Source organism: Gymnoscopelus microlampas (genome assembly GCF_963454915.1).
Source record: "Gymnoscopelus microlampas genome assembly, chromosome: 8".
In the NCBI taxonomy this organism is placed as follows: domain Eukaryota; kingdom Metazoa; phylum Chordata; class Actinopteri; order Myctophiformes; family Myctophidae; genus Gymnoscopelus; species Gymnoscopelus microlampas.
Window position 1 is genome coordinate 52,013,527 of NC_139945.1, and position 72,089 is coordinate 52,085,615.

The 72,089-nt window shown below is 40.5% G+C and overlaps 1 protein-coding gene across 1 annotated transcript; it reads right to left on the bottom strand.

Moving 5' to 3' along the window:
- Positions 1-11,877: 11,877 nt before the first annotated feature.
- On the bottom strand, positions 11,878-41,532 carry LOC311050636 (alpha-2-macroglobulin-like; the record flags this gene model as incomplete). The annotated part of the gene is made up of 28 exons (XM_084064722.1): positions 11,878-11,933; positions 12,832-12,937; positions 13,158-13,220; positions 13,320-13,410; positions 13,666-13,787; positions 13,884-14,099; positions 14,478-14,668; positions 14,863-15,031; positions 15,457-15,534; positions 15,944-16,103; positions 16,281-16,356; positions 16,496-16,672; positions 17,456-17,539; positions 21,655-21,706; positions 22,128-22,249; positions 22,516-22,642; positions 22,716-22,941; positions 23,270-23,399; positions 24,330-24,426; positions 24,639-24,698; positions 25,741-25,890; positions 27,259-27,404; positions 29,741-29,981; positions 34,550-34,570; positions 34,977-35,029; positions 35,317-35,368; positions 35,686-35,872; positions 41,387-41,532. The coding sequence occupies 28 exons, from the start codon at positions 41,530-41,532 to the stop codon at positions 11,878-11,880; spliced, it is 3,399 nt and encodes a 1,132-aa protein (XP_083920848.1).
- Positions 41,533-72,089: the final 30,557 nt, after the last annotated feature.

The window sequence follows — 72,089 nt, forward strand, 5'->3', positions numbered from 1 at the left end:
GGAACTGAATAAACCAGGGGCCTGTTCCTCAAAAGGTGAATTAGAGCTAAAGCCTGGCTTTACCAGTGCCTATCCTGGCTTAATTTAGCCAGGATTAGGGCTGAATCGGTTCCTCAAAAGTTGAATTATCTTGAAGATTAGTTTAACCAGTTCACCCTGGCTAAGTTTAGCCAAGACCCGATTCCTCAAAAGAGAATTGAAGCAAGCCTACCTTAGTTACCATGGCAATTTAGCTGTGAAGTTAGCCTGGTCAGGAGCAGGCTAACAGCCAAGCTTACTTAATCCAGTGCCTTTGTTCTTCAAGTTTTTCCACAGTTAATTCAACAAATGTGTTTGTATGGACTCATTTGAATGACCCTGCATTCAAATAAAATGAAATCAATAAAAAGCGTTTAAAAGAGCCTCTTCACTGAATGTAAGTGAGGAGCATATTTTAAATTATCAATTTCTAGTCAATGGAGAAATATTTTTGTATTTCTTGTCCACCTTTGGAGTTACATCATGATGGCAAGGTAACTACACAACCCCAAACCTCTACCAAAGTGGTCTTGTCAAGCCTGGATTTGGCTTAAGGCCAGGCTTTTTTAATTCACCTTTTGAGGAACAGGCCCCAGGCTATACGGACCGACTTTGTCAAGCCTGGATTTGACTTAAGGCCAGGCTTATTTAATTCACCTTTCGAGGAACAGGCCCCAGGATGTCAAAAGACAGCTCTGGGTCAAAGACACCCAGGTTACGGGCCTTCTTTTTAACAGTTTTGGAGAGGCCACCGAGACTTGAAGTGAGATTATCAACAATTTCTGTGTTGGGGCAGGAGGGGGTGAATATAATTACTTCAGATTTTGATTCATTTAATTGAAGGTTAGTACAGTTTTTAGACATCCATTGTTTGAGGTCATTGAAACAGGACACAATACAAGTGACATCAGTGTAGCCAGGTTTTATGGGGGTTGGGGACATGCAGTTGAGTGTAGTCTGTGTAGCAATCAAAAGCTATATTATGTTTACGCTTAATTTGCCCCACGGGTAGCAAATATATAATAAATAAAATGGGACCCAGGATCGAACCATGGGGAACTCCGCAAAAAAGAGGAGAAGAAGAGGAGGAGGCATCACCAAGTGCGACAGAAAATGACCTGTTTGATAGGTAGGAGCAGTGAGCACAGACAGTCCAGAGCCACTTCACTGATACCAACATTGATTTTCAGATGGCTGATCAGAACACCATGGTCCACTGTGTCAAATGTTTAACTAAGGTCCAGGAGAATTTCTTTTTAGTTCTCTTGCAAATACTTGCAAATTCACTGTAAGTTAAATAATAAATATTGCTTTATTGCTGACCTTATGGGGTTATAACAAACCTGTTCTTGCAGAGGACAGAGGCAAGTGATGAAATGCATCCTCGTTGTTCCTTTCCTTTGGCTCAGCCTCGCCTCAGGAATGTGCAGACAAGTTGATATAAGAGTCAATGGGACTTTTCCATGGTGTCAACCCATATCTGGCCTGTTGGTTTGCAGTCCACTGGACTGTACCAAACCCTGCGTGTCGAAAGAGAATATGATTTGTTGGGACCGCTGTTTCATCCTTAGTATAAGGAATGAAAGAGCGAGCAAGGAACATGTCATCGCTGTCGGGCATAAATCTCCATATTTCACCTTTTTTTCTTTCATAAATGAATGCACTATATAAGACTTTGTCATACAGCAGTATGACTCCGCTTGCTTTGTCATACAGCAGTATGACAAAGCCACAAAAATAGCAAAAATAGCTGATCTACAAGCTCACAACGTGTTGCATTGTGACATATTGTGAGCTTGTACATCTGCTATGTTTTTTAAACTAAATAAAAACTTCTAATGATTTGCCCAAATTAGGGAAGTCTTTCTGTGGATTTAAAAAATATATTTAACCAATGAAAATTGCTTATTGTGGGCCAGCAAAGCAAAAAATAAAATCACACCCTGTGTGAAGAGAGTGGTGCCCCGTATTGACCCCCGTATTGATGTTGTCATCAATGTTTGTTTATTGGACAGACAGACATACATACATACATACATACGGACACACGGACAAAGCCAGATATAGGAGTGGTTGGCACCACTCAAAAATGGTGGAAAACTTGTCAGGTGGAAATGGGCGTGGCTTATTTGGGGAGGTTGCGTAATAATCCAAGGCAAAACGAAAAATCACACCCAGTGTGAAGTGGGCGGTGTGGTCACAGTGGTCATCACAGTGATGGAAGTGATTCACTTAAAAAAAAAACATTAGAGTGTTTTTTTTAAGTGCATAGTCCTATTCATAGGGCTATGCACATGTGTCATGTGTTTCTAGCCAATCACAGTCCTGAATAGAGTCATGTTGGCCAATCACGGTGCAGGGTTAGGGGGGTACACTGGTGGCCAATCACAGCGCAGGGTTGGGGGGGTGCAATTTGGATCGATGTCCAAACCTCACATATAGGGGCGGTTGCACCGCCCAAAAATTGATTTTTATGAAAATCGGTCCAGCAGCGCTTGTAGCATTTCATGCAAAATGGGCCCCTGCCACAAACTGTGAAAGTGATCCAAGCACCATAGGAAGCACCATAGAAGACAGGGAAGCACCTTAGGAAGCACCTAGGAGACAGGGAAGCACCTTAGGAAGCACCTAGGAGACAGGGAAGCACCTTAGGAAGCACCATAGGAGACACAGAAGCACCATAGGAGACAGGAAAGCACCTTCGGAAGCACCATATGAGACAGGGGAGCCCCATAGAAGACAGGGAAGCACCATAGGAAGCACCACCATAGGCTATGTATCTCACTCATTTGTGATCATTTATTGTCGCTGCCAGGCCGGAGACTGTGTTTTCACCCCTGTCCATCCGTCCGCCAGTGTCTAGTCTGTGTGTCTGTGAGCAGCTAATCTCATGACATGTGTTATAAGTAATCTTACCATGGGATTCAAGCCTGAATTTGCCTTGTTAAAATGTGTCAGTTAAAATGAAATTGCTACAAAGGTGGGGTCGTGGGTGGGCTTGGGCTCCGGCTGTCTTCTTACGGTATTTCTGGTTGAATGCAAAGAAGGACGATTCGAATTCGCCCTCACATGACTGTGATTAACACAAACCGTGATTGGTGGGAGAGAGAGGAAGACAGAGAGAGGGGGCGAGAGAGAGGGGGGTTGAGAGAGGGAGAGGGAGAGAGAGGGGGAGAGAGGGGGGTTGAGAGAGGGAGAGCGAGAGAGAGAGGGGGGGGAGAGAGAGAGGGAGGGAAAGAGAGGGAGATGGGAGAGAGGGAGGGGGAGAGGGAGGAGAGAGAGAGAGAGAGAGAGAGAGAGAGAGAGAGAGAGAGAGAGAGAGAGAGAGAGAGAGAGAGAGAGAGAGAGAGAGTATGTTCTGCATACTTTGCTCAAAGGCGGCAGCACCACAGATTGCAGAAGCTCGAGTTTTAAGTTGCCGAGATCGTCCGCTTCTCTGGGGTAATGTCAAAACATTATTTAATTTTTAATACAGTGTTATGAGTCATAACACTTCAAGTTGAAATTCATTAATATTTCTATTGTTTTATTGTGCTTTAATTTAACTTATTTTTACTTTGACCTAAGGTGTAGGCTAAATGTTAAAATGCTTCTGAACTGATGTCTACTTGACTTGAACTGTAGGCTAGTTTTACGAAATCACTGAAAACACACTGACATTTCGAATGGAATGAATGATGCTTTAATCCAGTGGTTTTCAACCCTTTCAGGCCCGACCCCTCAAAATAATCATATTTGAACTGGGAGTGGGGACCCCTAGCTCGCACTGACAAGCACTTGGAATGTAGGAGTTGAGCCGGGAATTACATTTAGTTTGACTCAGTTCCACAGATAAGTGAAAATATCAGATCTACAAGCTCACAATGCTTGCGTTGCGAGCTTGTAGATCAGCTATTTTCACTATTTCTGCCTCTTTCTTATATTATTTGATAATTTGGCCAATGTTTGACCAGTTTTTATAGTATAGTTTGTTGATTACTCTTGATGCAGTAAATGGTCTTTCATTTTTTTCCCTCCCTTTTCTTTTTTTTAATTAAAATGTGGGGACCCCCCTCGGGGTCCTGACCCACAGGTTGAGAACCACTGCTTTAATCGAAGCTGCTGCTGGATTATGCTACATGGCAGGCACACACACACGCACGCACGCACTCACACTCACACTCACACTCACACTCACTCACTCACTTGTAAACTCTGAGAGTTATGGTGGTCCTTGAAAATAACTCCTAATGTGTCATAGTAAATCAGTGTCATACATATTCTGAAGAAAACCTGGAGACTAGGACAAGGACAAGTCTTGCCACGGACACATTTTGTCCGTGTATGGACATATTGATGATCGATGGTTTGCAGATAATGCAGAGTGCGTGCACACTTTGTCAAATGTGTGCGGGATGTACTCAGTAAATCCCAAATGAATTTAAGCTAAACAGACTCAAATGGAGAGGTCCAGTATGAATGCTGTATAATCTGTGTGTCTGTGTTCCCTTCAGAGCTGCTGATATGGGGCCAAACAGGTTGTACGCACTGCACTTGTGCTTGATGGCTGTCACGCTCCTGCTGCTGCTGTGTGAAGTCATGATCGGCCAACACTGCCACTCCATTATCAACCTGGTGGACGGTTTCAACACCCTCTTCATCCTCATGCACATGGCTCTGTCTCTTCCTCTACCCACACGCAGCGGGTGCCCGGGAGATGCTTCAGCTGCATCTTTGCACTCGTCGTCTCCTGCCTCCCTCCCATCTGTGCCAAATGGATCCTCTTTCTCATCCGCGTCTTCCACCCAACCGTCCCCTTCTCCCCCCTCGCCCTCCACGGAACCGGAGCTGACCAAATCTCCAGCCCACATCCTGATCCAGCCCAGTGCATGCAGCTTTTCAATCCATTCCGCCAGGCCACCTCTCCACCCTAGCGGTCCTAATTTCAATCAACTCGCCCTCTCAAATATCCACGCCGTAACCCTGTGTTCTAACCCTCTGAATTCACATTCCTCCACTGTCCTGTCTAATTCAGCCACCCTCCCTCGCCCGTTTTCATTGAGCCTACTTTCCTCACCCCCCTCCCCATCACCACACACCCTGCACGCACCCTTGTGTGGTCTTTTTTATAGCCAAGTGAGGATTCAAGCGGTGGGGGCTTTTCTCGCAGCTCTCGTCCTGGCCTCTCTTTGTGTCTCGGTCAGTATGGAGGTCTTCAGCCACATCTTGCAGCCCCGCCCTGTGCGGCAGCCATATTTGGTTGTCGTCGTAGGGGCTCTCAGTCTGGTCCATAACCTGGCAGTGCTGGGACTGAGGTGGGGTCGGGTGCTGGGCGTCAACACTGGACTGGTTTGGGAGACCCCACACCCCCGTGATGGTAAAGATGCCTAAATCTGTGGTTCCCAACCTGTAATTGGCAAAACACTAAGATTTGATTGATGATATAACATTAACATTTAAAAACAATATTACGTAAAATAAATGTAATTTTTTGTTTAAAACCTTGAACAATGAGTTTTCATTGTGATACCGATTAATGGGAACTTAAAGTAATAGTAGCCTATATTACGTTAGTTCCATTGATCCAAACCGGAACACAGTTGATTGATTGATCTTTAAAATAAACATGTTCCGAAAATGCACACGGCATACACACACATCTGACAGGTTTGTAGTAGCATGCTGTTTAGAACATTAGCATCATATGCAGGTGTGTACATAACATGCCGCCCTTAATAGGAGAGTTACAGTGTTCTTAAGGTGCAGTTCAATAGACCAGTTCATGCAGCAAGGGAAGGCACTAACCACATGTATACAAAATAAATAAAAAGGAAAAATTGAAAGATATGCTTACTTTAACCATTATAGTTTAGTGGCAGATTTTTGCTCTTAGATGGTACTGTAGGTAGGTAGGTGCTTTATTTATCCCCGAGGGGAAATTAAGGTGTTTCAGCAACTCTCATAGAGACATCAATAAAAACACATTATAATAATAAAAACATCTGAAAAAAGCATCTAAGCATAGTCAACCTACAATATTAAGAATGAGCAAAAAAGGAAAGAATGTGCCAAAAAGGCACAAAAATCCAGGTCCAGGCACTCAGGTGGATTTGAAAATAAAAAGCCTTTATTGGGCAACGGGCTTACAAGAACATTAAAAAACACCAACGCGTTTCGGCAAACGCCTTCTTCAGGGTGTTGAACACCCTGAAGAAGGCCTTTTTGGCACATTCTTTCCTTTTTTGCTCATTCTGTATTCCCTTTCATGAGCACCGGTGGTTTGAGGGATACCAGTAGCGCTCCTGCCATCTCTCTCTCTCTCTACAATATTAAGAATTGACAGACCAAACACTACTAAAGAGTCCAATGGCTTGCATCCCACATCCAACCAGATGTGGAGTTGTACAGTCTTATTGCTGCAGGCAATTGCGTATTGCTATAGCGCTCCTTCTTGCAACTTGGGTGTAACAGTCTGTTGCTAAAGATGTTTCACTTTGAAGTAGCTCTTTGTGTATATTCAGCTGCAACTCACATCAGACAATGTTAATGTTTGTTATTCACTCCTCCCTTCCACTCCCTACAGTCAAGGCAATGGAACAAACCAAACATGACGCCAAGCAGGGCTGTGTTGTGGGTGAGGCCAGTGATCTCCCTTCTGCTGTGGATGGTACATACCAGGGAGGAACCCTCATCCTTTGTAACGCAGGAGCCTCCAGTGTCCTTGAACCAGACAGTGACTCAAAGGCCCAAGACCAAAAAACATTGCCCTCACTCCAGACTCAGAAACCACCACCAACACATGAGCTTCACTTCAACACAGCTGTTCAACAGGGCTTGTCCTCTTTTCCCTGTAACAGAGCAAACCAAAATGTTGATTCAAACACACTCACTGCACAGAGCCAAGACCATGGGGTGTCAAATGGCGTAACAGTTGCAGACACTTGCATGTGTGATTCTCATTCAAATGGACGTGTCAATGAAATATCAAGGGCCTGTGCTACTAGCGGAAATTCAGGTAAGGAGGCATGCCTTTACATGCTGTGATGCTTCCCTTTCACATTGTGTCGTGATAATTTGGTAATGGAATTTTGTATTACACAGTCTCAAGAGATGACACAAATTCAAAATACTTTTCAGCACACCTGCAAAACAAAAAATGGTGTATTACACAGTCTGCATTTTGTCAGTACAGTTATGATTTGCTATTTCCCCTCAGAAAATCAAAACATGTCTAAAACATCCCCCATCTTCAAACCGGATCAACCAACTGAGAATCCCGTCCCGAGGGTTCATTTGCGAGGTTGCTGTTCATTCCTCATTGCTGCCATGCAGGGTCTCTTCAGCTCCATTCTCGCTCTCACCAACGCCCTGGTGCTGCGTCTGGTTGTGCCGCAGTGCCTGCAAAGATCTTGGTCATGTGGTCTTCTTGTGTACCTGGATCCTGTTTTCTCCTTGCTGGCTATAATAGTGCTGTTGGCTACAGCTCTGCCGCAGGTGAGATATTTTATAGTACTTTCAAGGTGCTTTTAATTACAAAATCACCATAAAAATAAAAACTAATACCACAAAACTTTAACTGAGCAAAACAATTATTTATAATGATGGCAAGTGAGAGGGAAATAGGGGCTAAAATAAATCAATCATGTTAAAAACAAAATAAAACACAAAGAAGAGTAAAAAAAGATAAAACACAAAGAAGAGTAAAAAAAAGAGCATAATCAGTAGATAAAACACTAAAACATAAATGTAACCTGCATTACATGCAGAGACCAGATAAGATGAATAAACAGGCGAACATTCAGCACAAATAGGTGAACATTTGGCACAAATAACTGATCTATAGCTGAGCTTGTAGATCAACTACTTTCAGTGAAGATATTTGGTGTAGAGCAGGGGTCTTCAACAGGGGGTCCGGGACCCCTAGGGGGTCCTCAGAGTTACTACAGGGGTCCGCCAAATCTTTGTGTGATATGATTTCTTTTTTTTTATCTTAACCACTTGAACCCTAGCATCCCTTTTCTGAGGAGAACTTTGGCCAAAAATAGCAGATCTACAAGCTCACAACGCCTCGCGCTGCGATTTTTGGCCAAGAGGTGTTTGGTGTAGATGGAAAAAAGAGCAGACCAAGTAAACAAAAAAAGACTATGAATCTGAAACAATTTTATACAATATAGAGGGGGTCCCTGCTTCATCTCTCTCTCAGCTAGGGGGTCCCTGGCCTGAAAACGTTGAAGACCCCTGGAGTAGGGGGAGAAAATGAGGGGGCCAAGCATAGACCTCGGGGACTCCAGTCAACAAAATATATAAAATGTGTAATGATCATACGCAGGTCTCTTTTTTACCAGAAGGTGTCATCCCCAGGTGTACAGGTATGGTCTACTATTGCTTCAGGCCAGCCCTCCAAAGGTGTGTGTGTCTGACCTTCAACGGAGAATCGCCAGTGTCGCCGGCGTGCAGGGTGTCCACGACCTCCACGTCTGGCAGTTGACAGACACGTGCACGGTGGCCTCTGTGCACGTACACTGCCATTGTGACTTTCAGACTCACAGGTGAAGTACTACACTTTTTTTTTGTTAATGCTTTGTTTGTATGTCGTTATTACCTTAGAACAGGGGTCTTCAACAGGGGGTCCGGGACCCCTAGGGGGTCCTCAGAGTTACTACAGGGGGTCCGCCAAATCTTTGTGATATGATTTTTTTTTTTTTTACCTTAACCACTTGAACCCTAGCATCCCTTTTCTGGGGGGAACTTTAGCCAAAAATAGCAGATCTACAAGCTCACAACGCCTCGCAGCTTGTAGATCGGCTATTTTTGGCAAAGAGGTATAGGTGCAGAGGGAAAAAGAACAGAGAACGTCAACAAAAAAAGTTGAATCTGAAACACAATTTTATACAATATAGAGGGGGTCCCTGCTTCATCTCTCTCTCAGCTAGGGGGTCCTTGGGCTGAAAACGTTGAAGACCCCTGCCTTAGAAGTTATTTTTAAGCATAGTTTGATCCGCTCTGCTGAAATCTGTGGGATGTCACCAAAAAGCTTTTTTTTGTTTTGGTCAAGTTCATTATGCAAATATCATACACGCAATTTGGGAACATTACTCATCTAAATTTAGGCTGAGAATGGTTTAGAACGTAACTAAATAATGTCTTATAGTAAATACTGTAGCATTCATGGATGCCTTTTTCCTTCTTCTGGGAAGCCTTGTATGGTTAGACATTTTTATAGATATAATTCAATAATTGTGTTGTGCCTAAACATCTAAAAGTGATGAATTGTATTATGTCCAGATGTGGTGATCTGATTTCTGGAGTCACGAATGTGTTAAAGAGCGTGGGAGTAACCTGCTGCACAGTTCAACCGGAGTTTCTACCTTCATCTATGACCTCTAACAGCAGTCCAGATAACAACATCAGCAGCCCCCCTGTCATCCACACAGAGCAACCCTCTTTGTCTGGCGTCTTGGCTTGTAGCCTTGCCTGTGGGAAGGTCTGTGCTGGGAGGATGTGCTGCTCTTTGCCCAAAAAGGATTCTTGCAAATCACAGGCACCATCTGCTGGGGAAAGTGAGATAGAGCCCCAGATGTTGGTCATTGAGAACACTTTCCTCTGACTCGAAGTTTGAACCAAAATAGTTATATGATTTGTACTAAAAGACACCAAAACCATGCCATTGTTACCCAAGATGAGCCTTTGTTGGCGATTTTGGTGTTTTTATTATGTTCACCTATATTCTGTTTATATTCTTAATTTGTTGATACACAGTGGTGGAAAAAGTACTCAAATTCTTTACTTAAGTAAAAGTACCAATACTGCAATATAAAAATACTCTGTTACAAGTAAAAGTCCAGAATTCAAAATTTACTTGAGTAAAAGTACAAAAGTATTGGCATCAAAATGTACTTAAAGTACCAAAGTAAAAGTACTAAATATTTGAAAATAGCCGATCTACAAGCTCACAACTGAGAGCTTGTAGATTTGCTATTTTCAAATAGCCTAGGTTTAAAGTGGTTAATGTATGTTTCATAATAATTTATATCCGAAAAGTAACTAGTAACTAAAGTTTTCAAGTAAATGTAGTGGAGTAAAAGTACAATATTTGCCTCTGAGATGTAGTGGAGTAGAAGTAAAAGTATTGGAAATTGGAAATACTCGATACCTCAAAATTGTACTTAAGTACAGTACTTAAGTATATGTACTTAGTTACTTTTCACCACTGTATGATACATATCTGGCCAAGTGAAAACACCAGGCAGCTGATGTTTTACCCCCCTAGAAAAATTAAGTACATTTTCCAATTGTGTGATGAAGTATGAAATCACACACTCCTTTTAGCATTGTGTATGTATGTTTTGTTGCATTAAAATCTCACCACTTACATAACGTGCATTATGTACGTGGGGTAGCATTGATAACCAGGGTGGTGCTTACTTTTATTTTTGCCTGGGAATAGAAATAAACAAATGTCTAACCAAGGTGTGTAATGCTTCTTTATAAACATATTTTGCCTTTTAAATCAACAGCACAATGCCATGAAATACTCGAATAATGACCCCACCCGGGCTCTAGGGCCTGTTCCGAGTCCTAGATTGAGGAATTATACAGGCAGTGGACACAAGCCAACGGCTCCTTGCTCGCTCAGACTTGGAATCTGTTGTGGTTTGGGACATGTTTGCCTTCCACCATAAAGCCCTTTTCTCATCCCAATAGAAGAGTTTTTCTCTATGTAGCGGTGGAAGGTCTATGACTGAAACCCATCAGGGAACATCTCTTCAAGGCAATGAATTGGCTTGTGGTGGCATAGGTGTGGAGTCTTTGTCAAGGCTGGATCCAGCACACCCGAGGGCTTTTCCTCCATTTTCGGGCAATTTGCTTGTGATGTGGATGAAGTCCTCTGGCCGGAAAGATGTGATGTTGAGGGAGAATGACGGAATGAAGTGTAGCCTACTGTGAATGTGCTGTTCGTTTAGGGTTTTCTTTGTTCTTTTATAAAAGTACTGAATATATACAGATAGTAATTAACTTTAAGTTGTGATACTATACTTTTGCAAAATGACATGCCCTGAATGCTCAGCCTGGAAACCAGACGAATCCGTCAGTAAAAAAAAAAGCCCATATTATACAGTAAATGTTTTATCCAGCGTCTAATGAATGCTCCGTAATGTGTATAATTTAACTGGCTTTGTGTTGAGCACAGTGTTTTTGGGGTGATGGATATTGACAAGAGTCGAGGGTACAGTGTATGTTTATAAAGTTTAGAGAAAATGTGTGAAGGTTTGAAGAAATGTGTCACAGCAATTTTGAAAAACTGTTTGCAATTCCTCCCATCACTACTGTACAGTATATGCCACACATTATACATTACATAGACCAACTTCATTTAATGTGAGGTATATGCACATACAGAACACACATTCACTGCCGTCCATGATAAGAACAACTTTATTATCTTCCATGATACATAAGAACTGCATTCAATCATAGGCTGAAGAATAAGTTGTGACGACGTTTCTCTTCAAATACTCCATCTGTAAAGAGAAATAAATAAAATCTAAACATTGTGAGCAATTCTAAAAATATTCATGTGCTTGTATTTATTCAAAAAGGGTTAAGCAAAGATTTAACAACTGTCTGAACATGGAAAAGTTAATAGATAATGATTGCTCAGTATTTAACGATTCGGTATTTAAATTAGATCTCCACAAATATTACTTCTTTATAGGCATGGGACATCTAGTGATAGTTTTAGATACACCTGTACTAAATCTCAATTACCTCAAATCCTCATTCTGCGCATACTGTAAAGAACACAAACAATGAGAAATCAATTTAAAATATACACTTTACAAGGTGATGATGTAAATACCTGCTGGCTATGAGACATCATCACACAGCCATGTCATTATCACAAGGATAGCTGTATTCCGTCTCCATGTTGTCACCTGAGTGAAAACAAGACAACCATTAGCACGTTTGGAGCAACAGGAAATAAAAGGGTCCTCTATTATAAACACTCCTTTCGGATTGGCAGTATCCGTTAATCAGATATTGGGCTGTAACTCAAACATGGAGAACGACCAACAGCTTAATCACCATTTTAGATCAATGCTCATGATATAACAGACTGCATGCAACTATGCAACTACTGCATGCAACTTTAATCAAACCATCGATTTTCTACAGCATGGTTAGGAGGCTAGCAGTCAATAAGAGGGTCTGTTTGCCCAGAGCTGATCTTGCAATCTGCTGCCAATCAGTGCCAAATTTATTGTGATGCCAGTAAGTCAACATAGTACCTGCAAACTTTTCACATGTTTTATTAGTTATTCATAATGGAAGTAAAGGGAGTCAAATCGGGCTGACAGAGACTGACAGACAATTCATGCACTTGGCTTTTATGTTTAGTCTGCACTGCATTTATCAATTTGCCTACGACACTAGGTCAGAATAATTGTATGACTAGAAAAAGGTCAGAATAATTGTAGAACTAGAAAAAGTACTCCTCGGAGCACAGGTCTCCGCCAGGTCAGGTAGGTTATTGTGGCCTCCTGGTGGCGCTATAATAGGCCAATGTGAAAAGGGTGGCATTTCTTCTTAGACCTTTCATGGCAATCAGACATGCATTCATGATCTGAGGCAATTTGTACTTACTCAATCGCCATGCCTTTCGGCCTGGCGTAGACAATAATCTAAAATGATACCAAGCCTTGTTAGAAAATGGATGCAGAAATTAAACAAAAGGCTTGCGTGACAAACTCCATATTTTAGCAAACAAAAGGCTTGCATGACAAACTCCATTGAGTAAGCCTGACATAGGTTTAACACTGTACATGTACTCACCTGGCTGGTAGTAATCATAGATCTTGACCAGTGCTGGCTTAAGGTTCTGAACTTGGACTTCCTGTATGAGCTCTAAGACGTGGTTGACGGGTATGTCTTTTGTTAACTGTTGGCAGAAATGTTCACTGTTCCTTTATGCTTAATTTATTCACCATACTGTATGCATTACTGTGCCCTATATTGTCATACTACTTGTTATGCCAGTGGTTCCAATTAGTCCTTGGTCTTTCCATCCTACCAGGACTGTTGGTTTTCCATTTTATAATAGTCCTACCCCCTAGCAATGTTGGTTTTCCATCTTACCAGGACAACAACTGGTCTCTCACCTCTTTTAAGTACATAACGACGTGATCGTCCTTTTGCTCTAGACGAGCCATCTGCAGCTTCAGCTGTGAATACACCATATTAAACTGGTTATCATCTTTTAACTCTGTATTGGAATTAAAGTTCCCTCTAATGCACCTTTTTCCCCTTTCACAATAACTCACCCTTTTCAAAGACTCTGGGTCTGGGATGAATCCAGAAAGCATCGTTACATCAACTAACACCATGTTTGTAGTCGTTTCAGTTCCAGTATATCTGACAGGGTATAAAATGTTAAAACATTATTTCTAATTCATATATTTTGGCGGAATCTTGTAGATAGGCAAAATTGCTATATTCTTTATATTCTCAAAGTGGGGATTTCTTTTTTCTGTGCAGCACATTGAGTGTTGTATGAAAATGTTGTACACAACACTCAAATGTGCTGCACAGCCATGTCAATAATAGGTACATTTAATGTAAATGTATTATTGACATAGCTGTGGTTCTGTCTCTACAGGTGATTCTTACAGGCTTTGTAGTGTCAGAGTCATTTTCCTCAGAGAGTTGCTGCTGCAGTCGGCCTCAGGTGTGACCGTGATGTTCAAACTGCTTTCCTCAACTGGTGTTGGGATGTTGTAGTTAAGAGACATCTGAGGAAACAGAAGTGGAATTCGATTTCTAAAGAGTCAATAGCCAAGGCATGTAGAAGCCATTTTTAGTTACGGAAAGGACAGATAGGAGCTGACCTGCACTGAAACGCATGCAGTGCCCTTAACCTCCAGGCTGTACTTTGCCATCACATCCTCCAGCGCCCTCTCCTGGTAAAGCAGTCTGTTGCTCTGACCCACATGGAAGATCTCTTCTTCGCCGCAGGAGGATTTGACCGTCACAGTGCTGGAGCCCTCTTGTGTGAAGACCAGAGTAGAGTAGCGAGCCAGGGCCTGAAGAGCCACTACTGTGTCCTACAAAACACACAAACCACCTCTGACACCAGTCTGCATGTACAGAGCTTGTTGACCAGCTATAAACGGTGCTGTCTGGTGATGATCTGATGTGAATTACCAGACAGACTTGTAGAGCTTGGGACTACTAAAGACTATGAAAAGCTTCAAAGACAGTTGACCACAGTAAGATCAATCCCACGGTTCACACAGCCTACTTCTATGTTTGAAACTTGTTCGAATGCAACAGTTTAATCCACCGTATATTGTCTCCATCTGAATGCAGCATCTGTGTTTACTAACAAACGGTAACGGAACAGAGGGAAAGGGGGAGGCACAGGAGGAAGTCTACATAAAGGCAAGGGCATATGTGTGGTTCCAAGAAGCTGAGCAGTATACCTGTGTGGAGGAGAAGCCACCGTAGGAGTTCTGCTGGCGGGTCAACCACCTCACGATGTGAGCAGAATAACCCAGGTCTGCAGCGCTAAGTTCAGGGCTGGTAAGACTGGCCAGCAGCACGTAGGAGCTGATCTCTATGGACAGAGAGGCCGATGTGTCGTCCGAGGTCTGAGTCCAGTGGAAGAAACCTCCTGGGGAACCACCCAGACACACAAAACAACCATTCATTAAATCAACTTTTACTCGTAAATGCACAGTAGCAATACAGCACAGCAGTAATGCTTTATGCTAATAAAGTGAAGTACGGTAAATAGTTTGATCATATCTTTACCATCTTATCTGCTTTTATGTTATCTAAATATATCCATCTGTCTTTCCATCTCACCGTCTTTCACAGCAATCTGGTCCAGGTGTTTTAGGAGTAGCGCACTTGTCTCCTGGTCTCCCGCCAGAGAGAAGACGTAGGCCAGCAGAGCTGTAGTGTACGTGTTGGTCTTCATGGACTCATCGACGGCCTTCCTCAGACAAGACAGACTACTTTTCACCACAGGATCCTACAGAGAGACACAAACAGGCATTACATCCAGAAGTGACACAATCTAGCCTTCACCAGGTAAATGTGCTCCATAGCAGCACTGCAGCAAGCTCTGAAGCTTATATTATTGCATCAGACATACGCTTCACAGTTTTCAGGACAATTTCCTTCACATTGATGGTCAATTTCTCCTTTATAATGTTAGTCAAATGTACAATGAATACAAAAACAGTTGGATCATTTACAGTTATCTCATGCTGCTTAAAATGTCTATTCTTCAGTGTCAGAACTACAGTATTTGGGGCATCATGGGTTCAAATCCATATTAGAATGTGCCTTGCATGTCACCTGATCTCACTTCCTTAGCGTTTCCCCATCTCTCTACTGTACAGTCTCTGAATTATCTTCTAAAACAGCTGTAAAAACAACAACAAAAGGACTTACTGATGAAGGCAACAAATTCATCTCCAGGAATGAAACAGTGATGTAAGCACTGAGAGTCACTTCATCTGACACTCCACCCTACAGAGAGAACAATAATAATTATACAAACTAGACCATACCCGGTCGACGCATCCGTGGGGGGATATGCGCACATGATCTGGCAACCCGGGAGGCGACATTGTTTGACACATAAACGCTAATAAGAAGCTGAGATTTGATGAAATTGAAAAACGGGCTCCACAGTTAAGTTCAGATGGTAATGGTCAATGGCTGTGTGCAAAATCAGAGCAATTGGTCCAGCCACTGAGGAGAACCGGGTAGCTTCACCTACTCCCACTACAGACAGAGGTTACTAGAATTATAGTAGGATACATGTGATATTCTCCCATACATCTTCTCAATATATCAATATCAATATATTTTAGAAACATTAACATGATACACTTCTTTACAGAGTGTGTACCAGATTCCAATTGATCCTCTATACCTTCATTCTGTTGTTTAAGAGTTTTCCAGATTGTTCAAAACAGCCATCACGTCTCTGTTTACTCTCCAGCCAGGTCTTTGCTTGTTCTATGTTCCACTGGTCGATGTAGTCGTAGAAAGACTTTGCTTGGACAAAACATCTCAGGACAAATGCAGTCAACCTGATGGACAACAATATTTACAGAGTCCCATTTGCCATCAAGCCATTAGTTGAGGGTTGCATGGATATCCCATACCTCAAACTAAACTATACTGTAGGTCTCACATTTATATAACAAAAATACTATATATTTAGCATGTTTACTGAATCAATCTTAATCATTTAGTGATATTCTCACCAAGTGTTCTCTTGTCCAGTTCCAAACGTGCTGTAGGCACCATTCCTGTGCTTGAAGTTTAGTTGCCTCTGGTAGCCTGCATTTAATTTATTCATTATTATAAAGTCATGAAAAACAGAGGAACACAGCATTGTGGGTGAGGTACAGGTGTGTTGGAGGGTGATGCACTCGATTGCTGGCACTTGAATTAAGACAATCCAGACACTTGGACTCACCGCTGCTCAGGAAGGCAATGGCCTTCTCCTTGATGGCCGGTGTCAGCTGGTTTGTGTTCTTCAGGTATTCCAGGATGTAGATGTTGGGAGCTAAGAGCGCCATATTCTGTTCCCCACATCCATACGGCATCCTAAGCAGTCCATCCAGGTTCTTCATGGCACGGCCCAGGATGTCTCCTGTCAAAGAGACATGATATTAGACTGAAACTGTTAGCAGAGGGGCTCCAAGGATGGCGACGTTGGCCTATCAATCTGTCCCAAAATCTCAAACTACTGGCTGTATTGCCACAAAATCTCTCATAAACTACTGGCTGTATTGCCAGATATTCTGTGCAGCTTCATGCTTTCCGGAGGATAAACCCTGCCAACCAAACACAAAATTTACATTCCCATTTTTTATTTTTTTTTAAATAGTAGATCTACAAGCTCAACAGGTTGCATGACGATGTGTTGTGAAACATTTTCTTAAAGTACATATAGTATTAGTTGTTATTAAAAAATGTTTACCTATAATTACACGCCTATGTTTACCTATAATTACACGCCTAAAGTAGGGACTGCAGGTTGATGTACAGTATGTGACTGTACTACCTGTACTGTTAATAATCTTGTTTAAGTATTCCATCAAAACATACACCCGTGTAAATACATGCACCCGTGTAAATGGTGAACAAAAAAAACAAAAAACGATTCCATTATAACCACCGTTCAGGGGCGGCTCTAGCTGGTTCTAATGGAAACAAGATAACAGAATTTCATACGTTCCGGAAAATAAGGTAATGAAGGGAATGTCAGGTTATGAAGGGAAGGGTCTGGTTTACACTTTGCAGTTGCAAAGAGCCATAAATGGGCTTGTTTAAGAATCAATGGTCGATGAGTAATACAAATGTTTAGATGATTACTATGTTGGTATTAAACAAAAAACCTTGAAATAAAAGAGCAAACTACAGGTATCTTTACCCAGGACAGATACAGAAGAACGGGCAGATCCATTAATCACATTATCAGGGAGTTGTAACTGGATGTCCTCTGTCAAAGTCTCTCCTAGACAGAGAAAAACAATCACCTCAGTCACAAACTCTGGGAACATGGTTAGGTTAGGAGACGGGAATAACAATATTAGGTCCTTGTGTCAACCACTGAACCACACACAAAAGAACCAAACAGCTCACAGCACAACGTGTTGCGAGATGCAACTGCAAGAATTTAATTTGGCCTCTAATGACATGCCCAAAAATGGAATTCTGGGATACCAGGGTTTAAGTGGTTAACTGAAGATCCAATTACAATTAGTGGAGTCACAAATGGAGGTTCCGTGACCATCCTTTGGCAAGGATGGTTTGACGATTGATTTGACCTCTATGGACCCTTTAAAAAAGATTTAGCCCCCAGGTCCCTCCCAAAAATCCCGGCATTTTTTGCTAGACAGCCAAATTCAAAATGGCGCCCGGCGCCATCTCTAAAAATTAACTTTTGATCTGGATGACCTAGAATCATGTATGAAGGCACTTTTCCATACAAGTCAACCATGAGGATTCCAAATCTGACACAATTTTAATTGTAAGACCTCGTTTTGACTCCGAAATTCAAGATGGCCGACATCCAGTAGAGTAAAAACTTATACCCAGGGGGCAAAGGGGGGTATGCTGCATTTGCCCTGCCATAAAAGGTTGGCCACCAGAAATAATATCTATGACCCAGTAGGACCACAACCTATATGGACAACAAGGTCACCTTGCTGCTGGAAATCCAATATGGCCGCCTCAATATTATCAGAAAATAGCTTTGGCAATAACTTTTGAACCAGATGGGCTAGAAATAAAAACGTGGTGTCTATTTCATGGTTTCAGAGCATGAGAAACTCAATGGAATACTTATCTTTATGATTGGGTGTGTCTGGACCTTTCATTTGCATATTTCCAAGATGGACGCCACGCGAAAATGAGTTTTACTATGACTTTTACAGTGACAGCTGGCTGTTATGGCAAAAAGTCTGCTTTTTAAGCAATATGAACAGATTTGGTCAGTTTGAGCTTTAATTTATATGTTGTCAATATGGCTGCAGTCATAAATAATGTATGGTATTACATTTTCCCTCAGATTTATTGATTTATAGATCTATAGTTGTGGGGATGATTGCAGAGAAAAATCGGAGAAAAAGCCCACAATGCATCTTATGTATCATTTTAATAAACTAAATACAATATAAACAGACACAAACACTCCAAGACTTGCCAAAAACTTCAACTTTAGGGCTATACAAATTAACATAGTGGTATGCATTCAAGTAACATAACAAAAGATAGAGTACTTAGTGACAAATAGAGTAAAGGCGGAGTTGAGGTTGCCTACAAAAGTTTCATTTTGACCTCTATGGTGCTGTCTTGCCTGCTTCTAAAGCCAATGATACTATGGTACAATGCTATTCACTGTCACTGTTGTCATGTGTTGCACTGATCTTGCTGCATCATGTCTCTAGTCCCTGGCAACGGCATCCTAAGTAGCATGGAATTGCCTTCTTTGCACGGGAACAGTTTTTCTGGCAGCCTTTGATACAGCTGCATGATATTGCCTTGTTCATTGACACAGGTCAGGCTGGCTCGGTAGTTGCAAGGGGGACTGCATTGCTAGCACTGAGAGACCATCCATACTCTGTGAAAGAAGGAATATCCGGCTTGGCGATATGTGCACATTTATCTATTATGGTTGCTAGAACAGCTCTTCTCAGGTGCAGGTCAAAGGCATTCTCTGTCGGGGGCAGCAGCTTTAAGAGGGTTGATCTATTATTGAGGAACTTGTACACTCTAAGCTTACTCAGGTCAAAATCCTCCTGGTGGTCCGCTTTGGATGTATATACATCAATTGTGAGGTCTCGTGCCTTATTGATGGACGTCATCTGAGAGGGAATCATAAGAGTTTTCACCAAACTCCTCAAGTGCAGAGATCCAGACGCATGATGGCCTTGAACCATGCCTTCTTCCCAGTGAAGAAGGGATAGCTGGTGGTACAGTATCTCTGCCACTTAAACTATGGATAAAGGGCAGGGCACGACACTGTGCGAGCCCCAGTGCTGATACCATTTGATGGATAGGAAGGTATGAATTTTGCTCTGTTCTCACCCACAGCTCTGGAAGGCATCTGAGATGGGTTGCTGCATAGTAAAGGCACATGATGATGATGTCTGTGTCATTGGCATGGATGACAACTCTGTCAACTTTGTCATTCTGGACACTGTACAGGGTGTGGAGTATTATTCTTGTATCAGCCTCCTGTTGTGTGGATTCTAGTGCAGGGACATCTTCAATAGACCCCTCCTTGATCACCACACTCCTTGTCTCTTCTTTAAACCCCCCACCCAGGTAAAGATGTGTTGGACCAAGGGCTGACTTAAGTTTCTCATTTTCACACCATTCGTCACAGAGGAAACTCAATAGGTTTGCCTTGTTAGCTGACACAGCAAAAAACTCCTGAGGATCTGGAGCTGTGTAATGCATACTAACTTCATATTCTTTGGTAGGTTTTGGTCAAGCATATCTGTGTTCTTGCTCAGCTGTCTTAAGACTAGGTCCACTGTACCGGTCAAAACAGAAGTGAATGATCTCTGTGCCAGCAGGCACATCATTCAACAGCAGACGTTGGTATCGTTCAGCGATTGTTCCAAATGCTTCACCTTTCAGGAACGACCAATGGCGCATGGCATACATGGCATCAATAACTACTGCTGTTTTTATGTCTTCTGTAGGCAGGTCAGGGATGCATGCAACTTTGGTCTCCTCTTTCAGGACCTTAACAAGGCTTGCCTTGGTACCTGTTCTCATCCTGCCATCTTCCTGGAAGAGGGAAAGTCACTGCACTCGTGGTTGCCTATAAAGTCAACAAGGTTGAGTTCTCCACCACTGGCTATGATTTGGGTCATGCGCAGGAGGGCAGTGATTTCATTGCTCTTGCCAGGTGCTGAGGTTTTCCCCTTAGATTTTTTAGATTTTGTGTTTTGAGTGTAGAAAGTGTTAAGCTTCATTATGCTTGTCTTCTTCTGTTCACTGGACAGTAGACTGAGAGAACGAGAGCAATCCATGGTCTCGAAGGGCGGATCCAAACCCAGGCGCCCGGAGCAGGCGCGTCCTCCGATTGCTTCACCAATCTATGTCCCCACTGCTGCCTTGACTACCATCTCTGCATCCCGGATTACATGACTCTGACCAGACTCATGGTGTGGGTCTGCCATATTGACAACATATAAATTAAAGCTCAAACTTACCAAATGTGTTCATATTACTTAAAAAGCAGACTTTTTGCCATAACAGTCAGCTGTCACTGTAAAAGTCATAGTAAAACTCATTTTCGCGTGGCGTCCATCTTGGAAATATGCAAATGAAAGGTCCAGACACACCCAATCATAATGATAAGTATTCCATTGAGTTTCTCATGCTCTGAAACCATGAAATAGACACCAAGTTTTTATTTCTAGCCCATCTGGTTCAAAAGTTATTGCCAAAGCTATTTTCTGATAATATTGAGGCGGCCATATTGGATTTCCAGCAGCAAGGTGACCTTGTTGTCCATATAGGTTGTGATCCTACTGGGTCATAGATATTATTTCTGGTGGCCAACCTTTTATGGCAGGGCAAATGCAGCATACCCCCCTTTGCCCCCTGGGTATAAGTTTTTACTCTACTGGATGTCGGCCATCTTGAATTTCGGAGTCAAAACGAGGTCTTATAATTAAAATTGTGTCAGATTTGGAATCCTCATGGTTGACTTGTATGGAAAAGTGCCTTCATACATGATTCTAGGTCATCCAGATCAAAAGTTAATTTTTAGAGATGGCGCCGGTCTAGCAAAAAATGCCGGGATTTTTGGGAGGGACCTGGGGGCTAAATCTTTTTTAAAGGGTCCATAGAGGTCAAATCAATCGTCAAACCATCCTTGCCAAAGGATGGTCACGGAACCTCCATTTGTGACTCCACTAAATAGCATATATATGTTATGTCAACTAGGCCTATAAAAACTCCATGGTGTCACTATATTCAAGAGGAACAAAGTACATTAGAAAAACAAACTAAAGACCAACATCAAGAGTGATTTTACTTTTTTTTTAATTCTTTGCCTGAAACCATCCACCCCTGTGTTATTTCTGCCAGGCCTCCAGGTACACTTACCTTCAGGACACAGCAACCAGTTGTAGGTCTTACTCACTTCTGTTCCTTCTGGCTGAAAAGGGAGAAAGGCAGACAATTAATTCAATCCATGAATTGGCCAAATATTATGCTTAACATACATTGAATTGTTTGAGAATAATAATTGTTCTCAATTGTTTGAGTAAAATGTAAATCCAACATGGAAATACAGTATGCTTTTAGTGGCAGCTGTCCAAACAGGCAGAAACAAGTGAACCTGGACAGAATATAAGCATACTGTACCTGCACTGAAAATCACATGACATGACCTTTTACTTCATTACCAAATACATACACCCTAACCCAGATGACACTAGATTCACACCATCTGTATTACTCTTGTAATAGAAATAGTTGTATGGATTGCGGGTTTAAAATCATATAACTATTACAACTTCTCTCCGTTAGAGGGAGACAGACAAAACTCATCGTAGGTTTAAAATCTCATATCCTACCTTGATTATCAGAGAGCGTGTGACGACATCAATACGACCCCTCTCTGGTACACTGACTGTCTCATTGTCACACAATGCATAGGACGCCACTGCCTCAGCACTCAGTGTCACATTAACAACACCTGGAAACATAAATGAGTAAAGCCATTTCAACCATCTCTGATGACATGCAGATTAGAAAATGTACTTGAAAATAGACTGGAAGCTGCCATTCGTGTCTCATGTGGGGTTTGATTATGTGTTAAAGCTTGTCCCATATGGAAGCCAAAGGCATTTCCATGAGTCTAGGTACGATTTTATTGCATGGTTTGAAATGAGTCTAGGTATGATTTTATTGCATGGTTTGATATTCTAAACTGTGGTACTCAAGGTAGAGTTCAGGTCTCACCGAAGACAGAGGCATCCATAATCCAGTGGGAGGTCTTGCGTCCGTTGGCACAGACACAGGAGGAGTACTCTTCATCAGGGATGGGTATGAGAGTGTAATCTGAAGAAGAGCTGGGAGTCACATACACCTGATGGAAAAAGTTTCTATTGTAAAAACATCTGTGGCCACGCTTTGTATTCTCAAAAGTGTGTATACAGTACCATGATGCAGCTGGACTGGTAGTTGAAGACCGTAGCCTTCAGTACAAATCTCTCTCCCCTGACGATGGAGTAAGGCAGGCTGAGCTCCAGGAAGAAGGGCTGGAAGACTTTGAGCCTCTTGGGAGGAGCAAGACCGAAGCCGCTTGAGGACAAGCAGAAAGCCTCCGTCTCCCATGTGGTGATGGTGTCTGGGACAGTGAGGGACACGTCCTTTATTCCTGAATCCCTGAAAGGAAGGATGGACAGACAGGCAAATATTAAACTACTGAACATCATGTACATGCTGGCTAATGAGAATAAGTTCTGATTACATGATTACACAAGTAACCTTCAGTTTTGTGTGGCTTATGAGATGCCTTCAACCGAAAACATACCACAGCAGACACTATCATCCACCGTCTGCTGTGGTAATTCATACATACCAACCTGATAAATACAGCTTCGAAGTGTCTTGAACCACTCAAATTCAACAAATTGATGTACAGTAGATTGACCTTCTTTTAACTTAGAATAATGGGATGTGTAATGTTCATGTTGTAGCTCTGTGCACTCACCCAACCTCCACCAGGTCCCATATCCATGTCTCTGGGAAGAAGGAGCGGATCGTCTGTATGGGAGGTGGAATTGGACCAGCTAGCCCAGAAAACCTCGGCATTGGACCAGCCGACATAGCCGCGTGATACACTGGAACAAACAACACTATATTCATGAATTCAGACAACTAGAGGTTCGTAAAAGTGTGTTAGCGTTAGCCGCATGCTAACGGCTCATGTTAAGCACCCCTGGGCACTAATCATAGAAAATTAGAAATACAACGAACGCTATCACAGTAGTGGACATAAACATTCATTACATTAGTATGCTGCAGTGACCTATAAGTCTTGACAATATGAATGACAGGGCGATTTATCAGAGAAATGACGGTGATTGTGCTGTCCAGCTCAGCTCGCCCAACTATCACGGAGCCCTGACATTACTGCGTCTGACTGTTATGTCGGCAGCGAGCTGTGTGTCTGAGCAAGTATTGGATGCTGCTGTCTGGAAACTGCCCTCAGCATGACACGACCAATGAGAGTTAGCGATTTCGTTGTTGCTAAGATACGTATGTGTGTGGCAAATAGCGTCTCTGCCCCATACTGTAGCTTGTAGATCTCTCGAACATGATTGGCGCTGCCTGCGTTGCCAGGTCTGCCTTTTGTATAAGCGATTTTGGGCTTATTTGGGCACGCTTTTGGGGCTCGTTTGCATAGACCATGGCAGCGCTTGTTTCTTGCCCGTTTCAAGGATGTGGCAACGAAGGTGCTCAGTTTTTGTCGCAGAGGATGATGATGATGATTGGCTGTTAAAAGAACCATCCGGAAGTAAATTGCGAGCTGCCGAAGTGATTTGCATAAGTATTGGGGCATAATGCCTTTGATATTAATTGTACATCCTGCAAGTACAGTAACGGTATGGGAAGCAGGTATGGTCACAGGCAGAATATTGAGAAATATTTGTGGAAAGTTTGGAGTTAGTTGGGCCATGTGTCTGCTTGGAGACCCTCCACATGCAATCATGTAGACTCCATGAGTGGTGCTCCATGAAATCAGCTGAATTCATGCTTGTTACATTTACGTGGTTGGAATCTTTGGTTGTAGTACTCTCTTCCCCTGTACAGGACGCAGGAAGGTGCTTTGATAGCCAAATTTGTTGCCATCTTCAGTCCCAGGTCCTAGATAAAACATAATAAATACCTGAGTAAATTGGAATACATTCCATATTTGCAATTGAAAAAGATCTATCCTTGGCGTATGTCATATTTTGAAAACTTTACATGAAGTTATTGCATAGAGATACCTTAAACACTGTGTAAGCATCCTTTCTTTCATCACGTCCAAAGTAGGTCCGTCTTTTTTGTCTCACAGGCAAACATTGTACATGTACAGCATCTTCAAGTTCATAAGGACTACAGTGTGCCTTCTTGAGTGGCAACCGGTCAAATATCTGTTCAAAGAAAAGGAGGTTGTGTCAAACTCAAAATTATTACCTGCTGGTCAGCCAGATTTTGGTTGTTTATCAGAATATAGAGAAGCCTTTGTTATAATTGAGTATTATTTTACAAAAAAGGACTTGTTTTCTGCAATTGTTGATGTTGGCAAATATAACCTTCCAGTTGATAGTGACACATCTCTTCCATTTGTTTGTATTATCAATAAAAGAAAATGGAAGTAAATTAAGCGCAATGCATCGCAAAATAATCGCATCGTAGCGCTGAATTGTAGCCCTTTGAAGCTAGCGATTTCTGCCCCTACTGTAAACTACAGGGTAGCACGGGTGAACAAAAGAAAATCGTACCCGGTCCGAAAACGGACCCGTGGATAATGTGGTTCAGACCAAAAAAGCAGGACAGAGGAAAACTGGACCCTGACGGGTCTCTAGACTAGACCCGTACTGAAACCGATGCTCATTTACGGTATGCTCATTTCACTGTGGCATTGAGACTCAATGCCACAGGTGAAGGTGAGGTACCGTAAATTTGAGACTATAGACGTGAGTGCCCCAGCAGAGGCTCCAGAGTGGAGGTCTCAGTCACAGACAGCTAAGATGAGACAGGAGTGCAGCTCTGTGGATTTGAGTGCAACGCATATGTCTCATCTTAAAATGACGAAGGTTAAAGAGTTTAATATAATTAAATGCATTTAAAAAATTATAAAAGCTGGTCGTCAGGTCTATCATTTCAGACGGACTGACTGACACCCGTGGCAATTGAAACTGATCTGACCCGTGCCCAATGGACAAGTCAAGATTTGGACCCGACCCGGTTCCGGGCAGACCTGTGCTACCCTCTACTGTAAACACAGACAGTCTATGCACTGACTGATGGCTAAACTTGTAATTGGATGTGGATGTTTCTGGAAAGTATAAATGAAGAAGATCATACTAGATACAACCGCCATGGAAGTTTCAGTATATAAAATGAGGTACTGTATCATAAACAAATAAAAGCCATAAGTGATGAGGATGCCAGGCAAGAGGAAAGTCTTACCTTGTCTGCATCCAGCTGCTTTCCTGGCTCCTTGATGCGAACACTCTGGTCGATGGCACTGACACCACACAGCGAGCCTGGCATGGCTGACACATGCAGTATATTCTTCTCTCCGGGGATCGCCGTGTATGGACAGAACTCCAGAGACACCTGACATGTAAACAAAACATCACCTTGGCTTCCGGGCTATGACCATGATACCTGTAAAGACTTACTATAGCCTCACTCACATCTTACCCTTCTTCTGACCCCTCATCCTCCACAGTGACTAGACCATGTCAGACCATGTTCCTGTGATCCCTTGAGATCACATGAACATTGGCACTAAAGAGAACAAATATACTGGGATGGGATGTGTAATGCACATATACACACACACACCTATACAAAATACATCCATCTATATACTGTATATGTAAAAATACCTATATACGATATACATATATCTATATACAGCAGTACAAGCAGACAGCTTGCCAAAGTTATTGTGCAGACACATAATTCAGTGTGTTCAGGCTTTATTACCCAGGGCCAGCATTGGCCTCTTGAAGTCACATGCAACAGAAACCGTTGCCCAACATTGACGTTGCGTGAGGCCTAAAACATTTTTTTGTGTCTTTTGTTTTTAATAAAGGACAACTTCCCATTGTGTTGTACCTCAATTCCAGCCTGGTAAACCCTCCCTCCGGAAATCTCATTTCGATTTGATTTCAGGAGTGATTCTGGCCTGATCGCCCATGCTGCAATATTGGCTGGAGTTGGGCGGGAGTAATACCGTTGACTGACAACCCCTTCAGCCAATGATCGTTTTTCCCCTTCAGCCAATCAGCAGTTCATTTTTACCACCTCCAGACTATGTGACGCAACGGGACTTTTGAGACGGCCATGCCCAAAATAGGTTGCCTTATTCGGATATATGTGTGTCACTGCCCGCCCCGGCCGGTTCTCTGAATTTGTATTTTTAAATAGATTCTGTCATGATTAATTGACCACATATATGAAGTTTAACAACTAAATTCTATCCAAACGATATCTTATATGCCTCAAAATAGAAGTTTGAGAGCTTTTTGAAGTTAAAAAAACAGCAGAGAAAATAGGACATAAAAGATGGCTGCCGTTCGTGTTTTGTCGGCTGTATTCAGGCTGCACTCGGCGCCATTCGGGCTCACTCGAACTCGCCACCTGATTGGCCAACTGTTGTGTCAATCACAGAACGATGTGCGACGACGCTGACAGGCTCGTCCGTTTGGCGTACACAGCCAATATTGCAGAATGGGCGTTCATGCCAGACTCACTCCTGAAATCAAATGGAAATGAGATTTCCGGAGGGAGGGTTTACCAGGCTACCTCAATTCTGCCCTTTTGCAGTTTTTCTCAATTTGTGTTCTGAAATTGCTGCACTTTTCTGAACGTAATGCATTTGTTGCAATTTGCTGCGTTCGTTTCCAGAAATTGATTGCGTTTGTCAATTTGCTGCACATTTCTAAAATGGCTTGTATGTGTCAGACTTTAACTGACCTTATTACGGAAGCATTTCTCTGTGGTGAAGTCTGCGCTGTGAGCAATGACCGTCTCACTGGGGAGGATGGTGTACACAAGCACCTGAAGCAATGGCGCCATCTCTGGGGTGACCTCCAACTTGAAGGAGATCTCACCCTCTGTAACTGGAAACACACAGCAGGTAAGTAAATTGGTGGTAAACTGTAGCTACAATATAGACACTTAATCGATTAATGTAGATTACTGCAGCTTATGCATTTATGCTTATTTTGGGGATTTTAATAACCAGAATTCTTTTTTGAAGGTGTGCTTTGCGAAAATGTCAACAGCAATAAAAAGCATGTTAAACTTCAGGTTGTTTATAAAAACACCTACATTTTCTTATGTATTGTTTAATTTTAAATGAAACACAGGAAGCTTTACACTGGACATAATTGCCGTTGTCTTTCGATACCTTTCGTAGAATTCAGCACTTCAACCTTTACTAGTCCTTGGTCGCAAATAGCTGCTCTGGATAAAATCTAGAGACAAAATGGAGAAAATGATATATTGGTACTATGCTGATGTCATGAATGCGTCCAGTCTATTCCATATAACATTTTAAAGATGGACACATTTCATAGATAAAGAAAATATATAACATAACAAGTAAGACACGCGAACGAACGCAAAAAAAAAAAAAGTAACCAATACATTTTTTTTTAAATACAAAGAAATGCTGCTTTAAAAGGAGCATCTTAGAAAAATACAAATTCACAAAAGAAAATGTGAATGTTTTTGAACAATTCAACAAAGTGTTTGAAGTGCCTGTTTCACCCACTTCCGGGGGCGGAGCCAAAATCCGAGCCCGAAGTATTTGTTCGTAGACCCCCACTTAGGGGGGTAGAAAAAGTTTCGGAGCGATTCGGGCACTTTTCATTTATGGCGTTTCAAAGGGGAGTTTTTAGGAGCCTTCTCCGGGGCGTGGCTTCCGGGGGAAAGGGCGGGCTTAAACGCAACCTTGACAGGTGTGTGCAGTTTTCAAAGACCTTTCATTTAATGTATGGTACGTCTATATTGGACATTTACTTGGCTGCACACAAGCAGTGCACACAGTGCACACACACAGACGCACACACACAACCCGAGCACGATTTCATAGTAAGCTCCACTTGTGGAGGCGCGCCTCCTTCCGCTGCATTCGCAATTATCACAAATTAAAAACAGCTCCCAGTTAAACGAGTTAACTGAACATCATTTAGTAAGTTAATGGAAAAGTACTGAATTGGAATATCTCTACTATTGCGAGGGTGTGGCCAACCACTGATACACATGACCACCGTTTTACACCCAACCGTGAGGAGTTTCATTGAGGACGTTAACGCATGCAGAGGAACATGCTCCCTCTTAATTTCACTCTGCTGAACAGGCACCCTGACCAACCTGTATGTGGTGCAGCATTCTTTTTGGAGAACAACATGATATAAGAACTTCAGTAGTGCCTTGCCAAAGTTCTGTTCGCAGTTCTTGCACCTCGAAGATTTTCTACACTACCCGAACATCAAGTATGATTGGTCAGAATTTTAAGGGTCGCATGATTTGTTTTCGCATTCTGCCCAAAGCTTAATTATGCAAGAAGAGAACAATCTCTTGGACCATAAACACAACCTGTCGCAAGAAATGGCAAAACCTGAGAAATTTGCCAAAGCACATTGGAGGGTGATTAAGCAAACATATGGAGATCTAGTTGGTAAAACCACCATTCCAGCACTGTACACAATCCTTCCTGCTTGAGCGACCCACGGTGTTCCTAGCCAGACTACTGATTGGGAGGGGTCTACCCTTCAGAATTTAGAGCTGAGCCGTAATGGGTAGAACCGTTTTGTCCTTCAAGGACTTGGTTCGGCAAGCCTTGCCAAAGTCGAAAAAGGTCCGGCTTCATTTGGAGTATGCTGCAGACTTTATAGGCGTTAGTGCACCAGAGAATGCACCAGAGAATGCCCTCTGTTGCTGGTTTCTCACCCACAGACAACAGAGAATGCCCTCTGTTGCTGGTTTCTCACCCGCAGACAACAGAGAATGCCCTCTGTTGCTAGTTTCTCACCCGCAGACAACAGAGAATGCCCTCTGTTGCTAGTTTCTCACCCACAGACAACAGAGAATGCCCTCTGTTGCTGGTTTTCTCACCCGCAGACAACAGAGAATGCCCTCTGTTGCCGTTTTCTCACCCGCAGACAACAGAGAATGCCCTCTGCTGCTGTTTTCTCACCCGCAGACAACAGAGAATGCCCCCTGCTGCTGTTTTCTCACCCGCAGACAACAGAGAATGGCCTCTGCTGCTGGTTTCTCACCCGCAGACACTGTAGTCCCAGGTTTGCCTAAAGGTGGCATACCCTTTTCCGAGTCAGTTAACTGACTGATTGAAACCGTGCAGGTGCAAACACATGCAGGTGTCAAGTGTTTCCATTAAACTTCCTATTGAGTTCATTGGAGTGCCCATGAGCCAAGCAATGTGTGGTACCGTGTATACTACTCACCAGGTACATCAGGTCCACGGGGCCTGGAGTCTCTCCAACTACAGTGTAGTGGACGGTGATGTTTTCTCCATGGCAGTGCAATGGGTTCTCAGTCTTCTTCACCTCCAGTGAGCTCACTGTCTTGGTGTCAACTGTGGCTTCTTGAACCAGGGACAGTTGATGTTCCCCTTCCTCATAGTGTGGCGTTCTGTATATATGGTACTCCAACACTGGTGTAGCACTAGCCTTGATCAGAGGAAAAAAAGGGGGGGGGGGTTAAACTAAAAGCTTGGTTATTTTAGTTGGGGGTATTTAATATACTGCCTGGCCCTCACATCTAGTAGACTACAATATAGGCTATATACTATTATTACAATTACTGTGGTCATGCACATGGCTACATATTTAATGACGATGCAACAACAGAGGACACACTGTCAGACTGGCCGTGCATGTGAATATTTTATGCGCGATCACAAACACGCGCAATGAAGTAACCCACACACGAAAAGTAATTCGCCGAAAATACCACACGTGTGTTCCTGTGACTCGAAGCGAGACACAGTCGCTGAATCGCCGAAAATAACACCCGTGTCTCGAAGCAAGACACATACAGTCGCTGTATCGTGATCTGTACGATCTCTCTGAAAAGGCAGATGATGTCCATTTCCGATGGAGTGGTGCACTACTGAGCAAAATGTATTTACACGAGAAGATAATACAAACTGCGTTATACTCCCGACCTGTGGGAGGCAGCAAAGTGCCGTAATCCAGTGTGGTGGAAAGTAGATGAAGAATAGAGTAGTGAGAAATTGAGCCAAAATATGGGCCAAAGGGGGAATACAAGTATACTGAACGATTAAAAGTACACAATCCAAAGGCTACAGGCATGATTGATTTTTAGACTAATGTGTATGAAATTGGACACGTGGTCTGCTAGAACATAAATACAACGTAGCAGAAACAGAATCACACAAAGAATAAGACGGAAACGATAACACCCAAACTCCGCCCCTTTGAGATAACCCCGAAGTCCAACCACTAGGTGAATTTAATATAGGATAAAAAAACAAAAGCTTCAGTGTTTTAGTTGGTTATTCATTTGTGAATTGTCGGTTCATTGTCTATGTCAAATGAAATGTGAAAGTGTCCTGTAAGTCCATATGGGACTTATAAATCTATCAATCATGCTTGAGCCATTTTTAGCCACATGAACCCTCGTTCCCTATATTCTGGAGTTACCCATGTCTGACTTACTGTGAGTAAGATGTCCTTTCCAGAGTTTGCCGTGTTGAATGAGAAACGGGCCTCACCGTCGCTGTCAGTTGTGAGGTTCAATATGTTACGCGCTTCTGACCGTATTTTACCCTCAAACAAGTACACCAACATGTCAGGAATGGGTGTGTTATTCAAGTAAAGTGCTTTGACCTGTTGGAAATACAAAATAACATTATACAGACGGAGTGCATATGGCCAGTGTTAAATGTGTAGAACTGTACTGAAGCAATAGGTGTAAAACCATATATTTGGACTTACTTCTCCTTCAATCACTGATTGGTCCTCATACACCTTGGGCGTTTCAATAAAGGAAAGTGTTCCAATAACGTAAGAGAGAGAGATCACTTTCCTTTGTGGCTGTGTAATACCTGTGGAGAAAACCCCTCTGTGTCATTTCAGTGTTATAAACATTTCATGACATTGATGAGCTACTGAGCTCATTGCTTCATTTTTGCTTTAAACTGTTCCAACAGTGTGAAGACTTGCCTGTTCCATCTTCCTGTACTTTAGCATTGAGGTGCAATTCATCATCGAGAAACTTTTGGGCAGGTGTGATGAAAGTTGACATTTTGAAAGTGAAAGTGGCACAGCCTCTCTCGTTAGTCTGTACAACAAAGAAAAAATACAGAACATTAGTTTTCTGTGCACAGAGAATTTTATAAATTTGTGTGTGCGGAGATTCTTCCCTTCCTCTTGCACACCAGATACCTCAGAAGCTAATGGGAAGATTGCCATGAAACTTTATGAGGGTATTTAGGCATACTTGATGTGCATCTCAATATACCCTCATGGATTAAAGAAACATAAAATCAAACTGAAACTTTTTGTTGGCCATGACCTAATCTGCGATTTGTGAAACAGTGTTCATAGACAATTAGCACAATATGTAAAATGATGATGTTGTGGTAGCCATACAGCCAAACGGTTGAATTGCAGATAGTTTAACCGTTGCTTTTATGAAATATCCAAGATCATTATTGATTTTACTTTACACTATTCGTACAAAAAAGATGGGAAAATTACATTTACCTCCCCTTAGTCTCCTGATAAATGTTTTTTTCAGGCCAATTTAGAAAGAAACCAGTGTTACACATACTTTAATGGATGGTGTCAGGGCATTCCACATTTTGGTGGCAGAGTAGTAGAATGATAATTTTCCCATGTATACATTTGGGTGGTACCAGATCATGGTTACTCACTCTAGTGTTGTGGCTTTCAATAACTTTGGAGAAGTAGTTAGACAGGTATGGGTATTGAGGGCACTGTCTCTTTGGCCATATTAAATACCAATCTCATTGATATTTGCTTAGCCCCGTCTTCTACCCTGAGCCATCCCCAACCAGCAAAGTGTGTTGGAATTATGTGGGTCTTGGGCTTAAGGCCGAGAAGTAGTCGTGTCAGTTTGTTTTGGGAGGTCTGAAGCTTAGTTTTTAGTGACATTGAGGAGAATCAAGAGGTACAAGCATTGAATGAGGGCTCCAGATAGAGTTGTGAGAGCACACATGAGGAAATACAGCAAAAAAAAAACTCTTGTTCTTTGATTGACTTTCTTGATCACTTTTGATGCCATTTTTCCACCAGTCAGGGTTTACTATTGCTAGTTTGACTACTTGAAATACTAATAAGTGAAAATATGCCATCTACACAATTAAAATCTTTGGGGCGTAACATGCTTCCATAGAAGACATGCCGACTTCCATGTAATCCAAATGACTTAAATTAGTCGTGGCAACTGAGAACTTGAAACAATGTGACCCCATGGCCTTTACTCTAGTACTTCCGTTGCAAAACGTTCCACTTATTTTCACTGCACTAAAGGAGATGGAATAGTTGATCATGTCACCTGTTTACTCTCTTTATGACAGGGTGTGATGTCAGGGACACCCTCTGGAGATCCAGGCCTAATTGGGTACATATATCGTCTAAGTGGTCGGCAGAGCTCCACTTCTACCTTACCAGGCACAGGCTGTCCATAGGTGTACCTGATGAAGCGAGAGTAAAAACGTACGTTATCTCTTAAGGTAGTAGTCACCCATACCAGTCTAGCAGACAAGAATATATAACCTGACTCCACCAGATGGGGGCGGTATTTACTTCACAGGTTCACAAGCTTCTTCCATCTGGTGGAGTCAGGTTAAAGAATATATGCATTTCAACTGCAAAATATATGTTCCCCCAAATATTCTTATTTCTTTTTTGTCCATTTTGTATATTTCAAAGCATATGAGGTGTTTTTTCCATGCGGGAAAGTATAATGTTTGATGTAAATTATAATGTTTAAAGCATAAGACATGTTTCTTTTCTGTGGGAAAGCACAATGTTTAAATGTCTCGACAAATAGTCCACAGGAACATAAGCCAAGAGAAGTTGATGCATCAAACTTACGTTGCACAAACTTCAGCAGTAAATTCTTCTTGTTCAATGCACATCTTGTCATGTGCTTCTAGTTTGACATCAAATCTTGGCAAAACTGGGGACAAATTACAATTGTTGTTAATCGTCATGACCCACAAGACAAAATAAAGAAATGTTCACATAAACTGCTCAAAAGAAGTTCAGAAACTTAACTTCAGTCAACTATGTCTCCCCTTTAATAATAGGTATCATTTTCATCGTTGATTAACGTGGCATCTTTCCATGGGGGCAGTGTTGCTGCTTGGAGCATACACAAACTCAACAAAGTTGCAGAACCCATGTTCAGGTGCCAGTCACTCACCTGTGAGGCAGTCACACACCTGGGACTACTGGCACACACACACACACACACACACACACACACACACACACACACACACCTCTCAGCAGGTGTGTGCTGGCAGGTTGCTCAAAACAAGAGCGATTACCAACAGAAGCATATTGGGTGATTTTGGCTTTTTTTGGTGCTACCCACACGTTAAGCTGTGTTGCTCATTCCACGAATGCCCGATCCTTACAAGCTGTACCTCGTTGTAAAGGCGACCAATCAACGATAAAAATTATATAAAACACAACACCAATTGGTATTATTAAAGGGGAGATATAATTGACCGAAGTTTAGTTTCCGAACTTCTTTTGAGCAGTTTATATGCTTAAGAATGTTTAGATGTTGGGTGAGATGTCTTTCATCATATAGAAAAGTGGATTCTTGAAATACATAGTCTTCCTGCGCATTGTTCAAAACATAATAATCGTAGGCTTACATTTTGCTCAACATTATGGAAAAATACTTCTTCCAAATGAGCATGCAACCTCCCTTACCGTATTTCTCCACCTTGAAATGATGAGGATCTATTTCCCTGTCATCAACATGAACAATAACTTTGTAGGTTCCTTCGTGGGCCTCATGGTTCAATATGTAAGAAAGCTCCAGTATTGTCCCATTAAATGTATGGTTCACATACTGTCCAATTCGGTTACCATAAGCATCCTGATCAAACATGAATTGTGGAGAGAAGAGGCAATGGACAACCAAATCACCTCACAACATACAACTACAGATAAGCTTTACCAGTACACAACACATTTTTATGAAAAAAATGAAATACAGTGAGTCTTACCTCAATCTCCACAATGTTGTACTGCAAGATAGAAAAAAAGAAAATGACCCGTTAAACAGGAAACTATCATCTGTATCAGCCTCATTATCAAACAAAGCACTCTGAACATAATATGAATATATAAATGTAGATGTGTGGCGACTACAGTATATTCATATTAGCTATTAATAGCAGACTGACTATTCGAGGTCGATTATATTTTTTCCCCTGTAAGTCAGTCCATCTATCATCCTATCTGCCGTCTGTGAGCAGCCATCTCACTGATCGGACAGAATACCTGTGCTCTGAGGAGCACCCTTTCCTAGTTTTCCTATACATTTTCTTTCGAATATATTTGTCTACTTAAAAAATGTATACATAGCCTATAATAGCCTACATCTTCTGTGACGCTCATACTGTGGATGTGATTTAAATAGCTACCACTCACCAACTCAATGATAGGTGTGAACTTGGTGTCCATGGTAAAGATTCTGTATTTCACTGCAATAAATGACATTAGATAAATCATCTAAGACAAAGGAATCGATAGGAATGAATAACATGGATAAATGCTAAATGGAATTGACTGCTGTCATTCCTTTCCAATTTACAAGTTGTTTATGAAACACTTCTTTAACAAAATGTTTTAATTGTGCCAAATTTCAGATTATTGAGAGTGTTACCCGTTTGTCCAGGGAGGTAGATTGGTTTATCAGTTTGGATGAATGTCATGGGTTTGTAGGATTTGAACATGATTTTCCTGACTTCTCTAGATAGGAATGTTTGACCTTGCACCACCACCTCAAGACTTAGCACCAGTTGATTCTCCACTGCTGGAGCCTGTATGGGATATAGGAAGTTACCATTAAAGATAAGATTGACACCGCAAATGTCTTTTAGAAGCCATCAGAGCTTTATGGTGCAAAATCCAATATTGAACCACACCAATTACCCAATCAAACTAGCCTTGGATCAAGACTACCATAAATGTATTTGATCGATTTTTACATTTAAAGTCAGAATCGATAAAATACAGTACATCTATGATAGTCATGATCCAAGGCTACAATCAAACTTAACCAATAAGCAGTACCAGTTTGAAGATTTGTGCTGTTTAAATGGGAATTTAACAAAATTAAGTGATATCAACTTTTGACCTTGAATAGTCCACATTGGTGGAATGGTTCGTCTGAAGTCTTCTGGAGGATAGTTCTGTTCATGTAAGGGGAAACTAGATCGATGGTCATGGTCAGATTTTCATTGGGCTCAGGCTGCCGCAAATCCACGCAGAACTTAGTCTCAGAGCCCGCCTCGATTACTGCAGGAATGGCCACCATGTATTGCCTATAAAATCATGAAAATGTTTATACATATACACACAGAGTATAGTGCTTTAACATTAACAAAAAACTTTTTTTTAAACCAAAACATATCACTTACCCTACCTTTTACCCTACCAGTTACAAGTACTGTACTTAAAAAGGGGAAGACCACTCATTTTCAACATTGAACTGTCTTTAATACATGTTGAAAATGAGTGGTCCTCCCCTTCAAGTACAATTTTAAGGTATTTTTTACTTTACTGAAGTATTTCCAATTTTCAGTACTTTTACTTCTACTCCACTACATCTCAGATGCAAATATTATACTTTTACTCCACTACAATTAGACAGCTTTAGTTACTTTGCGGAGTTAGATTACTACTACAAAACAGGCCTACATTAACCTCTTCAGCCCTATATTTCGGCCGATCTAAGCTCACAATGCCTTGCATCGCTACATTGTGAGCTTGTAGATCTGCCATTTTCAAAAGACTTTAAAACATTTCATGCATTTGAAAACTGCATACATTTCGATACAAATACATTTTTACTTTTACTCATAATGTTGAATTCCGGACTTTGTAACTTAATTAATTGTACTTAATTAAGAAATGTGAGTGCTTTTTCCACCACTGGCTAAAAGCCTAAAATATAAAAATATACTGTTCCATGAACAAAATAGCCAACATAGCAGGCCAGCAGGCATCAAATCCAGTTATTGTTTTAAATCTGTGAGCTTCTATGGAGCTAGACTTACGGTCTTGCTACTGCTGCTTCACTGATACAAATCCAGGTTAAACAGGCAGACAGAATCCATGTCCATGTCTGAACCCTACAGAGAGACATGACTGAAGGGGACAGACAGACTGAGATACTGCTAGACCCACACACAGTGTAGCAACAAGATGTATGTGGTGGAGGTGATGGCTGATATAAACTGTCACACCTGACCTGAGTCAATCAATTAGACTCAGCTGGGTGTGACCACTGAGTGATTGGAGACTACTGATTTGTGTGCACAGGATAAATCTATGGAGTCAGATCAGTCTAAAAATGAATGAATTCTTGCACACAGAAGTATTCGCAAATATTTGTATGGTATTTATACAGTATATAGGTCTAAATGACTCTCCACCAACAAATAAGAAGTAAAGTAAAACTAGAGAAAGTGCTCCTCGGAGCACAGGTCTCCGCCAGGTCAGGTACGTTATTGTGGCCTCCTGGTGGAGCTATAATAGGCCAATGTGAAAAGGGTGCCATTTATTCTTAGGTCGTTCACGGCAATCGGACACTGCAGTCATGATTTGAGGCATTTTGTTCCAAAAATGTGTTTTGCTAAATTAGACCTGCTGGTGGCGCTATAACAGGGCAATGTGAAAAAGGGGGGCATTTCTTCCTCGGCCTAGTGGGAATGTGTTTGTGAAATTTCACGGAAATCTCAAGCTGCGTTCATGATTTGAGGCATTTTGTTCAAAACGGACCAATCCTGCAAATTTTGGAATCGAACCTTAGCCAATGAGGATGGAATATGGGAAATCGGACAGATCCGTGTTGATCACATGACTATAGAGATACTGTGTACCGATTTGCGTGACGTTTGGATAAAATCTGTAGGAGTAATGTAAAACTAGAAAAAGTGCTCCTCGGAGCACAAGTCTCCGCCAGGTCAGGTAGGTTATTATGGCCTCCTGGTGGCGCTATAATAGGCCAATGTGAAAAGGATGCCATTTATTCCTAGGCCGTGCACGGCAATCGGACACTGCATGCATGATTTGAGGCATTTTGTTCTAAAAATGTGTTTTGCTAAATTTGACCTGCTGGTGGCGCTATAACAAGCCAATGTTAAAAGGGTGGCATTTGTTCCTCAACATAGTGTGAATGTGCGTTCAAAGTTTCACCGTAATCGGACGCTGCATTCATGACTTGCGGCATTTTGTTCAAAGCGGGCCACTCCTGCAAACATTACATGTCAATGTTAGCCAATCAGGATGGCATATGAAAAATCAAACAGATCCGTCTTGATCATATGACTATAGAGATCATGTGTACCGATTTGCGTGAAATTTGGATCAAATATGAAGGCTTAATATCAAAAAATGTCTTTTACATAAGTCTGCCTCCTGGTGGCGCTATAAAAGGCAAATGTGAAAAATGCAGGGCAAAGGTTTGTCCTTGGCCTCTAGAGAGTGTGCATACAAAGTTTTACACTGATCGGCGCAGTTATAGGTAAAAACACGAATCGGCCTGTTACAGCGCCACCATGAGGCTGATTTGAACATTTTCAAATGGCATTTCTTCCTCGGCCTAATGGGAATGTGTGTGCAAAATTTCACGGAAATTGCATGCTGTGTTCATGATTTGAGGCATTTTGTTTGAAACAGAGTTCTCCTGCAAACTTTGAAAGACAATTTTTGCCAATCAGGATGGAATATGAAAAATCTGAAATGAGCCGTTTCTTTTAATGACTATAGAGATACTGTGTACCGATTTGGGGGATTTTTGGCCAAAATTTGTAGGAGTACTGTTCAAAAATGTGTTTTGCACAAATCGGCCTCCTGGTGGCGCTATAAAAGGCCCATGTGAAAAATTTGGAGCAGAGGTTTGGCTTTGGCATCCAGGGACTGTGTGTGCACAGTTTCGTTGCGATCAAGCCAACGGTGCCAGAGATTAGCTGTACACAGACAAGACAGAATGACACACACACACACACACACACGGACGGACGGACGGACGGACAGGGGGTAAAACATACTCTCTCGCCATGCCTTTCGGCCTGGCGGAGACAAAAATGGGTTTTGCACAAATCGGCCTCCAGGTGGCGCTATAACAGGCCCATGTGAAAAATTTGAGGCAGAGGTTCTGAATTGGCATCCAGGGAGTGTGTGTGCACAGTTTCGCAGCGACCGGGCCAACGGTGCCAGAGATTAGCTGCTAACACACAGACAGGACACACACACGGACACACACACACACACACGGACACACGGACGGACGGAGGGTAAAACATACTCTCTCGCCATGCCTTCGGCCTGGCGGAGACAATAAACAAATACATTTTTATATATTTATCATTGGGTACTATAATGTAAAGAAAATCTACATAATAAAGAAACAAACACAAAAGTATTCCTATTATTGTCTCCACTTATCATACTGTCTCTCGCCGGTTCATCCTTAAATGGCTTCCAAAGTTAGCGGGAGGGGCCCGTTTTACAAACAAGGCCAAAAATCACAAACGAAACCTCCAGTCAATCCCAAATTTGAATCACATGTCAAGGGTGGTTTACTCAACGGATCCCCAAAAGCATTTCCACTTTGATCCATAGGGGGCGCCACACATGCGCAAAATGTAACCGTTTGATGCAAAAACATTATTTCGGGGTGGATCGATCCTCTCAAAATGAAACGCAAGTGATCTCATGAGAGACGTGACAATGTAATTGGCGCAGCCTCCGACAGTATTCCTCCCAGCGTATTCCTCAAGTCCCGGCGGCCGCAGCCCGCGACCGGCATCGGCGCAACCACACTTTGCAATTGCCCTGAATTGCGACGCGTCTAGTTAGCATTGTATTTGTATTTAACTGTACTTTCTGTGCTTTTTTTGCAAACTGCTAAACAAAGTATTCAATAAATCAATCAAACCAAGGCATCCGCCCAAAGATCTTTTAGGAGCATGCGCACGGCCATGCATCGATTAAGAACAACCCTTAAAGGGCAAGACCACTGTGGTAGAGGTTTGGGTTGTGTAGTTGTTACCTTGCCATGATGGAACTCCAAAGGTGGACAAGAAATGTAAAATAATTGTTCCAGTGATTAGAAATTGATAATTGAAAATATGCTCCCCATTGACTTACATAGTACTGTAAACAGCTCTCAAAGTCACTCTTTTAGCACGTAAACAAGCACAGCTTAGCACATAAGCGGATCCAGATCTTCAAATAGTACCCCCCACTTTATTTTTCTTCTCTTGTACATATTTTTCACTCGTCATACCAGTAACCTGTAAGCTGATTGTATGACATTCTGTATAGTAGTGTGTATATCTGTCTGTCTCTTATATGTCATCATGATTTATGTGCATGGGGATCTCATCTTAAACAAGCTCAGAGCTTAATGAGTCTTCCAGTTTAGTAGACCTTGTATTGTGAATTTGTACTTCCATGTACTGTTGTTCTCATGTCCTACTACATGAAGTACATCAATCAATCAATCAATCAAAATCAGCAGGAAGTTGACTTTACATTTTTTTTTAACAGTACTGGGTTTTGTGATGTTTATATTAGTATATATTTATTTTTAAAGCCATCTCAGGAATGCTCCCCCCTTTTTGTTCTATGTTGGATCAGAACCCTACTATACCAGACCTGCTCGAGTGATCTAGTGACACTCAAGGTTCCTTTTGCGCAGAGTTAGGCAAGACAGCATTTTCTGTCAGTGCTCCATCTGCCTGGAATGAGCTCCAGAGGTCCTTGAAAATCAAATCACTTCAATCCTTATAGGTTATTTCAGGGAAATGGTTTCCAATATTTTTGTTCAGAATTGTAACTGCTTTATTTCATTATTTAATTTTGGTATATCTGTTCTAGTTCTCTCTTTTAGTTTTTTGAGTGCTTCTGTATTCTGATTCATTATTCATATTTTTTATGTTGCGATGTGAAATGAATGTCCATTCCTGTTGATTACTGTGTTCTGTATCTCGGCTACATTGAAAATGATGGCCTGCCCCTCAACTGTACTCCAAGCTGAAATAAAGGCTATGATGATGATGATATAGGTGTCTATATTGTAAAAGAAATTCCAACGATATAAAATGCAATTCCAATTGGTATTAATGAAGGGGGGAAATCATTGACCTAAATAACGTTTAAGTTTTACTATCCAAGTTTCCTAGGGCGTTGTGGGCATCACTTCCTGTCGATTTGATCCAATCAAATCCATGAGAAGGATTTGTGTTTAAAACTTTAAAATAATGATCTGTTATCTATGGAGTTTGAACACAGGACCTTTGGACATGTAGAGACTAGAGAGCATCTAAACACAGTGAGCTATTATTGTGCTTGCTGTGTGTCTAAAGTCAAATAGATTAATCACACACACAAAAAAGCCTATAGGCTAGAAGCTTGTTTCCATAGTGCTGTCTCCATATTCAAGCATCTAAACAAGGAACAAAAACAAAAATAAAAAAATTAACTGCATATCTTGATATATTTAGTTTGTTGTTAGTTAAGCCATTAAGACCGGGAATGCATGTGTGTGTCATTTTTAGATGTCTTTGGCTATTCAAAAATAGAAGATCTACAAGCTCATAGCATGGCTATGAGCTTGTAGATCTGCTATTTTGAAAAATCATGACCATCTTTGAATATACATTTTTTAAAGCAAACATTTGTAAAATATGTTGTTCCAGGGGCCAAATAAATCTAAAAATGACACAGATGTGTTCCCGGTCTTGATGGGTCAGGGTGGCTCACGGTGATAGGACACTGTCTACATAATCCAAAGCTTGTGGGTTCAAATCCTCCTCCTGCATCTTTACTCTGAAGCATGTGTTGAACACTGACATCCAGGAACCACACTTAAATGTGTCGAGGTGCCGTAAGGCAGTGGATAGTTGGTGGACACCTCTGTGGGCTTTGGCACAGATAGCCACACGGCGACCAGGGCCACAGGTTCAATTCCCATCTCTGCAAGCAAGGCCACAAGTTCAAGTCCAGCCTAGCACCGGCACCGAAGCCAATACTCATGGATGTACTCAGTACAGTGGGGGTGTTGTTTCCACACAGTAAAAGTGGGTGTTATGGCAAAATAAATAACACCCGCTTGAACTTTTATAAACAAGAAAGAATGACATAGATGTCATGATGGACAGCGCAGGACCCCCCCCCCCCCCAAAAAAAAAGAAAATAGTTTTGGGGGTACAAAAGCATGGGATGAAAAAAAAAAAAAAAAAAAAAAAAGGAGGTCCGCGGTCGTCCCCCCCCCTTAGGGGTCCCTGGAGACCCTTGGGGGTCCCTGGGGGTGACCTACAGACACGGCGAAGGAAAACTGTAAAGCCACAGCCATGCGATGTTGCACATGAACTCTGCAGCCGCACTGAGCAGAGATGCTCATAGGCCTGCGTCCTGCGTCGCTGACGCACAATATTGTGAAAGGACGCATTCATGACACCGTCGTGCCGTCGTGGCGTCGCACTAGAGTTGTCACCAACAACAGAGAAAAATATAAAAACCAGAAAAAGTGCTCCTCGGAGCACAGGTCTCCGCCAGGTCAGGTAGGTTATTGTGGGCCAGCAATTTTCGGAATTCGCCAATCAGGATGGAATATAAAAAATTTGACAGATCCATCTTGATCACTTGACTATAGAGATCATGTGTACTGATTTGCATGTTTGGACAAAATTAAAAGTAATATAAAAAAGAAACATCTGCCTCCTGGTGGCGCTATAATAGGGCAATGTTAAAAGGGTGGCGTTTGTTCTTCAACGTAGTGCAAATGTGCGTGCAAAGTTCCACCACAATTGGACGCTGTGTTCATGATTTGCGGCATTTTGTTCAAAGCGGGCCACTCCTGCAAACTTTAGATGTCAATGTTAGCCAATCACGATGGAATATGAAATATCAAACAGATGCATCTTGATCACATGACTATAGAGATCATGTGTACCGATTTGCGTGAAATTTGGAAAAAATGTGAAGGCTTAATCTAAAAAAAAAAAAGTTTTACATAAGTCGGCCTCCTGGTGGCGCTATAAAAGGCTAATGTGAAAAATGCAGGGCAGATATTTTTCCTTGGCCTCTAGGGAGTATGTGTGCAAAGTTTCACGCAGATCGGTGCAGATAGTTAAAAACACAAATCTGCCTTTTATAGCGCCACCATGAGGCTGATTTGAACATTTTCAAATGGCATTTCTTCCTCGGCCTAGTGGGAACATGCGTGTTAAATTTCACATAAATCACAAGCTGCGTTCATGATTTGAGGCATTTAGTTCAAAATGGACCAATCCTGCAAACTTTGGAAGCCAACCTTAGCCAATCAGGATGGAATATGGAAAATCAGGCAGATCTGTGTTGATCACATGACTATAGAGATACTGTGCACCGATTTGCGTGATGTTTGGATAAAATCTGTAGGAGTACTGTCCAAAAATGTCTTTTGCACAAATCAGCCTCCTGGTGGCGCTATAAAAGGCCCATGTGAAAAATTTGGGGCAGAGGTTCTGCTCTGGCATCCAGGGAGTGTGTGTGCACAGTTTCACTGCGATCAAGCCAACGGTGCCAGAGATTAGCTGTTCACAGACACACGGACACACACACACACAGACACACGGACGGACAGGGGGTAAAACATACTCTCTCGCCATGCCTTCGGCCTGGCGGAGACAATAATTTGCGATAAAATTATTAGTGCACGATAAGTATCGGCCCGATAATTATCGGTTCGATATCAGGAATTATGACGTCATCACGATAAAACCGATAACATTAATAATAGCTCCGATAATATATAATATTTGTCAACTGTGATCTGCATGGACTCTCAGTTAGACACCGTTGTACTGGAGAAGTATAACTCTCGGTTAGACACCGTTGTACTGGAGAAGTATAACTCTCGGTTAGACACCGTTGTACTGGAGAAGTATAACTCTCGGTTAGACACCGTTGTACTGGAGAAGTATAACTCTCGGTTAGACACCGTTGTACTGGAGAAGTATAACTCTCGGTTAGACACCGTTGTAGTGTTGTGCTAGTGGTGTGCTAGTTACTGAAAACCAGTGACTAGTTACCATTACTAGTTACTTGTCATGTAAAAGTAACTCAGTTACTTTACTAGTTACTTACACCAAAAAGTAATGCGTTACTGTGAAAAGTAACTTTGAAGTTACTTTAAAAAAGAAAGGGCTCCCATTATTGCCCTTATAGCCTTCATTTCAGTACTGTTATTGCATTGGAGAATAATACAATCTGTTGATCAACTTGACATGCATTTGCATCACTGAACTCTGCTAAGCAATGTGGTCAATACCAGGGGTTACGATATAGGATTGTAACCTGCTGGTCCCAATGTCCGGAATGAATCAAATGTATCAGACATCTGATAAAAAATACCGGTCATAACTATATTTAAGCATTAATTACAATTAAGCAGGTGCGTAAATACAGCCTAACACTTAGGCCTACAGCATTATATTTTGGATTGAGCTATTTGAACATGAACCATGATGAACGAGTAATATACACATTTTATATACAGTAGCAGGGTCATCTTGCACAAATACATTAATTACCTACACTTGTGCCTGGCAATGTCCTTCTCACCCATTGACTTGCATGTTAAATGATGGCGTTTCCCCTTAAAAAATAATCGATCATTTCAGGAGCAAGAGCTTAAAAATCTATTCTAAATCTAGTCAACAAGGCCTGCAGTAGGCTATGCACTGGACAAATATGCATGACATTATTTCAATACACTAAAAACCAGTGGTGGAAAGTAACTAAGTACATTTACTCAAGTACTGTACTTATAAGTACAATTTTGAGGTATCTGTACTTTACTTGAGTATTTCCAATTTCCAATACTTTTACTACTACTCCACTACATCTCAGAGGCAACTATTGTACTTTTACTCCACTACATGTATTTGAAAACTTTAGTTACTAGTTACTTTTCAGATATAAATTATGATATAATGAAACATACATTAACCACTTTAACCCTATTTTATACCTAGCCGGTCTACAAGCTCACAACGCGTCGCATCGCGACCCGTTGTGAGCTTGAAGATCTGCTATTTTCAAATATTTAGTACTTTTACTTTTGGTACTTTAAGTGCATTTTGATGCCAATACTTTTGTACTTTTACTCAAGTAAATTTTGAATTCTGGACTTTTACTTGTAACAAGAGTATTTCTATATTGCAGTATTGGTACTTTTACTTAAGTAAAGAATTTGAGTACTTTTTCCACCACTGCTAAAAACATGGAAAATGTTAGAGGGAGTAATAGCCACGGATACACGACGGTCGACTGTCACGACCGTCATGGATGAACTTCAACCTAGTGTTTGCACTTTCTCCATTTATGACCCGTACATCTACATAAACGTTCATATTTCAAAGATAAAGTGCTTATCCCATGGCGACGGAGGTTACATGTATATATGGGCTCTCAAAAGTACCTGTATCATCCGTATTGTTCAATAAAAAGCATTTTAATCTGATCGGTGGCCATATGCTTTTAACAGAGTGACCCTATCGGTTGGTAGGTGTATTGCACTCGAATACATTATGAAAAAATGGCCACTAATCGGATTACAATGCTTTTCATTGAACAATAGTATAGTTCAGCTTGGGAAAAGCAGCCTTTAACGGGTTTGGGTACGTGGTTCATAATCACCATTGCGTTATCGTGGTTATCTCTCTCTCTCTCTCTCTCTCTCTCTCTCTCTCTCTCTCTCTCTCTCTCTCTCTCTCTCTCTCTCTCTCTCTCTCTCTCTCTCTCTCTCTCTCTCTCTGGACCTCACTGTCCATGAAAAGAATGTCGGGGACTCGGGGCTCCCGAAAATTATCTCGCAGAATCGCTGCTGCGCTGAAAATAGCAGATCTACAAGCTCACAACGCGTAGTGATGGGACCTGTTGTGAGCTTGTAGATCTGCTATTTTCAAATAGCCAACGCAGCCATGCAGATCTGCAAGCCTAACCGAATGACTGTTAAAGCAGTTTGTTTAAATTACTTTATAAAATGTTATATTTTCACAGGGATTATTTATTAGTGTAGATATACATTTTGGAGTGGATATATGTGTCCAGATGCCTGTCAGACCGTCTGCTCCGCAGGTCTAGAATGGAATAAACGGGCGCAGCCAACGTCAACAATTGGTCTCGACCAGACGTGAGATCTCAGCGTAAAGTAGGATGAAGCCCACGTCAGGATATATTGATAAATGCCGAAAGGTGCGGTGATATCGCCGTACGTTCATTATTCGGGCTACACCGCGTTGATAAATGAGGGCCACTGTGCCTTAACTCCGCCAGACAGCTTTTTGTGTATTTACTATGAATATCGCCCCTATACTTAAGGCTGACAAATAACGTAATACACATCCATTCTCTCTCTACGTCCTGCGTGTCTGGAGGATGTTGGGTCTTTTGAGCAATTGAGCCAATGTGTATTCTCAGAATCCCATTTCACACTCGAGTGTGAAATGTGTCTGTCTGTGTCCCTCATTCACAGAACCGGTTTATTGACATAAGCGCACAATATAAACACCACACACATGTCCTGGCCTGAGTGGCCTCGTTCTCTTCATGTTTGATTCTTGAGACAGCAGAGAGGCAGCAATGGCACCAGCGTAAAAAAAAAAGTTTGTCCAGAGCAAACTCAGCGACGCGAGGACGCCTAAACGAACGGTCGCCTAAACCACTTTCAGGGCAAGCTGCTTCAGGCTGCAGCATCAGTCCTGCTTGGTAAAATAAAGGCTGAACTCAGTGGACATTGGACAATATTTTGCAATAGGCCTACTCGCGTATAAAGATTTCCCGCTTTCCAAACGGGAACTAGTTGCAGTTTGTATTCGATTCATGGAGGATGGAGGACTCATCAAAGAGCGGGCAGTGGAATTTATTGACACCGCGGATTTGACTGCACGGTGCATCACAAAGCGCTCCTAAAATAAACCTTTCCGAGCGCACTTTATGTACACTGCAATTATCACTGGCTAAATGTAGTGCTTTGCACTCTGTAGCCTAACAAAGCATCCCTGGATATTAGCAATACATTGCCAGCTTTGTTTTTGTGTATCAAGTGGTCCCCCCCCCCCTTTTTCTCTCTCATGTAGCCTACTGGTGCAGCGATATGCTTGTGGTTCAAGAAAGTACAAAATAAAAGTCTTTGAGTCGTTGTCATGGTTAATAATTTACCAATCATCTACCAACTATTGTAGGCTACCCGTGTCTAAGCTAAAACATAAACATGTAGGTCGCCTACATAGGCTACTTTGGTAAATAAATCTGGTTATTTGAAGAGGAGGTTATTCAACTCTCCAGCTGTCTATCTGCGACTCTCTCCCCCCCGCCGCCCCTTGCGCTTCAACTACATGCAAAAAGGCCGTTCGCAGCTCGCGATGCTTAAATGAAGAAATGTGCACAGAAAATCATCTAAAACTATGCTAAATAAACCCCAAATAAAAATCAAAAATAAAAGCGGGGCTTTATTGTGGCTTAAATAGATTCAAGTCAACACTTATTAATGTTTTGGTGCATTCTATAATTTAATACAAAATTCTGATGCCTCCATGTCTACTCAGTGGTGGAAAGTAACTAAGTACATTTACTAAAGTACTGTACTTGAGTACAGTTTTGAGGTATTTGTACTTTACTTGAGTATTTCCAATTTACAATACTTTTACTTCTACTCCACTACATCTCAGAGGCAAATATTGCACTTTTACTCTACATTTAGTTGAAAACTTTAGTTACTAGTTACTTTTCAGATATAAACTATGATATAATGAAATATACATTAACCACTTTAGCCCTATTTCATACCTATAGGCTATTTGAAAATAGCAGATCTACAAGCTCACAACGCTGCGACGCCTTGTGAGCTTGTAGATCGGCTATTTTCAAATATTTGTAGATCGGCTATTTTCAAATATTTAGTACTTTTACTTTTGGTACTTTAAGTACATTTTGATGCCAATACTTTTGTACTTTTACTCAAGTACATTTTTAATTCTGGACTTTTACTTGTAACGGAGTATTTTTATATTGCAGTATTGGTACTTTTACTTAAGTAAAGAATTTGAGTACTTTTTCCACCACTGTGTCTACTTCTCTGCAGTGCCTGAGTGCCTGTGACAACAGGCAGCCGTTCCAAATTTTTCGGAGCAAAGAGGGGGCGTCTCCCTGCATGAATCCAAGTTGCAGCAACCAATCGGTGTTTGGAGCAAAGAGGGGGCGTCTCCCTGCATGAATCCAAGTTGCAGCAACCAATCGGTGGCAACCAGACCCTTTTTTAGCAAGCCGGCCCACTTTTTCCCACAAACAGAGAGTCCCTGACCAAATCACGCCCCGTTACGCCCCTTTTTCGCCTAAGCCACCTCCTCTCTTTATAAGCCTGCAGAGGTTACATCCCACATACCTCAGTTGCCTTTCATCTCTCTCCATAGAGGACAGCTCGCTTCGCTTGAGCTGTCCTAAAAACAGTGACTTGTCATCATGGACAGACTGGAAAACTGCTGTTTGGACGCCATCTAGTGTCCATCATCAGACACTACATGTGTATGGAGATTATTATGGATCTATAAATCAGTTCTCAAACTTCTTCATGTCAAGGACCCCCACATTAATGTATGCATTTGGCCACGGACCCCCATCTGAGAATATGTTGTGCCAGGGACCCCAGAAGAGAAGATTTATGTTAAGAAATTCAACATTATTCAAACTTTTCCAAACATTTTCGAGATTTTTCAAAACATTTCAAAAATTGCAGATCTACAAGCTCACAGCAAGCAACGAAGTGACGCTGTGAGCTTGTAGATCTGCTATTTTTGAAAAGCCAAAGTATAAAATGTGGAGCTTTCTGACTCCACACAGGTGTAGATGGTTTAGTGTTGATGATGACTGATAGCAGTCTGGGGATAAACATCCGGTCGGAAAACGGAAACGGAAATGGTGGCTCAATGTCTTGTTCAGCGCACCGGATCCAGTAGGCGGGGCTTTGGACCGGATGTGAATACCGGTTTAAATTGGACGCAGGCGCACAACATCTTCTTGATTCGAAAAGTTTGGTGTGAACCGTGCCACTGTGTGCTCTGAAGGTAATGTTTGATTTATATCAACATGACACGTTTTTATCCACTAATATTTAACACAATTATTATTTAACCATTCGAGGTGTTGTAGGCCTGTGAATTATTATGACACCAAACATGGACAAATATAAGAAATATTGTGTTTTATAACCGAGGGAGAAAATCCATCAAACTAGTCATTTTGATCCGGTCTTGACTTTTACTTCATAGATATAATATGCAAATGTCTAAATCGATTAATTAATCTATTATAGTCTTGATTCAAGGCTATAGCATCAAACATACATATTTGTTCCAAATTATCACAACTAAATTGTCACCTAAAGTTTAAACGTTAAACCACACTCACTGTGAGGTTTGTAGATCTAACCCCGCCATATATACATTAATGTGCGTTTATAATCTATTTTAGCCTTGGAACAAGACGGTCAGGGATTTTATTGATGGTGATCGAGTCTGATGTTTGTTAGTAGTTTTGAACGGCTCATAAATCCCCATAAATGAACCCAATCCAACACATAAAGTGTTTAAACAAAGACACGGATGTAACTCGTCCATACGGGTCTGTTGTGTTCCGTAATATTACGTAAAGTTGAATAAAGACGCGTTTTAATCCCGTGTGTGGCGGAACGCAGTTCTATTTCCACATTTACATGGAGTGTAATACCTGCTGCAACAGCCCCACTTTACCAAATATTTTGTGGTTCTGTGTTTAAGGCTCGTACGTCTACATTTATGTATGCATTGTAAATATAAAGTGAATATCTGAAAGCCACAGATGTTATCCTTACATACGGGGTGTTACTGTTCAGTTAATATTCAGTATAGTTTAATAAAGAAGTGTTTTAATCCCGTATGTTGGATGAACGTCATTGTATTTCCTGTATTACACGGGGTGTAATACCGGCGTTCACCTGCTGCAACAGCGCCACTTACACCCATTGAATGATACAGTGATGTTCAGACAGACCAGATTGAAACATTTATTCATTGAATAATACGAAATATTACTGAACATAAAGGGTCCGTATGGTGGGATAACATCTGTGCCTTTGAGATAAACACTTTACATTTAGAATTGATACATTTATGGAGATGTTTGAGACTTTAACATGGAACTAACTACAAACACCATTTTGGAGAGTTCAAGAATGTCATAGATAATAATAATAATAATGTTTTATTTGTGCAGCCCTTTTCACATTTCATACTTGTCATAAAATATCTAGAACAAAACAAATGTAAAAGCCTAAGGATAGGATAGATAACGGAGCTAAGGTGTAACATAACATAACACTCAGGCAGGAGAATAAGTAAACTAAATATCGATATCAAACTCGATAAGAAGAAATCTGAGTCTTGATCCAATGCTAAAATGAAACTATAATATAGTCTTTATCGGCAGGAAACCTCAGAATGTCCAAAACTGTTACTTTTCAGGATTCAAAAATGGCAAAAGTAGCAGATCTACAAGCGTTTCAAGCTTGTAGATCTGCTACTGTTGATGCTTTTATGCGATGCTATAGTATGATCAAGTAGGACGAGAGGTTGAACCACTTTAACCATTATCTTATGCTTTGGGCTATTCAAAAAATAGCAGATCTACAAGCTCATAGCGCGGCACCGAGTGCCACGCTACGAGCTTGTAGATCTGCTATTTAAAAAAAAAATCATGAACATTTTTGCACATTTTTCAAAATATGTTTTAAAGATTTACATTTTTAACTCTAATATTTGCTTCTGGGGGGATTCTACAAATGTCTTCTAAATCATAACAGTTTTTTGAAAAGAACTTATGTTGCTATAATCAAACTTTTTCATGTCAAGGACAAGGACCACCCAAAATGATATGTATTTGGCCGTGGACCCCCATCTCAAAATGTTGTTCCAGGGACCCCCCAGAAGCAAAGATTTGAATAAAATAAATATGCACATTTTCACGATTTTTCAAAAAATAGCAGATCTACAAGCTCATAGCGCGGCACTCGGTGCCTCGCTATGAGCTTGTAGATCTGCTATTTCTGAATAGCCAACGTGTAAGATAATGGTTAAAGTGGTTACACTGATGCGTTCCCGGTCTTAAACACTATAGCATACATGGGCAACTGGCGGCCCGGGGGCCACATGCGGCCCTCACCTTCACTTAGTGCGGCCGCAGGTTAATAGTGATATATTATTGATTTCAGCTGTTCAAATTCCAAACATGCAATCATGACCCGCTTTAATTACTTCAGTCTGATATTATTAGTTTAATGACTGTCCAATGAATTTGTATTTAAGTTCATAAAGTTAACTTAAGTATAACTAAATGTATTTGAAATTGAATAAAGAAATATACGTTTCAGGATTCCAATTAAAAAATACCAAAAAATAATTAAGGATTCCGAAATAGCAAAAATAGCAGATCTACAAGCTCTGAGCTTGTAGATCAGCTGTTTTTTTTTCTGTCCAACAGTAACAATATGCAATGTGTCCCTCTTGAGTGAGTGTGGAAATATAGTGGCCCTCTAGTCTACATCATCAAAGTTGCATCACCCCTGCACTATAGCCTACTTAAAAACTCGATTTTGTATTATTATAAAATATATTAAATGTAATGTTGGTGTATATCTGTGTCTTGCAGGTTAATCATGTGGTGACCTTCTGCAGAGTGGACTAAATCTACTTCATACAGTGAGTTGAAAACGCTGAGTCATGGCTTCTAGCTATGACTCAGCGTTTGACTCGCTGTATGAATGCTTCAGGGAAGGTTCAAAGGATGGATGGAGTCATCAGGAGATAGCTGGTAATAGAGTGTCTGTAACTCAGGACAAGGGGCAGGAAGATGGAACCTCGACAACGCAGCAACGAGCCCTGAGAGCTGAAACGTATAACGGTGCCAACGAACGCTCTCCGTTGGAGATACAAGGCGTACGGTGCTCGGGACGTGGTGCCATACAACCTACGCGGCTCTATTAATACCAGCTATCTTCAACCACGCGGCGGGAGACCCCACACGGTACGTACCTGGATCACACCTAGCCAGCAGTGGTGGAAAGTAACTAGGTGCATTTACTTGAGTACTGTATTAAGTACAATTTCAAGGGATGTGTACTTTACTTGACTATTTCCAAATTTCAATACTTTTACTTTTACTCCACTACATCTCGGATCCAAATATTGTACTTTTTACTTGCTACATTTATTTGAAAACTTTAGTTACCAGTTACTTTGTAGATTTTAATTATAGTTACAAAAAATGTATTAACCACTTCAGCCCTATATACATTTCGGCCATTTGAAAATAGCAGATCTACAAGCTCACAATGCGTTGCGATGCGACACATTGTGAGCTTGTAGATCTGCTATTTTCAAAAGATTTTAATATATTTTGAAATTTGTGAAACAGGATATTCTAATCTACATAATGAGTACTTTTATTTTGATACTTTAAGTACATTTTGATACCAGTGCCTTTGTACTTTCACTCAAGTGAATTTTAAATTCCGAACTTTTACTTGTAACAGAGTATTTCTACATTGCAGTATTGATACTTTTAATTAAGTAAAAAAGAAATCAGTATTTGTTCCACCACTGCTGACCATTATAAACTAGGGCTGTGTCACCATTATGTTATTATTATATATTATTAAATATAAGTTGACGATTCATTGTCACATAAATGATTGCGATCAAAGATTTACTTGTGTTTGACGTTGAGCATTGGAACATTATGAATACAAATGTAATTTATTTTAGGCTTTTAGGGCTTCGGAAATAAAAGTTGCACAAGGCAGATATGACAAATAATATACATTATTTAATTACAAAAAAATACATTCATAGTGGGATTAGCAGAGTGGAAATAGCCAATTTACAAGCTCCAAACGTGTCGCATCGCAACACGTTTTGAGCTGGTAGTTCTGCTATTTCCACAAAATGTTTGAAAATATTTGAACATTTTTAACATGGTAATGATTATGACGATTATGCAAAACATAATTGCAATTAGGCTATTATGTAATAATTGTGACAGGTCTAGTATAAACCCTGGGGTTTATACTCATGGTAACTGATGACTGGTATCAGACCACACTTTGAGAGCCACTGGTCTAGCGGCTCAGAGCTGAACCAAGACGCCTTTGGTTTTATTTTCAAGCCGAATCCCAACCCTCAACATTCTGCCTCCACCAGTGTTATGGAGAAATTGGTGACCTGACAAAAGATGTGTCCATCTTGTGGACTTCACATGTCAAACATCCAAAGTCAATCGCTGTCAGTTTATGAACGGAGTTGCTCTGTTCATAAACAAACAGTTGTTATTTACATTTGGACATGGTGATGTTTTTGTGAAGTCCACGAGATAGTCGCATGTTTTCTGAAGGTCACCAATTTCACCGTAACACAACACCTTGCTGGAGGTAGGAGGCACAAACTGGAGTTTTGGAATCAGCGGCCATATTGGAAATAAATTGGGCCTCTTCCTCACTTCCCTTCACAGGTGTTACCAATGGTGCTAATGAAGGCTCTATTCCAAACGGACCCTTACGGGTGTGTAACTCTTGAATGTACAGATGTAAACAAATCACAGGTCCATTTGGTTCCATTTGTACACTCAGAGTTATGGGTGTCCTTTGAGAACCACTGTGCTGCACTAAATAGAACAGAGCCTTCATTAGTATCAATGGTAACACATGTGAAGGAAGTAAGGAAGAGGCCCAATCCTTGGCCAAATGCATATTCATTTGGGGGTCCTTGATATGAAACTTTTGAGAGCCACCGTCTTTAGTTGTTTCTGGAACTTGATGAAATGATAAGCATTGTAGACTTTACTTGGTGTTTGATACAGGAATAGACGGCACCTCTTTGCTAAATTGGCAATGTTTCTCCCAAAATGTAAAACAAATGACGAATTTGCAAAATGTTCTTAAAGCAGGGGTCTTCAACAGGGGATCCGGGACCCAGAGTTACTACAGGGGGTCCGCCAAATCTTTTTTACATTAACCACTTGAACCCTAGCATCCCTTTGCTGAGGAGAACTTAAGCCAAAAATAGCAGATCTACAAGCTCACAACGCCTCGGGCTGCAAGGCGTAGTGAGCTTGTAGATTGGCTATTTTTAGCAAAGAGTTATAGGTGTAGAGGGGAAAAAGAGCAGCAAAAGTTTATCTCAAACACAATTTTATACAATATAGAGGGGGTCCCTGCTTCATCTCTCTCTCAGCTAGGGGGTCCTTGGCCTGAAAACGTTGAAGACCCCTGTCTTAAAGGGATAGTTTAAAACACTTTTTCCTATGGATTAGTCACCCCATGGAGACTTGAATTCATGGATATGTTTTTGTTTTTGTCTGATTCCTTAACCAATAATTTGATGACCGGCAGCCGTTCCGGTAGGAGACACAAAGAGTCTCCTTTGTGCCTACCGGTCCATAATTCAAGGCTCCATGGGGTGACTAATCGATAGAAAAAAAGCACGTTTTTGGGTGAACTATCCCTTTTAAGTAATGTAAAGTATACATGATGTGAACATGTACGGGTGGGTACATCATTATCAGACCTAAAACGTATTGTTTTATGCCCACAGTGGCTGTAGGCCAGTCAAGTATCTTCAAATCATGTACTTAAAGGAGTAGTTCACCCAAAAAATCACTTATTTTCTATGAATTGCACACCCCATGAAGCCTTGAATTCATGATTTAGTTTTTGTCTCATTACTAAGCCAATAATTTGATGACCGGGTGTATTTCCGGTAGGAGACACAAATAATTTACTTTGTGTCTCCTACCGGATACATTAGCCGGTAGGAGACGGGAACCTAATTATTGGCATAGGAATGCGACAAAAACAAATCCATGAATTCAAGGCTTCATGGCGTGTACAATTGATAGAAAATAAGTCATTTTGTGGGTGAACTACTCCTTTAACTAATTACTTAGTTACTTTGAGGAATAGAAATGGCCAATTACACATTGAAGTGCCCACTTTTCCCGGGTGCCCACTCTTCTAGTTACAAAAGTGTTGATTTATTTTCAGACATGTTCAATGTTCATGTACAATACAATTTAAATCCTTAATCGCAATTATTTGTGACAATTACTCAAGTAAAATGCCATAATGGTGACACAGCCCTGTCACTGACCAGCTTATGGCTCTACAGACCATCTTGGCTTCCAAAATGTCACCCTGTAAGGCCTGCCCAACTCAACGTTTTTGTTTTCTTTTTTGTGTCTTTACAGAACACGAAGATGACAAGAAGAAGACGTCCGTAAGTGAAGATGGCAGGAAGGTAGGAACCTTTTGATTGCAGCTGCTGCTTGTTAAGGGGGCTACATGCTACATGCTACCATACCATGTATGTGGTCATTTGCGTCGTCTATCGTTTCACGTCATTTGCATCGCGTCATTTGTGGGTAAAGCTTCATCATGTCGGTCCACATCACATAGGACCATGTGCCTTTCTGTGATGTGGATTTATGTGATTTTATTTATTGTTTCACGTCATTTGCGCCCAAAGCTTTGATCACATCGGTCCACATCACATACGACCATATGGGGTTGTAACTTCTCCTCTTTTTCTCTATTCTTTGCTTTAATAAAGCAATAACAAAATTATTTGTTTTTATTTACTTTTGTGTCTGAGTTATTTGATCGATTTTTTTGTTTTTGTCTATCTTTCTTTTCACAAACGCATTGCTTTCTTCTTGCCTGTCTATTGCACTAGTTCTTCACTAGTAGTTTGTGTGTACAAATGTATGTGATGTGGAGCTATGTGATTTATGTCTGGTATCATTATGGTCTATCTATCTATCTATCTATCTATCTATCTATCTATCTATAATTTATTTTTTGGTCCTAAATACATTTCTTTACTTGGTCATACCGTGTGCACACTAAAGCAGTACAAACAGCCGATCTACAAGCTCACAACGCAAAGATCATGATAATTACATTGGATCCATTGGCACACAGGTTATTTTGTGTCTATTTAAAAAAGTAACAATTTTGGACATACAAGGTTTCTGCCTGACCTCCATACTTTAACTGCCCCTCTTTTCTCTTCATTATTTGCTTGAATAAAGTTATAACTTTTTTTCTTCTAGTGTGTCTTTGAGTTTTTTTGTATGTACAAATGGAACCAAATGGACCAGTCACTGGTCTATTTGTTTCTATTTGTAGTACTGACAGTATACGTATCCAGGCTGTTTATGTAATGACAGGGTACAGTATATGTAGGCCTACGCTAAGCTGTATAATATAGTGACAGGGTACAGTATATATATGTACTAGGTTGTATAATATAGTGACAGGGTATAGTATATGTGGCTCTTGGTCACATAGCAAACTCGCATAGTTAAACCTATTTGTGCTTTATCTATTTTTGATTAAGTTAAAAATATAGCTTTTTTTTGCCCTGTCATAGTATCAACTAAACATTTTTTTATTTTCATTTAACGTGTGGCGGGCCAGCGGTTTGCGTCGTTTGCGTTCAATGCCCGTCATTCGTGAAGAATATGTAAGGGACTGGACCAGTTTTTTTTTATTATTGGGTCACGGCCAGCGTTTGTGTGATTTATGTCTTGTAGCATTTCGCGTCATTTGCGTTAAGTAATTTGATTTGCGTCGCGTCTCAGGATTTCACGTCATATCCGTGCAGGTAAGTCTTCATCACGTCAGCCCACATCACATAAGTCCATGGTGTAGTGTAGTGTAGTGTAGTATGTGATGTGGATTGATGTGATGTATGTGTTGTCATTTCACAACACATGCGGGTAAAAATTACATTTGATTTCACGTCGCTTCCGTCATATGCAGGTAAGTCTTCATCATGTCAGCCCACATCACATATGACCGTACACGGGGGCCGTATGTGATGTGCATTGATGTGATGTATGTCTTGTGTTGTGTCATTTCACAACATATGCGGGTAAAACATCATCACGTTAGTCCACGTCACATATGAACATATGTGGAGGTATGTGATGCATGTCGTCCTTTACGTCGTGTCGTTTCGCGTAATTTTATTGCCGTTGTACCGTTTCAGGCTATTTGCGAGTAAAGCTTCATCAGTCAATCCACATCACATAATAATAATAATAATAATAATCACATTACTGGTCGTATGTGATGTGGATTTATGTGATTTTGTGATTATTTCACGACATTTGCGGATAGCTCGTCATTCACATCGGTCGGCAATTTTTTCTTTTAGGCGAGGTACACGCCGTTGTTTACAGTAGGTCAGAACAGGGAGAGATGTAGGGCCATCATTCATATCATATGCATTTAACCCATTAAGACCTGGAACTGTCATTTTTAGATTTGAGCTAAAAAGCTTTATTTTACACTTTGGCTATTCAAAATTAGCAGATATGCAAGCTCATAGCGCAGCACTGAGTGCCGCGCTATGAGCTTGTAGATCTGTTATTTTTGAAAATTCGTAAAAATGTGTGCAAATCTTTGAATATATATATATATATTTAAAGCGAATATTTTTTAACTCAAATCTTTGCTTCTGGGGGGGGGGGGGGGTCCCTGGGGGGGGTCCCTGGAACAAAATATTTTGATGGGTGTCCGCGGCCAAATACATATCATTTTGGGGGTCCTTGACATGAAAAAGTTTGAGAACCACTGATATAGAAACGTATGTTTTTCAGAAAACTGTTGGGATTTAGGAGACATGTAGAATTGGCTTCAGGTCTTAAAGGGTTAATGACTTTGGTTATTCCTGTTGCTTGTTGTGTATTAATGTCATTCATAGTGTTGCATGTTGTGTACTAATGTCATTCATGCTGTTGCTGTATTGGTGACAAATATTGGCACAATTGATTTTGCGTTGCGTCATTTGCGGTAAAGCTTAATCACGCCAATCCACATCACATATGACCAGTATGTGATGTGAAGGTGTTTGACGGATGTCGGCATGTGCATCACGTATAGTTAATCGTTATTTGTGCTGTCATTTGCGAGTAAAGCTTCATCACGTCAATCCACATCACATAATAATAATAATATAATATAAATGATACATACAACCATATGACCAGTATGTGATGTGGACTTCGTTTCACGTTGTTTGCGTACAATGCTCGTCATTTGGCAGGAGAATAATGAAGAAAATGGACTGATGCTGGACTGAGACTGATGCAGAGAACATGAAGCAAAGAATGCTGCTGCCATTGCGTCATATGTGCCTCGTATAATTTATGTCAATCGTCCAAAAATGATGTAAATTATACGAGTCTCTCTATCCCTCTCATCTCTCTTATCTCTCCCCCTGGTGAGTAGGTTGGCGAATGTAATGCACATTACAAAGTGCTTTGGTTAAAGGTACTATAGATAAATGCACCATTTAAATTGTAAACTTTGAATTGAACTCATAGGCATCAGCTAGCAGCCACTGTGACACTGTAAGAGGCAGTTCAGTCACTGTATTACTTCTGGAAAACAAAATAAACATTAGTCATAACTGTGTGATTGCATTATAAATATTACAGTCATAACTGTGTGATTGCATTCTAAACATGTGTCATAACTGTGTGATTGCATTCTAAACATTACAGTCATAACTGTGTGATTGCAATATAAATATTACAGTGAAAATAATAGATTTGCAAGCTCACAACCAACTTGTAAATCTATTTTCACAAACTTTTTTTTGTTTATAATTTATTGCTTAGATTTCTTTTGTTTTCATGAAATAGCACATGTTCTATTTTTTCTTTCTTTTAATTCATTTTAATTGTACTATAGACACAAAAGAGACATGATGTCTCTCTGGGACCTAGTGAAAATAGTAGATCTACAAGTTTGGCTTGTAGATCTGCTATTTTCACTACCCTTTTAATATTTTAAACAGAATTAATTTGATTTGTTTTTAAATGTATGGGGTTCTTTTGAAACACTTTGTTTACTCAAAATTGTTTTATAACAATTTTATAACCCTAACCTTTTATTTAAAATAAATTGTAGCAAACTAAAATGGAAAAGAGGAATATTTACTGACTGTAGCTGGTCTCAAAAACAAAGCAAAACTGGCAGAAATAAAGACTCACTTCACAAAAAACTTAAGGAAAACTCCTTAGATGGAGACCAAGAAAATCATTTTTTATTTTATTTCATGTTCATAAAGTGCTCTAAGTGAAAAGTGCAGCAACACACATTTAGGTCATAGGACCATCGTCAGTGCTATATCATCAGATCTAATCATTTGCGGTTAAAGCTTTATTACATCAGTCCACATCACATATGACCATAGTGTGTAGTGTAGTGTAGTATGTGATGTGGACTTATGTCTCGTATCATTTCGTATAATTTGATTTGCGTCTCGTCTTATCATTTCACGTCACTTAAGTCATGTGCAGGTAAGTCTTCATCACGTCAGTCCGCATCACATATGACCATAGGCGCTGTATGTGATGTGGATTTATGTGTTGTCATTTGTGGGTAAAGCTTGATTATTAACGGCGGTCAGTAGGCGAGGCACTGACGATGGTCCTTTGACCCAAATGTTTGCTGCTGCACTTTTCACTTTTAGCACTTGGAGCTCTTTATGAGCATGACAAAATAAAACACTAATATATTTTCTTAGTCTCGGTCTAAGGAGTTTTCCTTAAGGTTTTCGTGGAGTGAGTCTTTTCTTCTACCGGTTTTCCTTTTGTATAAAGATGTTAACGTGGCTACCCATTTATGGTCTGTAAATTATTACAATTTTTTTTTTAAATATTCGGAGGAGTCAAGATTTTATTTCACACTTGTAAGTTTTGTGGACATTTTTGATTAAAAAATATGATCTATATATTGTTTACCCAATTAAAAGCATTATCAGGTTTTTATTAAAACAAAGTAACAATGTCCACTGAGCTTTAAAAAGTGTTGAATAAAATATAGTTCCTCTAAAAATGATCTTAATTGTGAAAGTTAAAGGGGCTACACCATGAATTCAAAAAATATATATTATATATAAATATTGCCCCCTAATACGTTTTAAACAGGTTTTAAGCCTAAAAAACATCCAGATATTTTTTCTCACAATCTGACTGTCTGCCATTCCAAGCTTTTTCAGCTGCAATACCAAAACGTCCTATTGGGCAGGGGGGAGCTACTGAGCAATTCTGTCTGGCCATCGTCAATGCAAAATCTGTGCAAGTGACATCACTTGCACAGACATTCTGAAATGGCCTGTTCAGACACGCCCATTCAGGAAATCCATGAAATGAGCATGAATGACTGAATGTAAAAAAATAAATAAAATTGGGGTACAAGAGACACTGGGGAGCCCAAAAAATACTAAAAACCTAAAAAAAAATGAAATTCATGGTGTAGCCCCTTTAATTAAATGTTGCTCATGTACAGAGCGTTAACCGATAGGGTGATGTTTTCATCTGCCGTAGTTGTAGATCTTTGAAATGTGTAAATCAGTGGTTCTCAGCCTTATTCTGGATCTGACCACTTAACATGGCAGCTGTTTTAAGTGGTCAGATGGGTGGGCCTTTTCAGAGCATGCTTTAAAGACTGAGACCAATCAATCCATTGGAACTAACTTAGTATACTAAGTTATTTGGTATAACTTTTTTTTATATTAAATCTTAATGTTTTTGCCAATTATTTAGGTGGAGAACCACTGGTTTAAATTTCAACTAAATGCAAGTTGTATGTTAAACAAATGTTTACCCTACTTTATGGAATTGCTTTTCTTTCTTTTTTATTTACTTTATGAAATTCGTTTGAGCTTGTGAACTTGTAGATCTTCACTCTTGTAGATTTTTGTTATTTTCTTTTCTTTATGGAATTTTTTATTTAGCATTTTCTTAAATTACATTATTTTGAATGTTTTTGATTATTTTTGTTACATTGATCTTGTAGATTGTCTATTTTCACTTTTTATAATGTTTTTTGGACATCAACAATATTCCAATATGTCTTATCTGCTCCATGCAGAACAAACCGATGTAATTTTCAAATGTATTTAATACATTACAATGTTCAATGAACTGTAATCCACAGGCCAATCACCTGCTGGAAGCTTTGATTGAATACTTAATTAACAAGTTTGGGGGGGGGGGGGGTGTCCACGACCCATAGCTTGGGAAACAGTGGACCAGGGTCCATTTGGTTCCATTTGTTGCCTTAAATGTACGAGGTTCCTTAGAAAAATAAACTTTTTTTCTGTAAATATGTTTTTTTTTAATTGTAGGAAACTAAAAGGAAAAAGAGGAATATTTACTGACTGTAGCTGGTCTCAAAAACAAAGCAAAACTGGCAGAAAAAAAGACTCTCTCCACAAACTCCTTAGACGGAGACCAAGAAAATCTATTTTTTGTTTTATTTGTTTCATGTTCATAAAGTGCTCCAAGTGTTCAAAGTGAAAAGTGCAGCAGCAAACATTTAGGTCATAGGACCATCGTCAGTGCCATATCAGATCTAATCATTTGCGGTTTAAGCTTCATCACGTCAGTCCACATCACATATGACCATAGTGTGTGGGGTGTAGTATAGTGTAGTGTAGTATGTGATGTGGACTTATGTCTCGTATCATTTCGTATAATTTGATTTGCGTCTCGTCTTATCATTTCACGTCACTTAAGTCATGTGCAGGTAAGTCTTCATCACGTCAGTCCACATCACATATGATCATAGGCGCTGTATGTGATGTGGATTTATGTGTTGTCATTTGTGGGTAAAGCTTGATTATTCACGGCGGTCAGTAGGCGAGGCACTGACGATGGTCCTTTGACCCAAACGTTTGCTGCTGCACTTTTCACTTTTAGCACTTGGAGCTCTTTATGAGCATGACAAAATAAAACACTAATATATTTTCTTAGTCTCTGTCTAAGGAGTTTTCCTTAAGGTTTTTGTGGAGTGAAAACATGGCTACCTATTTATGGTCTGTTCATGAATTTTCCATGGCCAGTTATTTGGGATCAATATAAGTAGGAAAAATGGCTGTTATTCTAGTCCGGACTTGTCCTTTAACATGGCAGCCTTAAGTGGATAAACTAAATTGGTAAATGGATGAACTGTGACGGGATAGATGGAGGTCAGCAAGAGTTTTTTTTTGTGCAAATATTAATTTGAATATCTGTTAGTTTATTGTATCTATTATCTGTATTTTGTTTTAGTTTTTCTCCTTTTATTGTTGTACTGTTAATTATTGACATGTATTTTGTGCTATTGTTTTCCTGTTTTCTTCTTGGTCATCATGACTTCATATGCCTGTCAAAATGACATAATAGCATTAGTCTTTGATGGATAATATCATTGGAAATGATGTAATATCCACACACAAAAAATCTGTTGTAATGTATGTTTTGTTTTAACTTCCATTTACTGGATTTTAATGTGATGTTTTTTATTGTATTTATTGTATTCATTGTATTCCTTTTTCTTTTTTTTTTACATAAAAGGCGCTATATCGCTAAACATTACCGTATCTAATCTCAGTAGGCTCATTATCTGTAACAGTACAGCTGTGCTGCTTCAGGAATTCTATGTGACCAACAGCGTAAATCATCATTGTTGTAATGTGAAGACTCTCCTCTTCAGACTCCACCTCAGCCTGTAGCACTTAGATGCATTTTGAGCTTGTAGATCTAAGTTTAAATAGGGTTAATGTTTGTGTGTGTATGTTTTGTAGTAATCAAAATCTACAAAGTAACTAAAGGTTTCAAATAATCGTAGTGGAGTAAAAGTACAATATTTGCCTCTGAGATGTGGTGAAGTAGAAGTAACAGTACTGCAAATTGGAAATACTCCAGTAAAGTAAAAATACCTTAGATGCTGGGTTAATTTGTTGACCTGGTTAGTTGACCTATAGTTTCTATGTACAGATTATTAATTTATTATACTGTTTATTAATTTATTATACTGTTTAGACTGATGCTATCTTCTTGGTTTACCTGTGATCCTAGTTTACTGAGACACTGCACCATCTCTGCATTCTATGTATGTGTTTACTTTGTTTATTGTAAGTTACTCTGAATAAAGAGATTAGATGAATATCTACATTGTAAATTGTGAAATGACTTTACTGTTGAAATGTAAATATGTGAATGGTACCATGTGATTGTAAATGACAACAAAACAAAAACAAAGGCTCTGGTGTGGTTCTCCTGGTTTACCGGGATGGGGTTCAATTCCCTGCAGTGCCCTACTCGTAGTGTTGTATTTACCCTTTATATGGTCTGTTTTATTTATGTTCATAGTGTTGTATTTAACCTTTATATGGTTTATGTTTTATTCTTTACGCTCATTGTGTTGTATTTACCCTTTCGTGGTTTGTTTTATTCTTTATGTTCATAGTGTTGTATTTACCCTTACATGGTTTGTTGTATTCTGTATGTTCATTGGGCCGGATGCATAAAGGGATTTGCGACCATATTTTGTACATACCGGCATTTAGGACAAGTCGTACATATCCACCTGATGCATACAAATGTTTTGGTCTGTGTTTTGTGCGTCAGGTGCGCACGTTCTCAGGTCAGCCCCGAGGCTGGCGTACCAGGGCTGAAATGTGCGTATGTCTTTAGAATGCTTTATTCTTCATGCCAAAATCTATTACAACAGTGGCAAACCTCAAATAAAATATATATGTGCCCAACATTTGTCAACACATATATATAAAAAAATAAAAAATATATGTCAAACGATGTATTGCTTAGACATGTAGATAGATTCCACCGCTTTTTATTTATTTTCTAGGCTAAGAGTCGCATTTAGAGCTGAAAAGGTCCCTCAGTGTGTTTGCCAGCGGGCCATCTCAGCCAAAGTGTCACGTAATAATGAAAATAGGCTATCATGCCTTAATGAGACTGCGGAGAGACTGACGCACCTCAGTGTCCGTGCCGCGGTATTAATTTGTAGGCTAATAGTCTACTGTAGGCTACTCTACTGTATATTGATCACATGAAAGCCACACACAACAGCCTAATAAATATTACCATCTGATGAGGAAACTAATAGTGGATGAAAGCTGTGTCCAGAAGATCTATTCCCCATTCCGACGTAGGACAGTGATATATTAATCAAAAAATAACTAATTTAATCAATAAGTAATCAATAAGCTCTGGTCCATAATCGGATAGCAGCGTTCCACTTGGATGCTGGATTTCATAATCTTTTTACCTTGGTAAAGGTGCGCAATGTTCATTAGAAAAGGCTTATAGGCTATAATATCCTTTCCATGTTTTATTAGCCTTTTATTTGGTAATGGGGTTAAACCTTGTAAACGTCTTTATTCTCATTACACATGAGAGCATTTATTACGTGATCCGCTTCCAGACAGAACAGTAAGTTGTCAAGGCGATGCGACACCGCATCTGTTATCTTTATTCTTTAGGCGGCGGAGTTTAACTTGCATCAGCGTTGCCAGATGTTGAGAGAAATAAGCAACCAGGTCTATGAAAATAAGCCCAAAAGAAGCAACTGACAGCCCATTATAAGAACTTTAATTAAACCGTAGTGAGCTTGTAGATCTGCTATATATATATTTTTAAATCTTGTAATAAAATGTGGAATATTTGGAAGATTTTTTAAACATTTTAACAACACAAATCTGCCTCCAGCGGGCACAAAACATTTTCAGATGGGGCTTATAGGGATAAATTAGCCTACATATTAACTTGAGGGTCCATGACATAAAAATATTTGACAACCACCGGTTAAAATAATTGAACAATTGTGAAGCAAGCCCAAATAATGAACTACACTTTAGAAACAAGCCCAAAAAAACGCACCCCACAGCTCCCAATATTTACAAGCAACTTTACAGAATAATAAGTCCAAATTCGCTTATAATAAGCGGACATGGCAACACTGTTTAACACGGTTCAGCACGGTGACGTTGAAGTTGGATGCTGTTGGATGCAGCCATCCAGAGAGTAATCATCACACCTGGTCTGGTCATACGCACGTCTCTGTCATATACGACACCCCTTTTGAATCGCACGTCCGTTAGTGAGTACCAGAAACCTCCTTTACGAACTTCATTTACACCATATTTACGACCCTCGTTTTGAATCGGGGCCATTGTGTTGTATTTAGCCTTACATGGTTTGTTTTATTTTTATATTCATTGTTGTATTTACCTGGTTTATCCTTTATGTTCATTGTGTTGTATTTACCCTTACATGGTTTATGTTTTAGGTTTATGTTTTATTTTTATATTCATTGTGTTGTATTTACCCGGTTTATTCTTTATGTTCATTGTGTAGGGTTGGGATCCTTCATTATCATTATAATTGTTGATGACCAAATGGACCATTACAGATCTAACTCTTTAGTGTACAAATGGACCCGTTATGGTGGTCTTTGAAATGTAAAAGTTTGAGGACCACTGGTATTGTAATGTTTTATATGAAGTGAAATCCACACACCAGCTCTGACAGTGTGATGGATACGGTTCCCAATGCTAACACAGCTACAAACACCCTGCAGCTCTTAGCCTGTCTCAAAGTGGGGTCCGGGGTCCTTGGGGGGATTTCAGGGGGTCCCCAGCTAAAGTAGTTAATATAGCATCATAAACATTTTAACCACTTTATCCATTTATATGTTTGCTATTCAAAAATAGCAGATCTACAAGCTCACAGCGCGTCACTTCGTGCCGCGCTGCGAGCTTGGACATCTGCTATTTTTGAACATTTTCGAAGGCCCGCTCTTGTCCTCCGACGGCCAGGACGCGCTCGCCTCTTTCGCAGTCTCCATGCTATGATCCCTGCCGAGACAAAGGGAAGATCTCCCACCACCCAGCCGGTGGAGGGTTATCCGCGAAAAAGTCCGGAATTCTGTGTGCGATCGCTATGCTGATGTCCAGAAGTGCTTGTCTGTCATAACTCCTTAGACACCTGACGGTGTAGGAAAAAAATAAAAGGCTTAAAAATACTAAAAAAGGAAAAACGTTGCGACGCTGAGGAGCGTGTACGGAAGCAGCCTTCCCCCTCCATTGGCGCTCCCATATAATGGGAATTCAATACCCATATAACAATGAATTCAATACCCATAATTCTAGCTTCACATGTGTACTTTTTATAGAATGTCATATCAGAAGACCGAGCTTCGCAGTGTAAAGAATAGTCATACCCTTCCAGTCAGAGCTCTTATGTCTTGAAGGACCCTATGTCCGTCCCGAATAGAGCGAGCTCTGAAAGCAGAGATGCCTCCTCTGACAAAAGGAGCCTTGCCTTTAGGGAAGTGTGTTGTTAGGATTCTGTTCTAACATTAATAGAGAGTTGATTCCAAGTCCTTGGAATCTATAAGCGAATAATAGTTGCCTCTTCCTACCGGCGTCTATAAGGTATATGTTGCATTCTGACTTTGACTCTTGCCTTGAAGACGACTGTGTCCGCCAGGATATGACTCTTGTCTGGAAGGGTATAACTATTCGGTAGCACTTTACAATAATGACCCGTTATAAAGCATTTATAAACGTTTATAAGTAGTTTGTAGACTATTAACAAATCATTAACAACCTGTGTATTGACATTCGTAAATGAATACTAAAACCTTTATAACTACGGTTACAAATCATCTATAAAGGTATTAGTAAAAGTAAAACTATTCATGAATAAGCCATGTATAATACATCTGTAAATGATTATTAAATCATTTGTAACTGATGTTACATAATATATACAAGCTATTGGTAGCTTGTTCATGTTTAACATATGCTTTGTTAAACATTCCTAAAGTATCTATAAATCCTTAGTACATGTTATTATGTGCCCTATAGTAAAGTGAAGACAGTTCATCATTTACAACTGTCTGTTAATGTGTTTGTTCATGTTTAACATATGCTTTGTAAAACATTCCTAAAGTATCTATAAATCCTTAGTACATGTTATTATGTGCCCTATAGTAAAGTGAAGACAGTTCATCATTTACAACTGTCTGTTAGTGTGTTTGTTCATGTTTAACATATGATTTGTAAAACATTCCTAAAATATCTATAAATCCTTTGTACATGTTATTATGTGCCCTACAGTAAAGTGAAGACAGTTCATCATTTATGACTGTCTGTTAATGTGGACTTTCTCCTTACCTGTTGCAAACTACCTGGCTTTCATGAATGCAGACACCAAACAATTACTAGAATTATCATTCATGTTAAGCAAATGATGCGTAAGACATTCGTAAAGAGTATGTAAACCATTTGCAGACGTTATCATGAGCCTGAGCCTAGTTGCTTCTTTTGGGCTTGTTTTCATAGACCTGTCCGCTTGTTTCTTTTGCAAAATCTGGCAACACACTGATTACCTGCATTACACCTGCAGTAGCCTACTAGGGAGGAATTGAACAGTGATGCAGTTGCAGACTGGACAGAAATATGTCTAATTCATGTTTTATGTGTTTTAACTGTCTTGTTGCAGGTGATCGAGGTAACATAAAATGGCTAATCTTACACACATGAAGTAGCATTATGACTAGGGGGTATTTTGATGGTGGCTGTTTGTATCCACAATGTTTGTTTTGATGTGTAGGCTAGTAATGTCCTCCATGCTTAGCAGTTTAGCTTAGCAGCTAAAGCTAACTTGCACTGGGAGGTGGTGACTGCAGAGGCTCCAAGCTGCTACTCTGTGATTCTGTTGTGATTAATTTCTTTGTTTAAATGTCAGTGTGTGTGCTGTGGCCAAGAGTTGCTACATTTTATATCTTAATAAATTGTTGTATACTTGTATACTATATAACGTTACTTTTGCCACTTCTTGATGTCACATGTTTTACTAATCACTGTTAAACATGAAATAATAATGCATAGTCTTCACTTTACAACAAGGCCCATGATAACGTTAGCAAATGGTCAACACACTCTTTACGAATGTCTTACGAATCATATATTAAACATGAAAGATAATTCTAGTAATTGTTTGGCATCTGCATTCATGAAAGCCAGGTAGTTTGCAACAGGTAAGGAGAAAGTCACATTAACAGACAGTTGTAAATGATGAACTGTCTTCACTTTACTATAGGGCACATAATAACATGTACTAAGGATTTATAGATATTTTACTCTACTCAGAGTCATAAGTTTACAAAATGTACTAAAGTACAGTGAACGTCTGTGCGGTTTGTCTTCATCACTGAAAATAACGTACATGTAAACTGATATAAAACTGCTGTCATGTGCAGTTGGGGTGAAGAAACACAACCATTTCACTCCTAATAATACCTATTTGATTTGACATCCTGACTTGCTGCTGTAGCTGAGGCTTGAACCTGTTACCTGCGGCTCACTAGTCAGTGACTCTATCCATTCACCTACAGCTGTTTCCTTGGGAGCTGTGGTTCTGAAACGTTTTGTTGTCAACCCCCCAAATTGACATGTATTTGGGCAGTGGACCCCAATGTGAAAAGATGTAGTGTCAGAAAAAGATTTATATTTATGCTGTAACACATTTTTTTAAAGTTATTTGTCTTGTTTGTTGTTCAAGTCAAAGCACCAGGAAGGCTGTACTTGTCAGCCATCTGTTAGCTCAATGGGTTGAGACGCAGTATTCATGATCCAGAGGCCATGAGTTCAAATCCCATTGATGTCTTTCGTATGATTCTTTCCTTTGCAGACTGGCTTCCAGAAGATCAACTGAAAACTACCAGGAAGGCTATATTTGTCATCCAACTGTTAGCTCAATGGGTTGAGACGCAGTATACATGATCCAGAGGCCATGAGTTCAAATCCCATTGATGTCTTTCCTTTGCAGACTGGCTTCCAGAAGATCAACTGAAAACTACCAGGAAGGCTGTACTTGTCAGCCATCTGTTAGCTCAATGGGTTGAGACGCAGTATTCATGATCCAGAGGCCATGAGTTCAAATCCCATTGATGTCTTTCCTATGATTCTTTCCTTGAGTGGGTTTGATTCCCACTCCGAGTCATGTGTCCCCGGTAACTTGGGGCAACGGATAAATTGACTGATATCCTTCGTGATGCTTCCCTTTGCAGAATAACTTCTAGAAAAACAAGTTAAAACCACCAGGAAACCTGTAACTCTCAGCCAACAGCATAGCTCAACTGGTAGAGCGTCTGTCCAATAACATGACTTGACTTGACTTGAGTGGGTTCGATTCCCACTCGAGTCAAGTGTCCCCGGTAACTTGGGGCAACGGATAAATTGACTGATATCCGTAGAATAACTTGTAGGAGTGTGCTGGTTCAAATCCAGTTCAACCCAGTGGGAATTTAACCCAGGACCGCTCGGTCCTGGGTTCGATTCCCACTAACGTCAAGTCCCCGGTAAATTGGAGCAGCGGATAAATTGACTGATATCCGTAGAATAACTTGTAGGAGTGTCCTGGTTCAAATCCAGTCACCACCTTAGTAACTGAAACCGAATCTGGCCAATTCGGTCTCAGTTACTGAGATAGATAGAGGGTGTGTAGAGTAGGCGGAGTAGAGTAGTGAGTAGAGTAAAGAGGGAATATAGTCGGGGAGTAGGAGTAGGTCCCAGAAGGGCCCAGAGTAGGGGGAGGAGTAGGAATAGGGGGGGGAGGAGTAGGGGTAGGAGTAGGGCCCTTCTGGGACCTACTCCTACTCCCCGACTATATTCCCTCTTTACTCTACCCCTACTCTACTCACTACTCTACTCCGCCTACTCTACACACCCTCTATCTATCTCAGTAACTGAGACCGAATTGGCCAGATTCGGTTTCAGTTACTAAGGTGGTGACTGGATTTGAACCAGGACACTCCTACAAGTTATTCTACGGATATCAGTCAATTTATCCGCTGCCCCAATTTACCGGGGACTTGACGTTAGTGGGAATCGAACCCAGGACCGCTCGGTCCTGGGTTGTACTGGATTTGAACCAGCACACTCCTACAAGTTATTCTACGGATATCAGTCAATTTATCCGTTGCCCCAAGTTACCTGGGACACTTGACTCGAGTGGGAATCGAACCCACTCAAGTCAAGTCAAGTCATGTTATTGGACAGACGCTCTACCAGTCGAGCTATGCTGTTGGCTGAGAGTTACAGGTTTCCTGGTGGTTTTAACTTGTTTTCTAGAAGTTAGTCTGCAAAGGGAAGCATCACTAAGGATATCAGTCAATTTATCCGTTGCCCCAAGATACCGGGGACACTTGACTCGAGTGGGAATCTAACCCACTCAAGTCAAGTCAAGTCATGTTATTGGACAGACGCTCTACCAGTTGAGCTATGCTGTAGGCTGAGAGTTACAGGTTTCCTGGTGGTTTTAACTTGTTTTTCTAGAAGTTAGTCTGCAAAGGGAAGCATCACTAAGGATATCAGTCAATTTATCCGTTGCCCCAAGTTACCGGGGACACTTGACTCGAGTGGGAATCGAACCCACTCAAGTCAAGTCAAGTCATTGGACAGACGCTCTACCAGTTGAGCTATGCTGTTGGCTGAGAGTTACAGGTTTCCTGGTGGTTTTAACTTGTTTTTCTAGAAGTTATTCTGCAAAGGGAAGCATCACGAAGGATATCAGTCAATTTATCCGTTGCCCCAAGTTACCGGGGACACATGACTCGGAATCGAACCCACTCAAGGAAAGAATCATAGGAAAGACATCAATGGGATTTGAACTCATGGCCTCTGGATCATGAATACTGCGTCTCAACCCATTGAGCTAACAGATGGCTGACAAGTACAGCCTTCCTGGTAGTTTTCAGTTGATCTTCTGGAAGCCAGTCTGCAAAGGAAAGAATCATACGAAAGACATCAATGGGATTTGAACTCATGGCCTCTGGATCATGAATACTGCGTCTCAACCCATTGAGCTAACAGATGGCTGACAAGTACAGCCTTCCTGGTGCTTTGACTTGAACAACAAACAAGACAAATAACTTTAAAAAAATGTGTTGCAGCATAAATATAAATCTTTTTCATGGGGGGCCCTGACACTACATCTTTTCACATTGGGGTCCACTGCCCAAATACATGTCAATTTGGGGGGTTGACAACAAAACGTTTCAGAACAACAGATCCCAAGGAAACAGCTGTAGGTGAATGGATAGAGTCACTGACTAGTGAGCCGCAGGTAACAGGTTCAAGCCTCAGCTACAGCAGCAAGTCAGGATGTCAAATCAAATAGGTATTATTAGGAGTGAAATGGTTGTGTTTCTTCACCCCAACTGCACATGACAGCAGTTTTATATCAGTTTACATGTACGTTATTTTCAGTGATGAAGACAAACCGCACAGACGTTCACTGTACTTTAGTACATTTTGTAAACTTATGACTCTGAGTAGAGTAAAATATCTATAAATCCTTAGTACATGTTATTATGTGCCCTATAGTAAAGTGAAGACAGTTCATCATTTACAACTGTCTGTTAATGTGACTTTCTCCTTACCTGTTGCAAACTACCTGGCTTTCATGAATGCAGATGCCAAACAATTACTAGAATTATCTTTCATGTTTAATATATGATTCGTAAGACATTCGTAAAGAGTGTGTTGACCATTTGCTAACGTTATCATGGGCCTTGTTGTAAAGTGAAGACTAGGGATGTCCGATTTTATCGGCCTCCCGATATTATCGGCCGATATTAGCATAAAAATTGATATCGGGAAAATATCGGTATCGGTTTTTGAAAAAAAAAAAAATTTTTTTTTTTTTTTTTTTTTTTTTTTTGCTTTATAAGTAAGTTACAGGAGTTTTTACTGTATATGGTGTGTGTGATATGAAATTTGAGCTTACCCTAATCACAATAATCCCCGCATATATCGGTATCGGTTGATATCGGTATCGGTAATTAAGAGTTGGACAATATCGGTATATCGGTTATCGGTAAAAAAGCCAATATCGGACAACCCTAGTGAAGACTATGCATTATTATTTCATGTTTAACAGTGATTAGTAAAACATGTGACATCAAGAAGTGGCAAAAGTAACGTTATATAGTATACAAGTATACAACAATTTATTAAGATATAAAATGTAGCAACTCTTGGCCACAGCACACACACTGACATTTAAACAAAGAAATTAATCACAACAGAATCACAGAGTAGCAGCTTGGAGCCTCTGCAGTCACCACCTCCCAGTGCAAGTTAGCTTTAGCTGCTAAGCTAAACTGCTAAGCATGGAGGACATTACTAGCCTACACATCAAAACAAACATTGTGGATACAAACAGCCACCATCAAAATACCCCCTAGTCATAATGCTACTTCATGTGTGTAAGATTAGCCATTTTATGTTACCTCGATCACCTGCAACAAGACAGTTAAAACACATAAAACATGAATTAGACATATTTCTGTCCAGTCTGCAACTGCATCACTGTTCACTTCCTCCCTAGTAGGCTACTGCAGGTGTAATGCAGGTAATCAGTGTGTTGCCAGATTTTGCAAAAGAAACAAGCGGACAGGTCTATGAAAACAAGCCCAAAAGAAGCAACTAGGCTCAGGCTCATGATAACGTCTGCAAATGGTTTACATACTCTTTACGAATGTCTTACGCATCATTTGCTTAACATGAATGATAATTCTAGTAATTG